At 33.0% G+C, this 72,089-nt stretch overlaps 3 protein-coding genes and 3 pseudogenes across 4 annotated transcripts; 3 read left to right on the top strand and 3 right to left on the bottom strand.

Moving 5' to 3' along the window:
* The first annotated feature begins 9,736 nt into the window (after nucleotides 1-9,736).
* On the top strand, nucleotides 9,737-15,364 carry LOC145590584 (uncharacterized). 2 transcript variants are annotated; one of them, XM_081647015.1, is made up of 4 exons: nucleotides 9,737-10,109; nucleotides 11,062-12,552; nucleotides 13,520-13,658; nucleotides 15,127-15,364. In XM_081647015.1, the coding sequence occupies exons 2-4, from the start codon at nucleotides 11,107-11,109 to the stop codon at nucleotides 15,225-15,227; spliced, it is 1,686 nt and encodes a 561-aa protein (XP_081503141.1). In that variant the 5' UTR covers nucleotides 9,737-10,109; nucleotides 11,062-11,106; the 3' UTR covers nucleotides 15,228-15,364. The 2 variants fall into 2 exon arrangements, with proteins under 2 accessions (XP_081503141.1, XP_081503140.1); XM_081647014.1 differs by lacking the exon at nucleotides 15,127-15,364 and adding an exon at nucleotides 13,745-14,694 and having other exon boundaries at nucleotides 9,744-10,109.
* A 665-nt stretch (nucleotides 15,365-16,029) lies between these two features.
* LOC145590583 (dirigent protein 25 pseudogene) lies at nucleotides 16,030-17,625 on the top strand (annotated as a pseudogene).
* A 2,108-nt stretch (nucleotides 17,626-19,733) lies between these two features.
* Nucleotides 19,734-20,961, bottom strand: LOC145590582 (dirigent protein 24 pseudogene; annotated as a pseudogene).
* Nucleotides 20,962-28,988: 8,027 nt separating this feature from the next.
* LOC145591946 (dirigent protein 24-like) lies at nucleotides 28,989-29,441 on the bottom strand. Its single transcript, XM_081648425.1, has one exon. The coding sequence runs from the start codon at nucleotides 29,439-29,441 to the stop codon at nucleotides 28,989-28,991; it is 453 nt and encodes a 150-aa protein (XP_081504551.1).
* Nucleotides 29,442-34,829: 5,388 nt separating this feature from the next.
* On the top strand, nucleotides 34,830-45,095 carry LOC145591593 (spliceosome-associated protein 130 A-like). Its single transcript, XM_081648098.1, has 4 exons — nucleotides 34,830-38,050; nucleotides 41,711-42,202; nucleotides 42,644-42,798; nucleotides 44,802-45,095. Exons 1-3 carry the CDS (start codon nucleotides 35,051-35,053, stop codon nucleotides 42,779-42,781), a joined length of 3,630 nt encoding a protein of 1,209 aa, XP_081504224.1. The 5' UTR covers nucleotides 34,830-35,050; the 3' UTR covers nucleotides 42,782-42,798; nucleotides 44,802-45,095.
* An 854-nt stretch (nucleotides 45,096-45,949) lies between these two features.
* On the bottom strand, nucleotides 45,950-51,928 carry LOC145591945 (uncharacterized; annotated as a pseudogene).
* Nucleotides 51,929-72,089: the final 20,161 nt, after the last annotated feature.

Below are 72,089 nucleotides of genomic sequence, written 5' to 3'. Positions count from 1 at the left end.
CATACTCTTCATATTCATCATCATACTCATTACTTGTGTCTTCCAGTTCCTCTTCCTCAAAGACTGGATCGTCTTTCACCTTCTTCTTCCCTTTGTTTAGACCCTTCTTGATAAGCACTACACCCTTTCCATTCACAGCTTTTAACTGACCCTACACATTACAGATAACATCAGCAAAAAAGAATAAAATTAGAAATTATACCTCATTACCATATAAACAATCCACACTCTTACCCTCCTATTTATACTGTTGGAAGCCACTGCTGATAGTTTCTTCTTCACCATTGTACAAAATACCCTGGCAAATAATTAAAATAACCTCAATTAACCATAACTACTTCACAAAATACTCTGAAATCTCTGGTACAAACACTTCCGATGGATCAAAATGTACATACCATTACAACTACATACTACCATATATTAGTTCAATAACAATACACCTCAAATGCAGCAGTTCCAAACATCCAACCTTGGCCCCCATAACACATATAACTAACTAATCAAAAACTACACTAATCAAAATAGGAAACCAGAGTCAACTACAAGATTACATATGGAAGTCTAATATAACACACGTACCTTAAAACATACACAGTATAATTAAAATATAGAAAATAATCAATTCCATATTTAAAACTACATTTACAACAATTAAATAAATTAATCAGCTGTTAGCTAATCCCCAAAAGAGCACACACATCAAAAATAAGCAACAAACTAATCCAGACCCCATAAAGAGCACACACATCAGAAATAAGCACACACATCAGAAATAAGCAACAAGCTAATCCCCATGGCATAAAACTAATACAAACTACAGACCCCCAGAATAGCAAGCGGAGCAATAACCATCGATCCTAGGACGATCACAACCAGATAAGCAACAACAGTGGGTTAGAAATAATAGCTCATAGAAGGAAATGAAGACACTCAAGACAATCAAGGGAACAGTCACCATACTCTATGACAAGTTCTTCCTAGGAAAAACACTAGCTCATCGAATCATGAAGCCAAACTATCGAGTTTATCACAAAAAAAATACACAATTGAACCAACAAAATCAACACCAAACCCAACAATTACTACATACAAAATTCAAATATACAAAATCAACCATGCCAAACTAATAAAAACCAAACTATGAATATTAAGCATGTAAACCCTAAAAACTAAAATGTAAAATTCAAATCAAGTAATTGGAACCCTAATTTGCAAACTACCCACCATTTCCAGAAATCATACTCCAGCCCAACGATTCCCATAATTGAAAAACAAAAGACCAATTAAATAAAACATCAATAGAGAGTGATACTAGTGCATACCTACAAAAACGCGTAAAATTTCACCCACATTTCAACGACAGAGGTTGCAACTCCCCAACGGCACACCAACGTCAATAATCCGACAGCTCCGGCGCCTTTACAGGTACGAATTTGGGACACAATTACAGTTACAAGAGGGAGTCCGGAGTTTGAGTTTCAGGACGAAATGAGAGAGAAAGAATTTGAGGAGAGAGAGATTTAATAAGTCAGAAAGAGAAGGTATTACCTTTTCATATCCCAACAAAAGGCTTCCCGTAACATTTCAAATTATAACGAGGTCAACAAAAAGTCAAAAAAACCAAACCAAAGCGCTTTTCCGGAATTGCCCCCTAGGAACTATGCGACTAGTATTACACGAAAAACCCTAATTCTTTTCATCATATTTCAGGTTTATTTGTGCCTCCCATTCACTATATAGAAAACATAGTAGACTCTCAATTTCATCACAAAGCTTTTAAGCTTACTATACTTGCCAAACATGCATTGTTCTCTTGGCTTTAACTCATAAGCTGATACAACATACAATTGTTTGCCCATGAAATTCAACTATAATTATTTAATATCCTTCTAATGAAATCTACATCTTCCCCAGTAGGCTTAGCATATCTATTAAACAAAGTTTTGTCTTAATTTTATTTTCATTTTAAAAGTTAATTTCTTGCTATTTATTGTAAACCTTTATAAATTTATTTTGATCCTAGAGCAATTTAACACTAAGCTACCTCCACTGAAGACAATGGTGCCTAGACTCGTAGTAGTGTGGTGTACTGGTGTGTAGTCTGACATTGCAAGAAAGAGAGGGTTTGTATATCGACTACTTGCCTTCTCTTTTTTCTCAGTTTCACCTCCGGTCATTTTGCTGAAGTTTCCTTTTTCACTTAAGTTGATACCTTTTTCTCAAAAAGAGAGGGTCTGTTGGGGGGGGGGGGGGGCTGCCCGGTTAATCTTCATGATTGTTATACTATGTCAATCTTTGATGCTATGTCAGAAAATGGAGTAAAAGCAAGCCAAGTCAGCAGGAGAAAGTTACACATTGGCAAACGGTTGCAAAACGGCGATGCTTATACTAAGTTACTCCGTTAGTTAGCTAGGGAGTTAATTGACGGTGCATTATGTTTTCATTTATTGTAGGTAGGTGATTGTTTATAGACCATACAAAGTTAGGTCTTTGACTTATAATTATTTCTTCCCTAACAAGTATGACAGTATGATACTTTTCCTACTTCAATTAAAATTTCTTGCTTCTTTGGATATATATGGGTAAATATCCATAATGTGCGCTTCATATGAAAATCCAACTTATTATTATACTTGTTATTTACTTCATCCTTTTCATATTAATCTCAACAGTAGCAGTTGAAATAAGTGTTAATACATATAAAGGGTGTTGCTAGATAAAAGAATTATTTCATTACATAATTAAATAATTTTGTACACGAGTAATAATTATAATATACTAACTAGATTAGGTTTCGTGCCATACACGATAATTTCACTACATTTAAATAATAAAATATCAAAAATTATATCAAAAATAACATAGATAAATTACAACTACAACATACTTCCTATGTAATATCTTCCTATTTTACATACATAATGATATAAAACATGAAATATAATGAAAATAATCGATTAGACAAATGAGTATATTAAAACTACATGTTAGACCATATAAATAATATAAAATTTCAATAATAAATTAGTATCAATTTTTTTTTATAATTAACAATGTAAGTATTTAAAGTTATTTGTTACACTTAATGACATGAATAATAACCCTGATTTAATGATATTTGGTTAAATTTTTTTTCCTAAAATATGATAATATATAAAAGTATGAGACATACAAATAAAAATGGAAATTTTAATTAATCAAAATTTCTCACACGATTACATGCATAGATAAAGTGTATATAAATGATACGCTATTTTGTTAAACCCTCTTCATTTTTTTATGTTATTCATTGTAGAAGTAGGTGAGAATAAAATATTAAAAAATCAAAAATTCTGTTTTATAATAATAAAAATAATAATTTGTGTAGCACAAATCTATTATTTAATAGATTCATCATTCTAAACATTGTTACAAATTACCTAATTAAAATTATATTCATCATTTGAAGGAATAAATTATGAAGATGTGACATACAAAGTAATACGAAATATTTATTATGATTTATTGTCCCATTTTTAAAATATATGGGAAATGGAATAATAATAGCTATAAAGGAATATATTTATTATTGTACCAGATATATATAAAATATTTAAAATAATATTATGATAGTTTTATTATACGAATATATTTATTCCCTCGGGATAGTTACAACACCAAGACTGTATTCTGCTGTCTGTACATGCAAAACAATGGAAACTCTGAGTGGTTGGAGTTCTGCCTCCGACGATCAAGTTAGAACCGGTCGAAGAGTGTAAGAAGGTGAAAAAAAGGTAAAAGTGAGATCTTTTTGGATTCCAAGATCAGATGGTGAGAGAATTTAGTGTTTGTAATTAATGAACGTGCCCCAAAAATGGGGGAAATCTCCCTATTTATAGGATCACTGGGAAATGTGCCCTCTCTTAGGTCACTCTGATCTAGATTTGGTAGGCTGCGTCGTTTTACGGCTTTCTCGGGAATTGGGCCTTGAAGGCCGCAATTCTCTTTGCCATGCATCTAAGGGTGACACGTGTCAGCTGGTGAGTGGTCCATGTTGGACCTACCCAGGGGTGACACGTGTCCCTCTCTGATTGAGCCATGTGTCTTAGGTATTTTTGCCCAAAACACTTATGGTACGAGAAAATTTGCGGGATATTTAAGCTCCAGTCAGTAAAACTCGATCTTAACTCGACTCAAACTTGACATTGACTCGAATTGTTAATGAGAGCCTGTTCTTATTTACTGAACTGAGCTGAACTGAACTGAGCTTAACTGAACTGAGCTGAGTTGAGCTAAATTCAATTGTTTATGAGAGAAAGAAATTAAAAACTGAACTGAACTGAAATGAAATTAAGCTAAAGAGAACAGGCCCTGAGTCTAGTCGATAATCTCAATAATCGACTCGAAATTGCGTGATAATCTCAATTTACTTTATAAAATATTATATTCTTTTCGTTTCGTAATAATCGCAACCATATGTTTGGCACAAGATTTTAGGAAAATTATAAGGTAAGGACCAATAAGAGATTTTTTTAATAAGTATATTTGAGTGAAATAATAATAATAATAATAATAATAATAATAATTTATTGAGATATAATAATAATTATTATTATAATAATAATAAAAGTAGTGTAAATGGGGTTGGTGGGAGAGATAAATAATAAGAGTAAAATTGTTGTAGGTCCTTACTAAATAAAGAAGTGTTGCAATTATTATGAAACGGATGAAAAAAACAGTGTTGTGATTATTATGAAATGATGAAAATATCTAACATAAATATTATTATATTATACAATATTTTTTTTATTAGTCGTAATTATTAATTTTATAATATTTAAGTACTCAAATCATCACATCGATCTATATTTCATATTTTTACAATATTAAAGAGAAGGGACAAATGTTACGGTAAATAGTGGGTTCGATCTACTACGACCAAATCATTTAGCAAGCTACTCGATATTGACTCGATCAAAACTAGACCCGTTTTAGCTCGAATTAATATGTTTACTAGTCGATTCGACCCACCCCAAACTCGAACTCGTCTCGGATAAACTCAGAATTATTGGATGTAAGGGTCAAATTGTATGTACTTGACAGATAATATGAACTAAAAAACACCATAAAACACGTTAAACTAAAACAAAATTATTACTTCGTATATAGTATTTTGACCTTTTATATGATTTAATCAGCTTTGTTGAATTCATTTGATTTAATTACCTTTGTTTAAAAGTGTTTGACTTTCATTTGATTTAATTACATTTGTTTGAAAGTGTTTGACTTTTATTTGATTCTTTTAGTTTTTATTAATGTATTTCACTTTCATTTGATTCAGTTAGCTTTGTTGAATTTGAATGCATTTGACGTTCATTTAATTTATTTAACTTTGTTTACATGTGTTTGACTTACAGTTTATTTAAGTAGCTTTTCTAGAATCCATTTGACATTCATTTGATTTACTAAACTTTATTTGAATGTGTTTGACTTTCATATGTTTCAATTTGTTTTTTCTACATTTTTTTACTTTGATTTTATTCAAATATCTTTGTAGTTTCAATATTTTTGACTTTCTATTAATTCAATTAGCTTTGTTGAATGAATTAGACTTTCATGTAATTCTATTAGATTTGTTTAATACATTTCACTTTACATTAACTTACAATAGTATTCATAATCAACTAGCTAGAGCAATAATTATACCACCTTAGTGATAACATGTTATTTCACTATTTATGTTTTCTTCCTCAACTCCTCAATTCAATATTAGCCTTATACCAAGTATAAACTACTCTACATTGTAGCATTAATGGGGGTTTTTCACTTTGTCTTTTGGAGTAAATGCAGTTAGGTAAGTAATGTAAGGTAATTGTATTTTTGAGAGGGAAAAAGTCCTAAGTTGCATGTTGACCAAAATACAATAGGTTACCAGTCAAAAAACTTGTAGTGGTGAAGATCATCCGTAGTTTTGGTCATAACATCACTCACATCATATTTCAAAAGTCCAATTTCTCATACACCATCTTTTTTTGGTACCTTTTACCTAGGTTGCACATATTCGGATATGAGGACAAAAATGGGTATGACGGGAACATGATACGACAAAATCAAAATTTCAAAAAATGGGTACAGTAAAAAAAAATTTAGCTGAATATAAATTTGTAAAAAGTTCAAAAAAAATAATTATAAAAAAATCCATACAAAATAAGTTAAAAGAAAATTCCACTTAAGGTAACATTTTCATCACATAATTACATAATAATCATAGGACAGTTTTGCAATAGCTGCAATAAAATTATAGCCACCACAAAAATGAAATCTATACCTTTGATTTTCATTATGTAAATTAGGATCGTTGATTTAAATTGATCATAAAAATACCAAAAAAAAAAAATCTTTAATTGTTTTTCCTTAATCCTCTACATAATAAACTACTCCATTGACGATTTTCAGCAAAGAATGAATAGCAAATCAATCCACTTAGCATGAAATCAACCAATTAGTGCAGGAATGAACAAGGAGAGTTATGAAGAGCAATAATTATATAATTATAAACCGTTAAATTATCCTATCCAATTATCAGTGTAGTTCGTATAAAACTATCCACTATATAAAATCTAATTCCTTTTTCAAGTCATTTGGCAGTTTTTCATTGATTGTAATTGGTTATACTTTAATCCTATACATGATAGTTGTTCTTCCATACCTATTTAATTGAGATTAGGTTGAAGATTGAATACATGAAGCTGTATCTATCAATGGCAGTGACAGTTACTTTTTTTTTTAAATAAAGTAGTTTTTAAAAATTATTTAATAATAAGTCAAATATATGAATGGACAAGATTAATCATTAATATTTAAACGATTAAGATTGAAATAAGTTAAAATGGCTACATTTTTTATGTAGTCATTAAATAGACATAATCATAACCATTTTAAATGAAAAAAAAAAGAAAAAAAAAAACAACAAAGCACAAACCTATTGAGTATTGAGGCCACAGTCAGCTAGTGAACACTGAACTAAAAGAAAAAAATAAGTCAAAAAATCACACGACGTCACAACCATGGTTAAAAATAAAAAACCAAAACTAAAAATAAAATTGAGTATTGCTAAAGTTGAAGATATTCCTTAAAAAAAAAAAAAAAAAAAAAAAAAAAAAAAAAAAAAAAAAAAAAAAGTTAAAGAGAGAGAAAATAAGAAGTATAATTGTAGAAATAGATTTAGAAGGTAGAGTAAAGAGAAGTTTTGCCGGTCACCGGTGTCGGGGTGGCTTCTTAATTTATAAAGTTTTTGATAAATCAACTTAATGTAATGAAAGAGCAGAAATAATAATTGCAATAAAAAATGTCAAACTAATAAAACCAAAACAATGTAAAGAAAACAAATCAAAAATAATGAACCTGCTTCATTCTATATTGGTTTTGCAACTTACAGAGAAGAGACTGAAGAGTAATAATCAACGCTAACAAACGGTCGTCATATGGCGTTAGCTCCAAACAACAATTGGTAATATGACATGGAAGCTTAGTCATGGTAAATTGCCAATTCATCACAAGGAAGTTACCATTGCATCCTCATAGTAAGTGGTTGAAATACCATAAATGCCCCTAGATTAACAAAGTTCAGCAATCATGAAGATCAACAGGGATTTTCCCTATGTTTGGCAATCTAATTTTTTTTCGTTATCGTAATTTATTGTTTTTTTTTTCATATAACAGCAATAAAAGATTACATGTTAAAATTACTGTCAATCTATTTCTCTATGTGTAAAACTAGTGTAAATTCACTTGTTGATTATCAACCACTCTAAAAATTAAGAGTTTTCTTTTTCTTTTTTCTTTTTTTTTTAAATTCATGAATCATGATCATACCTATCATATCACATCAAAAAAAAATTAAAAAAAAAATTTAAAAAAAAAAAAAAGAGAGAGAGAGAGAGAGAGAGAGAGATCTATAGACAAATTAGTACAAAACAATTAGACAAAAGTAAAATTTTTATTTTTTGTAAAATAAAGTCGAATTTATAAACAAAATTTTACACGATTGAATACAAGTAAAATATTGAAGAAAATGAAAAAAAAAATCACTAGATAATATTGTTGTAGAAAATTTGGGGAAAAAAACCAAAAAAGGAAAGAATAAGATGAAAGATCTAATATTGTTGGAGTTATAAGCTTAATTATAGAGTTTAAAATTAAAGAGTGAAAGAGGTTCCCACAAACAAAAACATATGTTGAATAGGATTGAACCTCAAACCAATAGACCATGAGGAATAATTTTAAACCCACTAACCACTAAGCCAAAAGAATTTAAGCAACAATTAAATGAGCTCTTTAATAAATATCCTAAAACTCCGCAGGGGGTCAATTAATAATTTTATGGACCGTAAAATTGGGCTACAAGGGTTGGGCCCTTTTCCAGCCTCCCCTGTAACTACGCCCCTGGCTAAAATAATGACAATTCGACCTAGTGCTTGGCCTTGGAGGGTAGCATATAGCACAAAACTGGGGATTGGGTTTTGGTACATGGGTGGTAGGGGTGGGGTTTAGTGGTCGAGGTGGGGTTAGGTTTTGCCGTGGTGGTGTGGTGGTCGTGATGAGGTGGTTGTTATGGTGGGTTGTCATGGAAAGGGTGGGGAGGTGGAAGAAGAGATTTACCCTATGTTTGGATAAAGAGAAATGGAGGGAAAGGAAGAGAAGAGAAATGGAGGGATGCATCCTCCCTTGTTTGGATATCTAATGCAAGGAGGGAAAGGGAGGAAATTGGAAGGATCCATTTTCCTTTCACTTTTAATAAACTAAATCCCTCCATTGTTAGAAAGATTTGGAAGGAAAATGGAAGGTTTCCTTCTCCCTCCCCTCACCTCCCTTTCCCTTCACTATTATTATCCAAATATAGTGTTAAGGGGATTGGGAATAAAATTTAAATTTATTAAACTAGGTGTAAGTAAAGGGATCAGTTTAAAAATATTGGTGATAAAGATGGGATAATTTCTAGCTTTCTCACAGGTGAGATTGGTTTAATCAAACTACTTAAAAGGTAAGATAATTTTTTTTTTTTAATATTTCCAAAAAAAAAAAAAAACATACATTTCCTTGCATCTTCGATTTATAAAAATGGGCAAAATAAAGAGGATTCTAACTCTATTATAAAATCATTATTTTCAACAAATTAAACCACATATATAGAGAAAATTTATATTAAGGTATGTCATTTACTTTGTGTTATTATATAGTTGCATATATATAAATAGAAACTTTTATAGGTAGCTGGTCACATGGTGTGACTAGTCATGTATAAGTTATTTTGTCACTGTTATAGGGGTTATTTTGACACTTAAGTGATATTTAATAAATATATTAAGAGGTTATCATATCAGTATAATAGAGATTATTTCGTTATTTTATAAGCGGCCACACAATGTAGCCAATTGCACAGAAAATGCAATGTACACAAATTTATACAAGTAGTAATTTATCAAAATAATTATTTTGTTGTGTGAATACAAATTACTCCGTATTACTTGAGCAAAGAACAAGTTATAAACCAAAACCAACATGAATTATTAATATTGAAAAAAAGAAAACAAAAAGGGACCCCCATGGCGCCTACCCATTTGCAAATGCATGATATAGTTCACTTTCCCTCGCATTTCCAATTTCCATTGACCAATAACATTAGAAATTTGGGTTGCAATAGGGTTGAATCATATAAGTTGGCAAGTAGATATACGTATATGATAATGACATATTTAGCATCAATTTATTAATTAATTATTACTCCATACAAAAACAAATTTTGCGTCCAATTTTTATTTTAAGGATGTCATAACCTTTGGCGGGCCGGTTCGACTTTCTAAATGTCGGCCGGCGAGTCTTCTCATCTTCCTACTTCACATCCAATTTTTTTTTTCTTCTTCCAAATTTCTTCGTCAATTTCTTTCCTAGTTTTTCTCTAATTTTCCCGCAATTTCGGGTTTTTTTTAAACCCTTTTTTCTTTCTTTCCATTTTCATTTTGGGTTTATTTTTAGACAGATTTTTCTCTATTCTTTTGAATTTTGTTTCAATCCATTTTTTCTTCATTTGGGCGATTTCTTCCTCTTTGTAAAAATTCTGGGTTAAGGTTAGTTTTCTGATTTGTGTTAAAATTTGATTTTGGTTTATGTTCATTAATTTTGTGTTTATGTTTGTTATAATCTGAAACTGGGTATTATTGAATTCTGGGTTATAAATACTTTGATGATTTTCGTTTAATTTTTATCAATGGAAGATGGGTTTCAGTGTTATTAAAGTTGTTGGCATTTTTAATGTTAAATAATGGAGAATGAATAATTATGTATGTTATTTTTATAATAATAATTTGGCTTTATTTGTCATTATTTTGCTTGTATGGAATCACTGTGTAACCACTTTCTTTTGCTTGAGTGAATTTTAGCTACGAGTATAATGGGTTATCTCTGCAATGCACACTTTTTATAGTCTTCAGAAATTTCTTTTTTTCGTCCGAATCCTCGTATTTTCCCATCATGTATGTCCGACCGTTATTATAGAACCCGAACTTTGAGGCCCTATATATAAATTTAGAGAGAATATAGGTCCAATTTTATATAGGGATTTTAAAAATGTAGAGAAATGTTGTTTACTATAGATTATATTTGATGTTTAATATGAAAAAATTAATGCAGAAAATTCTGTTTGGTGGGTTGTATTTTTTTATTATGGTATGTTGTAGGAATTTGCTTTTTAAGTGAATTTCTGAGTGGCTTCTTATGCAAATTTAATGAGTGCTTAGTAGAGCATTAGATTTGTCTTTTCTAGCTTTAATTTGATTAAAAAAATAATGAAAGTATGAGTTGTAATTAGTGTATGCTGTCTCTAGCATGTTGCAATTATGGTTCCAAAGAGATTTATGCTAGATATATAGAGTGTGGGTCTAAAAGTGTGCGGTGCTAATTTGTGTTCTTCATACTTTTTTTTTTTTTTTTTTTTTTTTAACTAAAGGTGCATGTATGATGAATTATGATACGTTTCGTGGAATTTTCGTGTTGATTTGTCCTGTCTTTTTATGCATCTAGTGTGTTGAAGCTGTATATGGTAGCAGCTGGTTACTGCATTGGGAAATGGCAACAGAAAGTAATGCGTCGAGTGTTCTTGCAAAGTTGATGGGTATTGATAAACCATCAAACTTGAATACTGGACATCAAAGGCATAAAGTGCTCTCTCAGAATACTGGACATCAAAGGCATAAAGTGCTCTCTCAGAACTATCTTCAGAATATTGCTTCAGTTGCTAAGAGGGAGAAAGCATTCTTGTGTTTGGATGAGGTTGATTCTTACATGGAGGAAAGTGAAGATACAGCTGACTTATTAGGAGCAAGTGTGATTGATTACCAGAGTTTGCTTTGTCGAACTGAGAAGTCCTTTCTTGCTAGGAATTCACGTTCATCATCTAATTCCTCATCTAGTGACCGGAAAAGAAAATTATCTGTGTCTGAAGGGATTAATGGACATTTTCAAGGGAAGAAAACGAGTAGCTTTTATAACAGCATAAAGTCTCCTACTCATGGCTCTTTGTCATCTCAGGAAATAGCAAAGCAAATTTCTGGTCAAGTAAAGGATAGTATTTGGCATAGTTGTGCAGAGTTATCCAGTTCAAGGCCTAGAGGTGAAAAGAGTTCTGAAAATTATGAGGAAAATATGACTTTATCTGCTCGTTTATCTGATTCAGAGAAGAAACATGAAGCTTCGCCTTTCAATTCAACTGGTGGATCTTCTAGCAGGAAATCTCAGACAGTCAGAAAACAGATCTCAGAAAGGTACAGAACAAGGAAATGCTCCCAGGAGGTTACAACATCTTGTGGAAGCAGCAAAACCCAAGATGAAGTGTTTGTTACAAGTAGTAATGGAAGGAATTCTGTCCTCTACATTAGTGATGGGAATTTCAACACTCCTTTACATACTGACAATGTGAATGTTTGTCCGGTTTCTGCTGCCAGATATTTGTCCAAACCAACACGTTTTCCTTCTGCTTGGGTTCCCAGAAGCAGAGCAAGGCAATTTACTTTTGATAAAAGTTGGTGCTTGAGACCAGGAAAGTGGGGTATTAAGCAATGCAATGACTCAGGGGAGGACAATATTGGGCATAACGATGTACAATCAACATCTGAATGTAATAGCTTAGACTCAGAGAAGCCAGGCATTCATCATGCAGCTTCCATAATACTTAATGATTCAGTTGAGCTTGCGGAACATAAGTCACATGAAGAAACTCTGACGTTGATCAATTCTGTAAATAACACGGCTTTTTCAGATTTAGAGAGTCCTGCTTACCACGAGGCTCACATAATTCTGAATGAGATTAAGAAAAGGCATCGAGAGAAGGTTGTTTCTCAAAACAACACTGTTGAACCCTTGTCTACCAATTGTAATCTAGCCTTTGAGACAGAGGACCTTTCTGATGATGAGCATAAAAGAGTGAACTTGTCTACTGAAGTTAGAAGGGAAAACTTGTCAGCTAAGTCAACTTCATGCATTTTGTTGGGAGATCAAGAATCTTGGAAGCACCAGGTACCTTTTAACTTTATTTTATCCTCATATGACTTATCAATATACGCTGGTGTAATATGGGGTTTGTTACATTGCAAATAATTTAAGATGGAGGGAATAATTTTTACGCTTGGAAGAGCTAAATATGAATGAAACCCTTCTTATACATTGCTTCTAAATCTGTTTGTTGCAAAGCAACGAGCCATGCTTTTTATCTACATTTCATCTACTCCAGATTTAAAATGCTATGTTTATTCTTTTTGCTGATTGTGGCAGCTATAGTCTCAATTCTTTCAGCCACCACGTAGGTCATTTCTGTCTTGGCTGTTTCCTCTGGTAATTTGTTTTTGACGTCTGGTCCTACAGGCTTGATGAAATAGAGGATTTCTCAATTTTCATTAAATCTTAATAAGTTTATTGAAGCTCGAAGATCAATATACTGTGTCTATTGGGAGAGTACTGTGTTTGGGTCTGGTTTTAAAATCCTTAGTTACTAGTAGTTTTAATATACTATACCTTCAAATAGAGATGCGGCAAATTGTTTGAGAAATTGCATGAGGATGATTCCCGCAGTTGGAGACCCTTGGATTGTAAACCATTGAAACACACTTATTTCATTAAGCTTTGAGGTATTGTTGGAGCTTTGCTGCCAGAATAGGATGAAATATTGAAAAATCTTGGAGGATGTTACCTTTGTTAAAGATAAATGTTGGAGGTCTTATATACATAATTAGCAGAGACATATACTTCATTCATGGAATTTCAGTTACATTATGTTGTTTGAGCTTGATTTGGCTTTATTACCTTTTCATAAATATCCTAAATCGGTTAAGGTAGTTGTTTTGTAGATGATTCTTCCCCCCCCCCCCCCCCCCCCCCCCCCCCCTTTTTTTTTCCAAAAGCTATCATCCTAATTTTTCATCTTTACAATGGTTCCTTAGTCCATTTCAGTACTTCTCTTCTCATTATTTGGATGTCATTTTTGCAGTTCAAAAAGAAAGACAAGGCTGCTGAGCCAAGGTCTCCTGTGAGTTCATTGGAAGGCCCAGAAGGTTGCATGCATATTCCGAATATATCTGTGGAGGCAGCCGGATATTTGTCTGATCAAGTAGAGAACGATTGCCAAGGTTGGTAAAAAAAATCTTATTTACTGACTCTTTTATAGATGATGATGTTGTATCTCTAAATTTTAGATCCTCTATTGTGTGTGTAGGTTTGCAAAGAAAGCTTCAACTCATAGAAACCATGTCTTTAGAGTCAGGATCAGAGGGACCTGAGATGGTAGTATCTAGTGAGGGGGGTGATTATGAAGATTCAGTTGGTTTATATCAGAATGATCCACAAATAATGGAAGTTTATCAAACTTTAATCAAAGAAAGCTTGGATTTCTCATATGTAGTTGATGTGTTGGTGGAGTCCGGTCTTCAAATGATGGACTTGGAGATGGAAAGCAAAACTTGGTGCTTGCAGGGTTATGTCTTGGAACCTTTAGTGTTTGATGAGTTAGAGAAGAAGTATGGCAAGCATACGCCATGGGAAAAGTTAGAAAGACGGCTCTTATTTGATCGCTTAAACTTGGGGCTCTTGGAGATAGTCAAACCTTCTGTTGGCCTAAGTACATGGAAGAAACCTGTAGCGAAAAGATTTTGTCAAAGGCAAAAAAGTCAGGAGCTCATTGAGGAAGACCTGTGGTCGTTGCTGGTGAACCAGCAAGAGGTTATTAAGAGGAAATCTGATGAAGTGTGTAAAAAGGAGATTGAATGGTTAGATTTAGAAGAGGAAACAGATTTGATAGTACAAGAAATACAAAGTTTGCTGATAGACGAATTTATAGAGGAGTTTGTGAGTGGGGAATTTTCTTTGTGTTGAACGCGTGTTCGTGTAGATAGGTTTAGTCATTGAAATTGTACAAAATACATTTTTCTGCAGAACCTATTTGTAGAGTCTGCATGCTCCCTAAATACTGAGGGACAAGCATATAGGAGTTTTGTTTAGTGACTTTTCACTTGAGGGGAACTACTATTGATTGATTTTAGCACACATTTTTTGAGTCATTGTTAAAGATTAAGTTGATAAGGTTTTGCAATGATTGCTTCATTCTTGTATAAAGCACATTTTTCATAAAGTTGGTTGAAAGTGAAATATAGTGATTGTTTTTCCTGTGATACTTGGTCCTTGATACTTTGATTGGAAGCAACTTTTATTGAGTTAAAGCGTCTTTGCTTTGTGATTTTGATAAATTGGTTAGATTACGTTTCTAATTATACTTGATATGTTGACTAGAGTGTCTTATTACAGTCTTAGGATGCTAATTAGTAAAAGAGCCTTTGTTACAGATTCTGGGCAACATTAGTAGACTCAGACAGAACCGACCTATATTCAGGTACTTGATTTTAACTACTTGCTCTGGATTCAAAAACGTAAACAGCATGACTTGAACTGCAATTTTCGAGTGCTAATACAAGTAATATTGATTGATTTTTGGTAAACCTTAAATTTTAAATAGGCTTGAATATGACTTTTTCATTTATTATTATTATTATTATTATTATTATTATTATTATTTTTAAATGACTAAGGCCCTGTTCTTTTGAGCTTCTGGGCAGGGCAGAGCAGATTTCAGCAGAGCAGAGCAAAGCAGAGCAGAGCAGATTTCAGCAGAGCAGAGCAGATTTCAGCAGAGCAGAGCAGATTGAAGCAGAGCAGAGCAAAGCAGAGCCGAGCAGAGCAGAGCAGATTTCATTAATATTAATATTATTATTATTACTAATATTATTATAATTACTAATATTATTATTACTATTATTATTATTATTATTATTATTATTATTATTATTACTATTATTATTATTACTATTATTATTATTATTATTATTATTACTACAATTATTATTATTACTACTGCTGCTGCTGCTACTACTACTACTATTATAATCATTAAATTTTATTATTAAATATTAATTATAATTAATAATATTTATATTATTAAATATTAATTATATTATTATTATTAATATTATTATTATCAAATATTAATTATGTTATTATTAATATTATTATTATTAAATATTAATTATATTATTATTAATATTATTATTATTAAATATTAATTATTATTATTATTAAATATTAATATTTAATAATATTATTATTATTAAATATTAATTATATATTATTATTATTATTAAATATTAATTATATATTATTATTATTATTAAATATTATTTATATATTATTATTATTAAATATTAATTATATATTATTATTATTAAATATTATTTATTTATTATTATTATTAAATATTTATTATTATTATCATTAAGTATTAATTATTTATTATTATTATTAAATATACATTATTATTATAATAATTCAATATTAAGTATTAATTTTAAGCAGAGCAGAGCAGGGCAGAGCAGAGCAGATTTCAGCAGAGCAAAGCAGAGCAGATTTCAGCAGAGCAGAGCAGCTCTAAAGAACGGGGCCTAAGATAGAGCATGCTGATATGAATAATTTAGGAAACTAATAGCTGTCACTCTGTATGTGAATTTCTAGTGCATAATCTTAAAAGTCAATGATCAAATTATCCCTTAAGATTTGCTAATTAAATTGGGAAAGGTGACAACTGCATATCTTCTTGATTGTTCTGATCAAGTTGATTTTCCTTATCCAACCAATCCTCTTTGACTTAACCAATCTTTGAACATAAAAATAGTCAACGTTTGACTTTTTAAAGCTAACCAAAACACCACTCACCAGTTTATTGCATGCATTTACCGATTTACGTAAACACCAACTCCATTTCATCAACGTACTACTGTATTTTTAATCATAGCAATTTTTTTGAAAGGGGAGTATATATGTTAGCAAAATCCTGAACTTTTTTACCAAATAAAAAAAGAAGCCTGCCTTTTCTGTTCAGATTTTTACCTTTTCCCCATGGAAATGCATATTTTAAAATCCATGATTGCCAAGTACTCGATTGTTTCATGGTTAATCCTAGGCTTTACTGCATTAACCTCCACTGCTCAATTTCTCGATGAACAAACTGATTGGGAAGCTATGCATCCTCAAGGAGCCCCTGCCCCCAACCCTGTTCCAAACAAAGACCTTGCTTTTACCTTTTTCATGCATGATATACTGGGAGGGTCTAACCCCACAGCTACAGCTATCACTGGTATAGTTAACAACCCGCGACTAAGTGGCCAACTCCCCTTCGCTAAGCCTTATGGCGCAGTCCTCCCTATCACTAGTGGAGTCAAAGTAGATAATGCTGGCGGCTTCCCTTTCCTCACAGGCTTGAGTGGCACCACTTCTAATATTTTTCAAAATAATGGCATGAATGGAGTACGTCTCCCAGTTGGTTCAACCATAGAGAAGCTTATGTTTGGGACTATGACTGTGGTTGACGATGAGCTTACTATAGGGCCTGAGCTGAGCTCTGGTAGGGTGGGAAAGGCACAGGGTTTCTATGTGTCAAGTTCTGTGGATGGTAAAAGTCAAGTGATGGCCCTCACTGCTATGTTCGAGACTGGAGGTTATGCTGATACAATCTGCTTATTTGGGGTTCATCTGTTGGGTGTATCGGAATCTCAGGTGGCGGTCATGGGGGGAACTGGCAAGTTTGTCAATGCTAAGGGGTATGCCATTATCAAGACCTTACCACCCTCAAAAAATCAGGTTCAGACTGATGGGGTGGAGACTGTGGTCCAATTCACTGTCTATGTTACCTATTAAATTCTTTTTTCATTCTTTTTCTTTTTTTTACCTCCTTTCTTTGATTTGGAGAAGCTACAAGATTATTTTTTAACTTGATTTGCATAATCACAATTAGAACCCTTGATTGTTTTGTTAGTGATAGTGTTCACAGTTTATTACATACCTTTGAGGCTTGGTATAAGATTATTATCTTACTATTTTCTCGCTTAAAATTAGTACTGTCAACCGGCTTTGTTTTTGTTTAGTCTGGGCAGATATAACAGCTTACTCGTAGCAATAAGAGAGCTAATAACATATCAACATTTAACAATGAGATGGCTTTACACAATTTGCAATCCTTATAAGACAATATTGATATATGATGATGTAGAGTCCGTAGAAGCAATTAGCCATTTTCCATGTCAAGATTATTACCCTGTTTACAAATTTGTTTAATTTGACGAGTAAAAACGAGCAGGCCCCGGTTAATCTCCGAGATAAACTGGACTTGTTTATCTAGGGGTGTATTGGTCTTTTCGCGCAAAAAAGAAGGGGTAAATGCGTAAAGAGCTTGTGACAGAGAAACTTGCAAAATAACTCCAATAGAACGGCGTTAAGGAGGAAGCCCTTAACCATAGTTAGTGGGAGTTAGTGGTCCTATCCGTCATTGTCTTCGAAATTAGTGAAAGTCGTTGAATTCAAATGTTGTTCACTGTCTTCATCGTCTTCGCCGTAGCTTGTCTTGTTGGAGTCATTGTCGTTGTTGATTTTCGGCAACCACCACTCCTCAAATTCAGCAAAAACTTGATTACTGAATTTGTGAGGTTTAATGCCTCCGAAAATGGTCAGATCTAACAACCACCACTTTGCTTTACAAACCCACTTTCATGAGTTTTTGATTAATTCAATCCACCACCTTCATCTTCCTCCTTCTTACACTAACACTAACCCAATATTAACGGTGGCTCCGCCGCCAAATCAAACGAAAACCCTACAAAAATTAGAGAAATTTAGGGTAGGATTAACCCCAAAGGGTAATTGATATTTCCGTCTCCATTGATTCACCATTGAAGATGAGCTTTCGATCTACCCATTGACGTTTACCAGAATCATTCCCAAATAATGTTTATATAATTTCCAATTTTTACTCTATACTTCAATTCTAATGTTTTTATTTTTTACCTTTTTTTAATTGAAACCTTAACTCACCATGAGTTAACTCAAGCCGGTGAACTTGGGTAATTGGGTTAACTCCAAACGGAAACAAGAAAAATCGTTAGTTGATCCGTGAAAATTACCTTGCACATGTGTAGTCAGAAAAAGTGTAACACCTCAGCGCCAGCAAGTTGTTTTTTGTTTTTTTGTGCAATTTAATTACAAGAATACCACTTGATAAACAAAAAACGTTTATCAAGGGGATCAACTTGTATTTGCTCAGTAAAAACATCTCCTGGGAAAGACTGATTGGGAATTTGGAATTTGAAGAAGGTTATTGTATTGAATGGAAAAAGCCGAAGTGGGGTTTCCTGATAGTTTGATATTAGCTGCTAAATCTAATAGCTGCGCGGTCATCAGGGCCCTGTCAAGTTTTGGATAGCACAACCTGCTCAAAACCTTAGACACTTCCAGAATTTGGTTCCTTACAAGCTACAGTACATTGCAGGAATTCCCCTGAATTCCGGCAATGAAGTGCTAGATTACTTTCATGTGTCTAAAACTCATGTTTATATGCTAACATATATAATCATACATGAACACCACGCAGCGCAATATATATCCTGTTATGTGCAGAAATTTCTCTATTTCAGAAGATAAGTCTTCTGCTAGAAAAGATTCAGCCTCTATCTTGATTTGGCTTGATGATTTGACCTCCATCTCTCTAGACTAGGATTCTTTTATCTGTTTGTGATCCATGCAAAATAGTAACGGCTAATGGAGCCTTGATACTCTAGTTTTAATTATTTATTTTGTTTAAATTTTCCTTACAACGCATTACAAAGTTTGATGTTTTCTTAAGAATGCTAAAATGTCTAATATTTACATAGAAAAATTAGTGTTTCACTTGCTACTCGTTAGTTTCATACTTTGTAGTAGTATTAAATCGTTGGTTTCTAATTGAAGTATAAGTCTAGCAATGGTTTATTTATGTAATTAAAATATTCCTTTGCACATTGTGCTGTACGCCTGTACTTTGTGTCCTTGTATATATGAATAGAAACTGAGGTATATTTACAACATGGATACTCTTTAAGGCGTAATTAAAAATCAATTCTAGTTTTCTAGGAACATAACTAAAGAACTGTTTAGACTCTTTAATTTGCACTTATTATCAGATTGAAAAATTGATCTTTAGCATAATGTCTTGCATTTCATATCAGGAAATACAGAAAGAGGAAGGGAAATCCAAGAAACTCATCTTCAATAAGTACATAATTTCTGATTAACTTACATGGCTTAAATATACATACATAATACGTACAACAAAGTGAATGAAACTCCAACTTCAAAAAAAAAAAAAAAAAAAGTTAAAAAAAAAAAAAAGCACAAGCATCAAATTACACAAATTTAAATTTCAGGACTCTGCTGTTATACCTAGATAAGGTAAACACTAAAATGAGCAACGGTGTCAACACCGTCAGTAGTGTGCTGGTTCTGATCAGGGATGGTTTCAATAGTTGTATATCCCTTAGCATTCTCATACTTACCGGTTCCACCGATGACAGCCATCTGAGAAATTGGAGAGGCAGTCCGGTGGACACCGAAGAAGCTGATGGTATCATCGGTTTCTTGTTCATGACCCTCACCATGGAAGATTGCGGTGAAGGCCATGGTGTGACTTTCACCATCAAGGGAGCTAGCAAGGTAGAAGCCTTGGCCTCTGCCCATGATGCCAGACCCGAGCTCATGGCCCTCAGTGAGCTCGTCGTCAATTACTGTGATGGAACCAAACAGCAGCTTCTGGAGGGTTGTACCAGAGGGAAGCTGACCAGGGTTGACAAATGCGGCCTGGTTGTTGTTGCCACCGTTTACAACATTGTTGTTGCCAGCGTTTTGTACGACTTGCTGTTGGTTCTGACCGTTAAGTCCTGCAAAGGAGGGGACATTGTTGTTGTTGAGGACGTTGTTGAGATTGCCATTGTTCATGAGGGGAATTCCGTTGGAGACTGGGAACACTTGGTTGTTTGGCTGTGAGAATGGGATTCCATTGACGTCGCTGGAGGCAATTAGACCAGTGACAATCCGGCCTGAGGCACTTGACCCGCCTAGAACATCATGCATGTAGAAGGATATAGCAGGGTGTCCAGGCTGCTCAGCTCCGCCTGCAGCACCACCTTGCGCAGCAGGTCCTGCAGCGAGTGAAGCTGCAGGAGCTTCCTCTGGGGTTGCTGCAGCAGTAGTTGTAGAGTCTGGCTGAGGCTGATCAGGTTGATTATCCGGGGTTGCAGATCCTTCAACTGGAGCTTCTGCTGCAGCATCTGGAGTTTCGGTAGCAGCAGCAGCTGGAGCTTCTGTTGCAACAGGAGGGGCTTCTGTCGCAACAGCAGGAGCTTGGCCGCTTGGTAAAACAGTTGTAGAAGTGGAATCATCAATTGGTGGTAGACTTGGTAGTTCGTCTGCAGGAGTAAACTGAGAGCTCATTTGGTCGAGCATTCGAGCAGCGTTTGCAAGACCTAGAGTGAGGGACAGCATTAGTAGTAGACAGATGGTGGGAAGGGAGAAAAACTTAGTCATTTCGGGTTTGGAATTTGATAATGCAAATACAGCAGATTATAAGAGACTGGATTTTTTGTATCTTTCAGAGATAATTGCTTGAATTGCTGTTGTTGATGAATAGAAAGATGTGAATGAGGGTATATATAAGTTTTGAGGAACTTCAAATATATTTTATAATAAATGATTGTCAGAAAAAATTGTAGTGGAGCTGATGAAATTGATTGTATGTAGTAGTAATAGTTGTTTGAAAATGAGGGTTTGATCATATAGTAGATATATTTGTATAAGTTTTGATGGGTTAAGTCAACCTAAATGTTTAAGCAGGTTGAAAAGAAGATAGTTTAGAAAATAATGGTTAGGTAATGTTGATTAGGAAGAATTCATTGGTGTTACAGGTTGAAAAGTGCATTGATAAATTTTCTCTGTTTTATCTTTGAATGGCTTAGGTGTGCCTAAATTATTAATTAACCTTGATGTGCACGACAATTTACCGGATACAATTTTTTAATTTACTCATTTGAAGTTTGATCATATAAATAAGTGAAAAATACGGAGTACCGAGTTTGGATAATAAATAATAATAGAATCTCAAATGTGTTAAGCTCTTGCCATAATCTCAAGGTTGCTGTTTTTTCAAGTGTTATGTTTTTTAAAAAATTTCTGTATGTCATGACTTTTTACGTTTGGTAATGCATAACTTTAATCGATAATATGTATTTTAAATTATGAATAAGTTTAACAACTTACCGATGGATGATTTCACTTCAACAGTTGTTTTACCAATAGCTATAAGATTGCCGCAACTTATAATTTTTAAATTTGAATATCAAGAAACAAGGCTTCTTTTTTTGTATGTGATGAACTCTTTTTTTTTTTAATGCATCAGTTTTAAGAAGTATTTTTGACTATTAATATTTTTAATTGTCTATTTGTAAAATAGTAACAAAATTAAATTATGAAAATAGACATTATGACTAATCTAGTGATATATTATATATAACATTTATATATTTTTATAATGGGAATATATAATGCATAAGCCAAATAAAACATTAAAAGAAGAAGAAGAAGAAGAAGAAGAAGAAGAAGAAGAAAAAACTAGTGAAAATGAAAAGAAAGAAAAGTCTAGAGTTATAATATAAGCTCACAAAAACAACTAACCTATCCCTCAATAAGAGAGAATGTAATGCTAGTGTGATCTTAGATTCATGGGTTTGTTTATTTTTGTTTGGATATTTTTCTGCAGAGCTGTCAAAATCACACTCAGTCCGACCTGATCAGAAACCAATTTGTAAAATATTCGATTTAGATTTCGACTCGCGTGAAACAATAATATAGCACTAAGTTAGGTCTTGTGCCATGCACGGTAATTTTTACTCCCTTCGTCCCTTATTGAGAGTCCCTTTTGGCCAAATTTTAGTCCCAAAATGTTCACTCGATTTGCTTTTTCTAACAACCATTAATATTGAATTTTTATCAAAATTCCCTCCAATTTGCAATAATATTTATGCAAATTTAACTTTCACACGTAAAGTTTGCTTTTCCATATACTTTTATTACTTTCTCTCTCTAATATTTTGCATACCCAATGTAAATTCACCTTTCCTATATACTTTTACTACTTCTTATTTAAGTTTATTAATTCACGTGAAAATTGCTCATAAGAAACTATCATTAAGTGACGGAGGGAGTAATAACTATTTGTAAATAAACAATAAATTTGTATAAAATATTATAACAAATTTAATATAAAAGAGCCTATAATGAATTTATTATAAAAGAGCCTATTAGCTAGATAGCTACTTTTAAAACACATTTGACTCACATGTACTTTTTCATATATTTAATTTCACTAACAAATCTTTTAGTATATAGTTATTGATTGGTACCATTTTCTTGTTGTTAACCAAATGAATTTCTTAAAACGTTGTACATTACACTCCATAGTTATGTCACAAATTATGTTAATAACCTGATTTTGCCCCCTTAAATTTATAGTTGTTAATATTTTTTTGGACTTTTTGTCAGAAACTACCTTTTAAAAGCAATTTTTTGTGAGAAACTACCTAATAAAAAAAATGTTGTAAAAACTACCTATTAAAATAAAGATGTTGCAAGAAACTACCTGTTAAAGCAAATAATATTGTAAAAAACTATTATTCGTCGAATTTTCGTCTTTGACTTACTTCTCTGGCATTGATCATGCTCGGTCGGTCACAAGGTAGGTGGCATTGTTGGTGGGGCATGGAAAAATAAAGGTTTTAAAAGTTCACATGATTGGCAAGTAGGTGGTCAACGCCGGAAAAATTAGTCAACGGTGAAACGGTGAAAGGGTAGTCTTTTACAACATTTTCATTTAATAGGTAGTTTCTTATAACATTTTTTTTTATTAGGTTGTTTCTCACAAAAAATGTCTTTTAATGGGTAGTTTGTGACAAAAAGCCCTATTTTTTAAAAAAAAAAATAATACATCAAATCTTTTATTTTGAGTATATATTTAATATTTGATATTCAAATTACTTTCTTAGAGCTTTTAACATATACCATATTAAATAAAGAAAAACCCCTTGTTGTAATATAATTGTAGTACATAATATTATGGCACAAGTTAAAAATACAATTTGTCATTTATTTTTACTTAATTAAGTTTGTATAGTTGTTGTATATATTATGGAAGAATATATCAAATGTTTTATTTATGCATTACTTTGTTATATTTTTATTTATGTATAAGATTTGTTTCGGAAAATTTGCAAATTGTAGCCATTTAAAGTTCGTATTTTGCAAATTGCAGCCATTTGAAAAAAAAAATTGCAAATTGCAGCCCAAAAGTTCGTATAAATTGTAAATTGCAGCACGATTCAACTTTTTCATTGATTTACAAGTCGAAAAAACTTCTTAAGGTTTTAGGGGCCATTTTAGCCTTTAGGGATCCGAATTGAGCTCGGAATTAGAAAAAAAAATGACGCAAGTGCCTCGTTTTGCGTAACAAAAATGTATCGATTTATGGGAAACTGTAAAAATGAGACACTTACGTTATTTTTTTGCTAATTTAGAGCTCAATTCGGTCCCTTAAGAACTAAAATGACCCCTAAAACCTTTAACGAAGATTTTTCGACATGTAAACCAATGAAAAAGTTGAATCGGGCTGCAATTTACAATTTATACGAACTTTTGGGCTGCAATTTGCAATTTTTTTTTTAAATGGCTGCAATTTGCAAAATACGAACTTTAAATTGCTGCAATTTACAAATTTTCTATTTGTTTCTAAAGATAATTTAAACAATAAAAATAAAATAAAAAATAAAAAATAAAAAAAAACACCTAAGGGACACACCAGAAAATGACACGTGTCATTGCTGGTGTGTCTTTTAGTATATAGTTATATTGTTATTGATGATTGATTGATCGATGATTATTGATGACTCAAGTTATAATATTGACATGACCCAATCTAACCTCATCGAACCCTATTCGAACACTCAAATTGACATTTTTAAATTTTTCCGTACATTTCTTGTATAGTCCTTATTTGTTTCAAGTCATTTTAGTGTTTGTGTGTGGTTTAGCTTGCATTCAACAATTTGGCTATAATTTCTTTTACTTTATTTGTTATAAATAGAAGGACCTTTGGGCTTTGACTTTGATTTGTAAGACAAAGTTGTAAATGAGAAATCAATTAAGATAAATTAAGTATAACATAAGCAGCGCCAGAATTTATAGTGGTTCACAGAGAATGAGCTATATGCCTACATCCATTATTAGGGAGATTGGAGCTGATGTTACTCTTTAATGGAGGAAGAATAACAATGGAGTAGTTCTCAAGGTGAAAAGAAAGATGGTGTTCTTGGTGAGCTAGTATCAAATCTTATGGAGTACATTTTATGGAAGATAGAGCTAGAGGAAGGGCCAAATATGAATAAATTAGGTGTTGAAAGTTGTACCGGTTTTTCAAAAAATTTAATGTAGTGTTGCAATTATTTAAAGGAAATTTTGTTGAAAGCCATCTTATAAAAATCAAATTTAATTTTTTTTTACCACTCCCCATAAGTGCTTGAAGGTGAGGAGTTACGAAGAGGGGAATGAATGTAGGGAAAAGGGAGAAAAAATACTCTGTAAAAGAAAAGTGGGTCACGTGAGGTGCACATGTTAGTCAACGCCAGAAATGTAAGTCAATAGCCGGAATCTGGGGAGTGGTGAGGGACTTAACAAAAAAAAAAATTTAAACAGGTGTGCTTTGATAGAAAATATATATATATATATATATATATATATATATATATATATATATATATATATATATATATATATATATATATATATATATATATATATATATATATATATATATATATATATATAAGATGGTTTTCAACAAAATTTGATTTTTATAAGATGGTTTTCAACAAATTTTCCTTATAACAGCCCAAATTAATAAGTGTTGTAATTTTAGTGAAATAGAGTAAACATTTTTTTTACTTGCCTATATTTTTCATATTTATATATTACTGGGTTAAATCTCGTGCAATACACGTTTATTAAATACTTATGAAAATAATATTATAAAAATTACATAAATAGAATGACTTGAGTATTAAAATTATGGTGTATATTAAAAATAAAAAGAAGCAAGAGAAAATATTTAATTACATGTAACAGTTATAATGGACAGTTTAATATTTTTGGAAAGAAATTATATTTTATATAAAACAAATGTCATAATTTAGATACAATTTTTTTCCCTGAGTAACAATGATTTTATTTTAAGAAGGTACTTTTGGAGGGAAAATTTTTAATGCAATATTAACAATAGTCATTTTTTGTTCGCTTTTAGTAGTATGTAACTAGATTATGTCCCGTGCCATGCACGGTAATTTAACTATTATTTATAATTCAACATTATATTTTTAAATAAACAAAAAAAAAATATTTTGTATACTGCATGTGGACAAAATGTATAACCAAAGTATTATTTTTTTTTATTATGTATATATTGAAATGAAAAATGAAAGAGTGAATTATACAGAGAAGTTTAAAATTTTAATGATCAATTAGTATCATTTTCCATTTTATTAACTAAATAATTAAGTATTTTAAACTTGTATATTAAAAATTATGGGTAGGAATACTAATTTATTTCTTCAGATCATTAGATATAAGACCATCTCCAATGGTGAGACTCAAGTGAGTATTTTTAGGAGAGAGAGATTATTTTTTGCAATGTATACCAATAAGTTGGTATTTAAACTTAGCAACTCCAAAAGAAAGTTGCTAAGTTTAGATACTCAACTTTGAGTCTCATTTGATAAAAAGTGTGGGCTCCTTGTCAATATTCTAGTTATTTTGTAATTTATTTAAGTTTTACCTTTTTTTTTTAATCTTACAATATTTGATATTAAAAATAAATGGATTTGTGAGCCATAAATTAAAAGTGACATTTGTATATTTTAGAGAGTCTCACCATTGGCAAATTAGGCTTCACATGAGTTGCTAAATTGAGAAGTGAGTATGGTGTCACCATTGGAGGTAAAAAAACAACTCATTTTGTATTTCAATACTCAAATTTGAGTTTCACCATTGAAGAGGGTCTAAGGCTAGATGTATCGAAAAGATAAAAATTGTATTGTAACATAAATAATTACTATATTTGTATTTACGGTTATTTCACCAAATACCCCTGAGTACTTTGATAATTCACCATATACCCATGAAACTTTCTAAATGCACCATATACCCCTGAGTACTTTGATAATTCACCATATGCCCTTAATGACTGACGGACGTTAGTCATTAAGGGTTAAGTATGCCACGTGGAAGCTTTTTAGTGGCTCCCTTTTAATTACTTAATTAATTATCAAAAAATCTTTACAAAAAAAAAAAACCCACACCCCAGCCACCACTGCTCCACCCCATCCAGTCCCCGTCCCGTCGCCGACGCCCAGACCACCACATCTCGGCGGCGCCAGGCCTCCCCCTTGCCGGTGACCACCACCCTGTTAGCCCCACCGACACCCAAGACCCCCACCTTCCCCCAAACTTACAGATTGTTGAGCAAGAACCCAACCCCCTCTCCTATTTCCGGCGCCGGAACATCCCCCGACCACCTAAGCCCCTTCCCCTGCTTCCGACGCTGTCGCCGTTTCTAACTACCCACCCCTACTAATTCCCCTCCCCGAAATCCTAGATCCACACCCTCCCTTTCTCTAACCCTCAAAACAACCCCAACCACCTCGAAAAACCTAAAAGCCCTAAAAAAAACCCCACCACCACACTTGAAAAATCTCGATTGGCTCTCCCACACCCTCGAAAACCCTAGCCGCTAAGGTTTTCGAGGGTGGGGGAGGGCCGATCGGGGTTTTCCAGTGGTGGTGGTGGGGTGTTTTAAGGGTCTCGGGTTTTAAGGGGAGTGGGTTACGAGTGGTTATGTGGTGGTTTAGGCGGAAAGGCAGGATTGTCGATGGCAGGGGGAGGGGCGGCGGAAGCCGTCGGCGCGGGGGAGGTGGGTCTCGGTGCTGACGGTGGTGGGGGTTGGGCAAGAGTGGTAGGTGAAAATGGTGGCTGGTTATTTTATTTTATTTTTTTATAATTTTTAAATAATTAATTTAATAATTAAAAGAAAAGATTAAAAGAAAACCAATTAGAAATTGCAACGTGGCATATTATGCCTTAATGACTAACGAAATTGACGTCCGTTAGTCATTTGGGCATTTGGTGACATTGTTGTTAAACTCGAGGGTATATGGTGTATTTGAAAAGTTTCATGGGTATATGGTGAATTATCAAAGTACTTAGGGGTATTTGGTGAAATAACCGTTGTATTTAATACAAATTGGGATAGTGAACAACATATATAATTTGCCCTGCTTTTGAAACATAAATAACTAAAAATTAAAAATAAAATAAGATTGATTGTCAAAAAAAATGCTATAAGTAAGCCAATTCCCAATAAGAAAAACATTTAAAATTTCTAAATCGAGAATGCATGAATAACAAAAAAGAAAAAAAAAAAAAAAAAGCAATGGCTCTATCAACTACTCAAAAACGCATCATTTTTTAAATTTTTGTTACAAAATTACTTCAAATTTAATATATTAAAGATTTGAAGGAATAATATACTACATAAGGGTTAGGGAATAATATATATACTCCTTATATATGCAAAGCAATAGACATTAAAATAATATTTTATAGAAATGTGAATCACCAAATATAAATTTTGTGTATGTAAGTAAATGGTTTGGTCAATATTTTTAGTATAATTTACAATAAGTAGTAGATGTCATCGTGAAAACAATAAGTAGTAGATGTCATCTTGAAAAAAAAAATAGAGAAAAAACAGTTTCTGGAAGTGACACAAGTCATTTATAGAGTCTATTTCTTCCTAGTTTAGGTTTAATATTACGTTATAGATGAAATAATATAGATATAAAATAATAATTTATACAATAAAAGATATGGAAAATATGCGATTCACAAATTTTTTTTTTTTTTGTAGGAAAGTGAATCACAATTTAATTAATGATTTGATAAATTTATATAAAGTATATTTTATAATAAGAAGTAAAAACCAAAAAAATAAAAAAAAATAAAAAATTAAAGATTTTGGAGGGAAAAAAACAACATCAGGAATGACACGGGGTCTGTTTTAGTATTATGTTATTATTTATTGATTGATTGATTCATTTTTGTAAAACTAAGCATTACTCGAGCATTACCTATTAAAGGTATAAAACAATTCATCATGTGCATTTCACTAGGTGCCAACAAACATTGGAGGAGTTGGAGCAATTGATCGATGAAGGAGTTGTTCTAAGGTCGCGGGTTCATGTCCTTTAACAAACCATCCATCATTGGTAGGGAAGCTTCACTTTCACACTTAGTACTCAACCTGACTTGAATCTAGATTTATTGGTATCTAATTCTATATATTGTCTTATTTGTCTTTATATACTATATGATGGTTCTATCTGGCGTTCACAACGGTTTAATAAGCGATAATAAATAAATGACAATAATTAATTTATACATATAATATTAATATATAGTTAGCTGAGAAAAACATTGTACATAAGCATTATTTTTACATCATCACTTGACCCTTGAATAATATCAGTAGACCCTATATCGCTATTATTAACCACTTTAATAACAGCATATCCATTAGCATCTTTAAACTTGCCAGTACCACCAATCACAGCAACATGACACTCAAAAACATCTCTCAAATGCACCCCAAAAAACTTCAAACTATCTATCTCATCACTACTCTTATCATCATCATCTCCATTTTCAACTGAAAAACTCACTGTCATAGCCATCATGTGATTATCTGATGATGAGCTCATGGACACATAAACCCCCTTGGCCTTCCCCACCACCGTCGGTCCAAACACCGTGTTTTCGACGTATATATTCTCTTCAATGTTAGTCACTGACCCGAATTCCAACTCCTCTTGGATAGTGCTAGCTGCCGGGAAAACAATCCCGAACCTAGGCATATCTGTAGCTGTTTGTGTAAAAGTGTTTCGATCATCATTAGGGTTAGTTTGGTAGGGTAAGGGATTTCCCCCATATGTAAGAGGAAAAGTTCCTAAGGGCTTCGAGAAAGGAAGTGGTTGTTGTTGTTGTTGTTGTTGAGGGTTTATTGTGTTTTTTGTTGAAGGTTGTATGTCTTGCATAATGAATGTTATTGAAGGTTGAGTTGGATGGTGGAATGCTTGAGGTGGGTCGGCGACGTCGAGGAGGATTCGAGCTGAGTAAGAGGGAGTTAGGATTGTGTAGAGGAAGAGGAGAAAGAACGTACATGAGAAAGACATGATTTAATAAGAAAGCTTGTGAAGATATTGGAAGATGGCTCACATCATGTTATTTTAGTTTTACATTTAGGAAATTTTGTTATCTATTAAGTATATAGTTTTTAAATTGATGGAGTTGTTATAGTTTCATAACTACAACTAATCCATGTATCTATAATTTGCTATAATGTTTGTTGTAGTAGTTTTGGTTTCATAACTTGCTACTAACTAACTAATTAACTAGAACTAACTCATCCATGCATTTGTCAAAAAAAAAAAAAAGAAAATCCATGTATTCTTAACGGCAATATATGAAAATGGTATTCAAGTGCTTCTCTTATAACAAAACTAGATAGCTAAAGTAGCTTAATTTTTGCCAACCTATCTTATGCTAGATGACAAAAGTTTTTCATGAAAAATGGTATGGTGAGTAAGTATTACCCACTACCAGGTAAGGGTAATACTACCCAATACCAAAATATGTTTTTTATTTTTTTTCTTTTCCCCCTTTTTTTCCTTTCCTCTTCATCTTCTTCCTCCCTTAAACCCTTTTCCCACCTCCATGGATAGCTCCCATTGCCGGCCAAACCTCCGCCCACCACACCTTCACCTCCAACAGCAAGAAACCCACCCCACTAGCTACTACCTTGGTCGAAAATCCAAAAACATGCAACTATCTCCGTTAAAAATCACCGGAAACCACCCAAAAAAAACATAACCCATAAACGAAAGACACAAACTTATGGCTCTAGTCATTAAAATCGGTGAGTTCTATGCTGGAAATTTTTGAGTTCGGTCGAAATTGACGACGGTCTTTGTTTGTCGGTGCTCAGTTATTATTAATTTCTATACTGTTATTCTTGGTTTGTATACTATTATTCTTAATTTGTATACTGTTATTAAAAGGAGAGTCACTATATTTTTACAACATGGATAAATAATTTATAAAATTACATTTTTACTCCTGGTATGGGCCCAACGAGCCCATACCTGGTAGTGGTCTATCACTACTCATACCTGGCATGGTATGGTCTAGTATTAGTCCATTAAAAAAAATCATCTAACTAAGCTAACGTGACCTTTCAGATTATCGCCAAATAAATAAATAAGTCTTAGGTGTCCAACTCTTTTGTCTTACAATCAAGTGATCTAAATATACTTATGCAGCCCAGTATAATTTTATGTTGTAAATTTTTCAAAGTAAAAATTCAAAAATATTTTTTTAAGCCTTTATTTAAAATACCTGCAAAAATTTACCTTGTTAATAGTTAGAAAAATAAAAGTAACAAGCATATAGAACAACTCCAATGGAAAGGTAATTGTAAAATTCGCTTGTCATACTAAATAAGCTTTTATGCTAATTACCTTTCTAGCTAGTTTGAACCCCAATATAATGGTTAGCTATTAGCTTAATATTTAACTAATTAATATTATATTGTTTTTATCTTAATTACAAATTTACTTTTAGCATTTTCTTTTAGGCAAGTTTTTTTCAAAGCTTGGCCAATTGCATATTAAATTATTCTAACTTCAATGGTCAAGCTGCAACTACGGACAATTTAAAGTTGCAAATAAATCCCTTACTACAACTATTGGAGTTGTGATTAGCTAATTAACAAGTTAGCTTGTTATGTCATATAAAATTTTAAAAATTTTAAGTTAATCTCTTTTGTTGTTAGTTTGTGTCCCAATGGTTAGCTACTAGCTTGTGATTTAAATGAGTCTAGTCTCTTTTTTAGTTTTTTAGTTTTTTTATTAATATATTAACCCCTCTTTTTATCAAGTTTTTTCTCAAGCAAATTAGCTTGGCCATTTTTAGCTCTAATGGTTAAGCAAGTTAGTACGAGTAGTTAATTTTCTAAATTGCAAGAGTCCGTAGCTATAACTATTGAAGATGCTCCATATGTTACAATAATAAGTTTAGCATAACCTTTTAAGAAAGTTTCATTAATCATTACGTTCATACAAATATCTACAAAAGTAGTATTCAAGTGCGTGCAACTCCTAAAAATAAGGAAAAGTAGGCAGCCAATACATGGGAAAAAATAACATAAGTGTCTTGTTTTGCGTGTAAAACATATGTCGATTAGCGTATAACTATTCATTTGTAACACATGAAGTAAACGCAAACTATTGGGTGTGGGCACTCGCACCCAAGTGTTTGTGCATCTGATCTTCGAAGACGACGATGACGACGAAGACGATGATGACGATGGTGGATGACGACGATGACGATGACGATGACAGTGATTTAAACTGATTTGGAGGTGCGATTTGGTGGATGTGTAGGTTTCCGACGGTTTTAGGTGCGTGGTGAGTGGGTGGGTTCGGCGGTGGGTGAGTGGTTCTTGATATTGAAGGTGTTGAGAATCATGAGAGATCGAATAATCGTTGTACTAGTGTTTTCTTGAACGCCATTGTTGTTTATGAGAGAAATTGATTGAATGAAAAATGGCGTGAGGATTTGTGGTGGTGGCGTGAGGATGGTGGTGCTAATTAATTTGTGGTGGACTGGTGGTGGCGTGAGCACTACGATGCGGAAGGAGGAAGAGGGGGAAAGAAGAGAAAGAAAGAAATAGAGGAAGAGGGGGAAAGAGGCATATCAGCCATTAAATACTGTTGGTTGTTATTTTGTTAATGACATTAGCCAATAACGCATCCTATTAGCCATTAAGTTAAATATACCAGTCAATTGATGATTGATATCAGCTAATATTAGAGACATATCAAACATTAATAAAAAAAACGTATTAGATAACAAAAGAAATATATCAGCCAACCAGAGGAATATATCAGTTAATAAAAGGTACTCTCTCCGTTTTTAAATACTTGCTCTATTTCTCCATACGCGGAGTTTTAGAAGAAATTGGAGAAAGTAATAAAATATGGAGGTATTGGGGTAGGTGGAAGAATTAAAAATTATACTCCCTCCGTCCCCAAATGATAGTCCCTTATGGCCTATTTTTAGTTCCAAATTGATAGTCCCATTTGCTTTTTTCAAGTACCATTAATATCAATTTTTTATCAAAATTTCCTCCAACTACAACAATATTTGTGCAAATTTAACTTTCCCATGTAAATTTTGTTTTTCAATGTACTTTTACTACTTTCTCTCTCTACTATTTTACATATCTAATGTAAATTTATCTTTTCAATGTAATTTTACTACTTTTATTTAAGTTTCTTAATTCCCGTGATTTTTGCCCATAAGGGACTATCATTTGGGGACGGAGGGAGTAAAAAATAAAAGTAGTGGAGAGAATTGAGGGAGAGAGAATATGAAATTAATAAATTATGATTTATGTTGGGTTCACTAGATGAGAGAAATGAATTAAATATTGTAAAAACTTTCCAAATAAGGAAATTGAGCAAGTATTTAAAAATGGCCGAAAAAGTAAAGTGGAGCAAGTATTTAAAAATAGAGGGAGTACTTATCAGCCAATAGAAGGAATATATCAACCAACAAAGGAAGCATATCAGCTAACAAAGGAAGCATATCAGCCAATAAAAAGATGAAATCAGCAAACCTAAGTAATAGGTAAGCCAACAAAATAAACATATCAACCAACAAAATAAAATATATAAGCCAACAATTATAATATACATATCAACCAACAAAATAAATATATCAGCCAACTAAAGAAACATATAAGCCAAATGATGTCTGATATCAGCCAACAAAAGGAAAAAAAAAAATTATATAAGCCAACAAAACAAAAAAAGTATTAGCCAACACACAAAAAAAAAATTATATCAGCCAACACATGAAATATATCAGCCAACAAGTAAAATATATCAGCCAAGTCATCTGCACATAAATTCGCGTGCGGGCATCCGCACGCAATCCTCTCTCTAACACTTTGTTTGGATAGAAGGAATTGGATGGAAAGGAAGGGAAGGGGAATGAAGGGATGAATAATCTTTCATTTGGATAACAAATGAAGGAAGAAGAGAAATGGAGGGGGAGAGAAATGGAGAGAATAAAATGAAGAAATTGATCTCTCCAATAATGGAGAGATTTGGAAGGAAAACTTATCTTTCTTCCCTCCCCTCCCCCTCCCTTCCCACCCCTTCCCCTCCCTCCCCTTCTTTTCCTTCCTCTTTCTCTATCCAAACACACCCTAAAGTAAAACAAGACACTTATGTTATTTCTTTGCCAATTCTAAGCTCAATTGAACAAAAACTTGACTGAACATTTTTCGACTCGCAAATTGACCCCTAAAATCTTGACCGAACATTTTTCGACTCGCAAATCGAGAACAATAACTTAATGATTGACCACTAATGAAACATTAATTGTTACAATTAAAGTTGTAGCAAAATCTATTTTTTTTTTTTTTTTTTTTTATGGCAGTACTTATTAGTGGTTACCCAATAAAAAGGAAATTTGACTTTTACCACAAAAAAATTATGAAATTGTTTTTTGCCACCAAAACTTCTCAAAGTTTTATTTTACCACAAAAAAAAAAAAGATTTTTTTTTCACCACCTGCCGGCTACCATCTAAAAACCATTAAATAAACGAAATTTTAAAAAATCAAACGAAATTTTAAAAAATCCAAAATCCTTCGATTTTTGTGCCAAAGACATGCTCTTTCATGGTCTTGGGGGTCACTTTGGGCTTTTGGGTCTGATTTAAAGTCAAAATTGACAAAAAATTATTGTAAATGACTCATTATGCATACTAAAAAATGCCTCTTTTGCGTGAAGCACATAAAACGAAGCATTTACGATAATTTTTTGTTAATTATGATCTCAAATTGGATCCAAAAGGCCAAAATGACCCAAAACCTCTAAAGAACATGTTTTTGGCACGAAAATCGAAGAATTTTTTAAATCGTTATATTTATCGATTTTCGTGACGCAAAGTTGCTAGGTGGTGAAAAATAATTTTTTGAAATTTTTTTTGTAGTAAAATAAAAGTTTGAGAAATTTTAGGTGTAAAAAATAATTTGGTATTTTTTTTTTTTTTTTGGTAAAAGTCAAAAGTTTTCAATAAAACTCAAAAATTCCTTAAAAAAAAAATTCCAATTAGGAAAAAGAATTAAAATGTCGAGGTGTCGAATCTCATTTTTTTGTGAATCTCATTTTTTCGATCCAAAAAATTCAGAATTCACACCGCCTTCTTCCCTCTTCTTCTCAGTACACTCTGCTACTCCTCTAAACTCTAAAACCCTACTTTCTCTCTCCTCATTTTCCCCCAATCTCAGATGAATTAGGGTTTATCAATTTCTTCTTCTTCCTCACCTCCATTTCCTCTTTCTCTTTCTCTCTCCTTTTCTCTGAAATCCTAGGGTTAGGGTTTCCGACACCATGTATCTCTACAGTTTAACCCTTCAAAAACCCACTGGCATTGTTTGCGCCATTAATGGGAACTTCTCCGGTGGTAAGGTTCAAGAAATTGTTGTAGCAAGAGGCAAAGTTCTTGATCTTCTTCGTCCTGATGACAGTGGTAAGATTCAAACCCTACTTTCTGTTGATATTTTTGGTGCTATTCGTTCTTTAGCTCAATTTAGACTTACTGGTTCGCACAAAGATTATATTGTTGTCGGGTCCGATTCGGGTCGAATTGTGATATTAGAATATAATAAAGAGAAGAATGTGTTTGATAAGGTTCACCAGGAGACATTTGGGAAATCGGGTTGTCGTCGGATTGTTCCGGGACAGTACTTGGCGGTTGACCCGAAAGGGAGGGCTGTTATGATTGGGGCTTGTGAAAAGCAGAAGCTTGTTTATGTTTTGAATAGGGATACTGCTGCTAGGTTGACGATTTCGTCTCCTTTAGAGGCTCATAAGTCGCATACGATAACGTATTCGATTTGTGGGGTTGATTGCGGGTTTGATAACCCCATATTCGCGGCTGTTGAGATGGATTATTCGGAGGCTGATCAGGATTCTACTGGCCAAGCTGCGGCCGAGGCTCAAAAACATCTTACTTTTTATGAGCTTGATTTGGGTCTAAACCATGTTTCTAGGAAGTGGTCAGAACCTGTTGATAATGGCGCTAATATGCTTGTTACAGTGCCTGGTGGCGGGGATGGGCCTAGTGGTGTTTTAGTTTGTGCTGAGAATTTTGTGATTTATAAAAATCAAGGGCATACGGATGTTCGGGCTTTGATTCCTAGGAGATTGGATTTGCCTGCTGAACGCGGGGTGTTGATTGTGTCTGCTGCAACTCACAAGCAGAAATCAATGTTCTTCTTTTTGCTTCAGACGGAGTATGGTGATATTTTTAAGGTCACTTTGGAGTATGGCAATGAGGGTGTATCCGAATTGAAGATAAAGTATTTTGATACAATCCCTGTAACGTCTTCATTGTGTGTGTTAAAGTCTGGTTTCTTATTTGCTGCATCCGAATTTGGTAATCATGCTCTTTATCAGTTTCAAGCTATTGGAGATGAACCTGATGTAGAATCTTCTTCTGCTAGGATGATGGAATTGGAAACCGATGAAGGTTTCCAGCCAGTGTTCTTCCAACCTAGGAGGCTTAAGAACCTTCTTAGGGTCGACCAGGTTCAGAGTTTGATGCCGGTAATGGACATGAAAGTGTTTAATCTTTTTGAGGAAGAGACTCCCCAGATTTTTACTCTGTGCGGACAAGGTTCTCGTTCCTCTTTAAGGGTCTTAAGGCCTGGTTTGGGAATTACTGAGATGGCTACCTCTCCACTTCCTGGTGTGCCAAATGCGGTTTGGACAGTGAAAAAGAATGTTAATGATGAATTTGATGCTTATATTGTGGTTTCATTTGCTAGTGTTACTCTTGTACTCTCAATTGGTGAGACAGTTGAAGAAGTTAGTGACAGTGGATTTTTAGATACTACTCCTTCTCTTGCTGTATCTTTGATTGGTGATGATTCTCTCATGCAAGTCCACCCTAGTGGTATTAGGCACATTAGGGAAGATGGTCGTATCAATGAGTGGAGAACCCCTGGAAAGAGGACCATAGTTAAGGTTGGGTACAACAGGCTTCAAGTTGTTATTGCACTCAGCGGAGGAGAGCTTATCTACTTTGAGGTGGATATGACTGGTCAGTTGATGGAAGTGGAGAAACATGAAATGCCTGGAGATGTGGCTTGTTTGGACATTGCTCCAGTTCCGGAAGGGAGACAGAGATCTCGGTTTCTTGCAGTTGGTTCCTATGATAATACTATTCGTATCTTATCTCTTGATCCAGATGATTGTATGCAAGTGTTGAGTCTGCAAAGTGTTTTTTCGCCCCCTGAATCCTTACTGTTTCTTGAGATTCAGGCATCAACCGGAGGTGAGGATGGTGCTGATCATCCTGCCAGCCTTTTCCTTAATGCTGGTTTGCAGAATGGTGTATTGTTTAGGACAGTTGTAGATATGGTTACAGGTCAACTCTCTGATTCTCGTTCTCGGTTTTTGGGGCTCAGAGCCCCAAAACTTTTTTCAATCATAGTGCGAGGTCGGCGTGCGATGCTTTGTTTGTCAAGCCGTCCTTGGCTTGGGTACATATATCAGGGACACTTCCTTTTGACACCTCTGACATGTGGTACACTTGAATTTGCGGCCTCATTTTCATCTGATCAGTGTGCAGAAGGTGTAGTTGCCGTTGCTGCTGAGGCTTTAAAGGTGTTTACTATTGAGAGGCTTGGTGAGACATTTAATGAAACTGCGATCCCTTTGAGGTACACTCCACGAAAGTTTGTGCTCCAGCCTAAGCGGAAGTTGCTGGTCACTATTGAGAGCGATCAGCGTGCATTAACTGCTGAAGAACGCGAGGCTGCACAGAAAGAATGCTTTGGTGCTGGGTTGGATGAGAATGGTAATATTGAAATGGAAAATGGTGATGAAGACGAAGATAATCAGCTCTCTGATGAGCAGTATGGTTATCCAAAAGCAGAGAAAGAGAAATGGGTTTCTTGCATCAGGGTTCTTGATCCAAGAACAGAGGAAACTACTTGCTGCCTAGAGCTTCAGGATAATGAGGCTGCATTTAGTATATGCACTGTAAATTTCCATGACAAGGAGTATGGGACCCTACTAGCTGTTGGTACTGCGAAGTCATTACAATTTTTCCCTAAAAGATCGTTTGAGGCTGCATATATTCATATTTATCGATTTGTTGATGGTGGAAAACTTGAACTTTTGCACAAAACCCAAGTAGAAGGTGTTCCATTGGCTTTATCCCAATTTCAGGGAAGATTACTTGCAGGAATAGGACCTGTGCTCAGGCTGTATGATTTGGGCAAGAAGAAACTACTGAGAAAATGTGAGAATAAGCTGTTTCCCAACACAATTATTACTATTCACACTTATCGTGATCGTATTTATGTGGGTGATATCCAAGAGGTAAGCACTTCTGATTTCTTACCATATCATTTTCTGGTTTTTCATTTGTTTTTACTTTGAATAATCATCTATCAATGTTGAAAATTCTTGATGATTGTTATTTCTCTTGTTTGATGTTAATATGAAAAAAATTTAAGTATGAAAAATTGGACGTTTTGCTGCCCTTTACTCGCATCCTCTTCATGAGTCACGACTCTTTGTTAGGCACTCCCTCTATTTTATTGTGATTGTTTGAATAACTCACGAGTAAAGACACTTATACATGTTCAGCACAAATCTGTCATTCTGTCTAAAACTACCTAAGATCCTTGTCAAGAATTGTTACATACTATCTAAAACTCAACATCATCATTAACATTAAGTCAATGACTTTAAAAAGGCTATTGCTAGTGGCTTGTTGGGTGTCAGGCATAAGGGTTTTTCTAATACCAGTTGGCGGTGAGTGTAGGTCAGTGACATTTATTTGCTCTCTTTTGTTTTACATCATTAAATATAAGAGTAGGGAATCTGTAGTAAACTGACCTAAGGAGGGGCATTGTGGGTAGTCTAGTATTATTACGTTAGTAGTCTTCATATTTGTTATAAATAGAGAGAGCTGCCACCTGTGCACGTGAGACAAAAGCTAGTCTAGAATCATCATAGGGATTGAAACTGTGTATATAAATAGAGAGAGATGAGGAAGGAGGAGGCATGAAGACTGTGAGACTAAAGCTAGTCACTAACTTCGAGATTTGTAGCTTCAAGCTTATAAGTTCGTAAGAACGGCTTAGCATTATCAATTAATGTTTATATCTTTTTCTTATGTTTTTGCTTATTTGCTCAAATATAAATCAATCTAGAATCGTTGACTATTTGGCTCCATTTGAAAAGGACACTACTACCAGTCAGATGACATGTTTTTGGATAATTGAGATTTTGTCAAATGCTTCGTCCGTTTTAATTGCACCATTTGCTTTGGGCACAAGATTTAAGAAAGGGATTAAAAGGTGGGGGTTGTTGAGGATGCCCATGTGAGTACAAACAAAGCAGAGAGAAAAGGTGGGGTTAATATTGGTTATTATCAAATGTCTACTAAGGTAAGGTATAATGGATATTTGGTGTGTGAACACATGCTCAAGGTTAATGAAAGTAAACCATAAAAGGAATTGATGCAATTAATATGTAACTTTCCATAAAGGCAAATAGTGCACTATAAAAAACGATGGAAGTATATATATATATATATATATGTATATATATATGTATATATATGTATATATGTATATATATATATATATATATATATATATATATATATATATATATATATATATATATATATATATATATATATATATTCCCAACATATTCATTCTTGTACCTTAAATGTAGGCATTGAGATTGACAGTCCTACTATGGACATAGTTATGATTTAGACTGATTGGCATATGTAACTAAGAGGGGCTAGATTCCTGATTTTCTGTTATTTAGATCGCTAGCATGATTTTAAATTACCACAACGTCCTTAATAAACTAGTTAATTGCTTTAGTAAGGGGAACAATTGGTTAGCCATCTGAATGTTAGCCATTGTTAATTTTCTTTTTTTTTTTTTTTATTTATTTATTTATTTTTTTTTATTTTTATTTTTTTTTGGGGGGGGGGGGTATGCAACTACTTTTTATATGAAGGAATGGAAGGGTTGGTGTAAAGATGGAAGTCATGGCATCAAGCCATGCATGATCCAGCATGAAAAATTGATTGTAGACTGTGTATTGTTGTTTTGTTCTGGTGGGCTGGTGCCCCAAATGTGCTTTAATCATGGGTTTGGTTCCTGGTTGTAATGGCTCAAACAGAAATCTATCCATGCTATATCATACTAAGTCTAGCATATACCAATTCAATCTTTAGGTTGGTGTAAAGTTCTTTATTTCATTAACATTTCTTTTATTAGTCAACTCCTGCTTCAAATGGTTTTTCTTTAAACATATGTAGGGCCATCAAAACACAGGTTTTTGTGACATTGTGAATTCAATCTTCTATGAGAAGTGTGAATCAATGTAGTGATCAACAATTTGTGCTTTGGGTGTTCAAACATTGTTTTGGGTACGAATATTAGACATAAAAAGTGAAGGACTTGATGACACATTTGAAAAGGATTTGAAACATAACTAGGCTTAAGAGCACATCAATTAATAGAATTTATTTATTATAATCCTCTCCATAGGCTTAGGGAATAAGGGTGCATTCTTTTCACCTTATATAAATATATTTTAACTTACCCGGACTTATTTGACCTTATATGAAGTTATGAACTTGCTTTTGTCGTAAATTAAACTTGTGTAGCCCTTATTAGCCCATATTTGAACTTCTATTTATTCCCCTAATCTAATTTTATCTGGACTTATTAATTCTTATTTGATTTTATAACTTAATTTTTCTTGAAATTAGTAGATATAAAGTGAACAACACATGCCCGAAGATGAACTCTTTCAATTATTTTGGCAAGGCCTCACCAGATTTCTAGTATTATATTCATACCTCTTACCCACCATATCCGTTTTATACCTACTTTATACACATCACTAACTTGGTTTTAAAAAGCGCGCCTAGGCGCGCCTTGCTCCCAGGCTCTGGGAAATGGGCTTTAGCTAGGCGAGGTTCAGTCACCTACGGAAGGTGCGCGCCTCGTGCGCTTCAAAGCACCTTTGGTAAGGTGCGCCTTTGCGCCTCAAGGAAAATAACTAAGATTTATGTTATAAATTGAAGAATGATGGACATTTTTTCAAATTCAGACTACCTTAGCTTTACATATATCATTATTAAATTTATTATGAATCTTTTTAATTGGTATTAAGTACAATCAAAGTAAAATTTGCATTACGATACAACTCATTTTTTAATGAGACTTTTTTGGGGGGCCGGGGAAGTATTTAAATGATCTGCTGGAAAATAAATAAAAATATACTTCCATTTTATAACCTATATACTTCTAATTATATTAGAAGTATTTTAAATAGCTTAATTTCTTGCAAAAACCATTCCTCAGTTTCCTTTTGGAAGTGGAAATATTGGACTTTCATTATTGTCAATGCAAATCTTTGGTCATTAGTATCTTTTAAAGTTTTAATACTGTCTACTATATAGAGTTTGATTTTTTGAAAGTATATTTCAAAACAAATATAACTAGCAGAACATGACTATTGCCTTTCTTAAAATAACAAATGTTTGTCAACGTCAAATTGTTGCACTTGTAAAAAAATGGCAGAAGTGTAAAATTTGCTTTTATTATGTACCATGTCCTGAAGTCTATTTTCAAAATCTAGATGTTTATATTATTGTGTCCTGCTGCGGGTGTCCTCGAATTTCCAAGTCCATATATCATAGTCTGACACTATCAAACATAATAAAGACTGCTTTTAATTTTTCAAAAGTTAATTGTATTATATTTTTGATTCCTTTTGGTCCTTTCCCATTGGTGTGTTGTGCATTTATGCATTGTGAGTCCTGCAATTGTTTTTTTTTTTTGTAATTTTGCAATTTCATCAACTTGTTTGGAAATGTTTCTTTATGACCTTTTTTTTAGCCTTTTTGTCTCAGTTTTTTTTAGTTGTTATAGATTTGATTGTTTGGTGTGTCTGTTGACATTTGACAAAAAAAAAAAAAACTTTTGCTGTTTGCAGTCTTTCCATTATTGCAAGTATAGACGGGATGAGAACCAGCTCTACATATTTGCTGATGATGTTTACCCCAGATGGCTCACTGCGTCACACCATGTTGATTTTGACACAATGGCTGGTGCAGACAAATTTGGGAATGTATATTTTGTTCGGCTACCTCAGGATGTCTCTGACGAAATTGAAGAGGACCCTACTGGTGGGAAAATAAAATGGGAACAGGGTAGATTAAATGGAGCTCCTAACAAGGTGGAGGAGATAGTTCAGTTTCATGTTGGTGATGTTGTATCTAGTCTGCAGAAGGCATCACTCATACCTGGCGGTGGAGAATGCATTATTTATGGCACTGTAATGGGGAGCTTGGGAGCATTTCTTCCTTTCACATCCCGTGATGATGTTGATTTCTTTTCGCACTTGGAAATGCATTTGAGGCAGGAGCACCCACCTCTGTGTGGGAGAGATCATATGGCATATAGATCTGCATATTTTCCTGTTAAGGTATGCTTGTTGCCTCCTGAATTCCTCTTGTTTGTCCTCTTTAGATTTTTAAATTGAATTCATTTTAATATTGAGCCTTAGGGTAGCCTTGGAGTGATGAAGATAATTGATAAATGGGCAATCTGAATTAAATAAAAGGATGGTTGTTATTAGTATATGGTCTATTGGGTGGAAGAATACAAGGTAGTAGATTATCTGTCTGTAGTAATTAACTTCCGCTTCAGGATAATGGGCTGCCTCCAATTGACTGTAATACTTTCCTCACCACTTCATTCCTCTCCTTTATCTATCAATTACTTATTTTCAGACCTTTTATAATCGCTTGAGCCTTGGCTGAATTAGCTTATAGGTGGGTAAGATTGCATGGCCTGCTCAGTGTCAGGCTCTCTTCAAGCATTTTTATTTTCCAATGATCGCTGAAATTTTTGCTTGATTTTGCAGGATGTGATTGATGGAGATCTGTGCGAACAGTTTCCAACTTTACCTATAGATATGCAGAGGAAGATTGCAGATGAATTGGACAGAACTCCTGCAGAGATTCTAAAGAAACTGGAAGAGATTCGAAATAAGATTATTTGAGGCAGATGTTTTGGAAGGTATATTACACTATCTTTATGTATTTATTCTATATATAAGTGCCACTTCATCTTGAAAGAGGGATATTCTTATCATCTCCTAGTTGGATGTTGTACCAGCTTGCGATTATTTTTTTGGCAGTTGATATATTTTATAAATTAGTTCAGATTCGATTTGTTAGTTTGAATAACCATCATCTCTTATATTGACAGCTGTACTAGCTGCAAGAACCCCTGCTCCTTTCCTGAGATTTTTATCTGCATTGATTTTGAAACTCCTGGAATTTGTCAAGTATGTTTGCTTTTAGGTTCATATTATGGTGATTGAAATGATACTGTCTCCAAAGAATACTCAACAGCCGTTTTCTATTCAACTATAAAAAAGACTGGAGAAAATTTAAAATCCCATCTTAGTTTAGTCTGCTATTCTGTTTATATATAAATGAAAGTGCAAATTGGCAATTATATACTTAATCCTGGATTATAGTTGTTCTCCTTTTAATTTTAACCTTTTGATCTAGGGAGAACTGTAGGACCTAATAGGAAACCAAATTGGTCTTTTAGATTTTTTTAGTCTAATTGAGCAGAGTTTATAAATTTATTATGTGTTTTGTAGACTATGACAGCTATACTATCTATTAGAGTCAGCTGAGTGATTGTGGCCAGTATGGAGAAGATAGAGTGTATCTATATCATGTGCCTAATTCTGGAATTTGCTCAAAATTATTTCAAATATTATTCAACTCTGGGTTGTATAAGCAAGTCACAAGGTCAATTCACAATCACAATGTACAATCTATGAGATTTTACCTATCCATTGAGGTGCAGGGAAGTGGAGATGGGGAACTGCTGTTATTTCTGTGTGTTTAAATTTTAATATTATTGTCACCTGATCATTTAAATGTGAAACTCCTGTGAAACTAACTTAAAATCTAGTCTAGTTTTTGGGGTGCTTGATTTTAGAATTGATTTTAATTTAAATGCTCAATTTTTCTTGATATTAATGGTATGGAATTATAGATCAATTTGTGTACAAGTAATTTCATGTATAGTTACTTGGACTTGCTTTGTATGACCTGCTGGCTGCTGCAACTAAATATACATGGGAAGAGTTGCTCTTTATGGTGGTGGTAGGTCACTTCTAATCAAGGCGGACCATCCCCTGTCTGCTCATGCTTTCCTTTATTACAAACTGTACCATATAATTTGCAAATTAAAATTAGGCATTGCTGCTGAGAAATTCCATTTCCCTTGAGCCTCCATATGCCTGATACCTCAGTCATGCTTAAATGACTATCTGACCAGATCAGATTATTTTTTCTAAAACTAGTCAGCGACTCAGAACTCTGCTGGATGTCTAATTTGTATGCAATTATCTGACCAGATCAGAAGCCTTAAGCCATTTAGAGTATAGATTTTTCAGTGAAATTAGATATTGTAAATTTCTTTTGTGGGGAGCCAAGGTTGTACTACAAATTAATTTAAAAACGATGGAATAATAGTTGCCTCATTAAGTTGTCAGTGAAATCAGGTAAGAACCAGGACAATAGTCATAGCAACCTTTTACGATTTGGGATATCTGTTGTCTCTTGTAGATTTCAATGTTGTGGGATGAATTGAGGGATTTTGGTTTTCTTATGTCTACTTTTGCTTGTTGCTCCCCACGATTCAAACATTTGAGCCTCTTGGTAAATTAACTTTATATATATATATATATATATATATATATATTATTTATTTATTTATTTTTAAATATATTAGTCGAAAAAGCATGAAAAAGGTTGCAGCACTGTTTTCTGTTGATTCTTGTTAATTTATTCCTGCTCATCTTGACCTCTGTCCAGGAGCAGCAAATTTTGTAAATAATTTTTATGTGGAAAAAGTTGATAAATCCTAAGATGGACAATTAAAAGAATTTAGTGAAGGAGAAAGAAAAGACATTGTTATATGTTCTTATTATGACATTACTGTGCTTTGCTAAGTTTGACGCTATTGAAATTTGATGCTGATTTTGCTATCCGCAGGCAATGCTGCTATTGCTCCATGATAATGATGTTGCACCATGAGCCTTGGAAGAGGAATGGTTGTAGCAAAACTTGCTCTATAATCGTGAATTTGAGGAATGTTTGCAGCAAAACTCCGAAGATGACTGTTATCCTAATTGAGATGCTAGGAGTACATGTATCGTGTTTAGATCTAGACATAGGTAGTGGTAGTGAAGACCATTTTTTCAAATTTCTTCTGTGCTGACTTAAGTTTTAAGCTGTATTCTTATGAGTGTATATTATAAATGAGTAAAATGACATCAAATTTTGTAACTTGCATCGTTAGCCCAGTTACACAATTTATTTGTCGACCATAGAACTCATCATGACACAATGCCATCATTTTTCTTGTTCGTTAGAAGCAATGCATTGTGTTTGTTACTCTTCTGCGACCAAAATCTTGTATCAAGGGTTGGAAAACTTGCAATATTTTTCTTTGAATGATACAAGAAAAGCATACTTGTATTGTCAAATATCCTTATGCATTTAACACTTCTCCTTTCTATGATTCCAGTGCTCAGAAAGTTCTGAACTTGTCATGAATGTGAAGTATACGCTAGCTTTGTGTTATTTGGCTACCCTTTGTTCTTTGTGTTATATTTTTGGTTGTTGTCAATTGTATTTTTTGTCCTTATATATTCACTATGTTGCAGTGGGACACACCTGTTAGTATATCTATGTTCACATGTACTGTAAAAAATTCAACACGAAGAAAACAAATGATGTAATAACACAAATAAATTAAAGTTTGCAAGATGGAAGAGTTTGTCTATTACAGATTAGTACAGATTTAATTAACGTGTCAAATCCTTAATTTGAAGAAATAGACATCAGCCAACTAATGATTTGGCTAACAAGCATATTGAAGCCTCTAGTTGAGTGAAAGATTTATGTATTGAGTATTCGAACTGGTAAAACATTTGAGTATAATTTCATTAACAACAAGGAGTTTAATCAACTTTCTTATTTCCTTCTCTCTCCTTTTCTCTTTGAAGTCGCTCTGTCTCTAGTTCAAGGCGTGGTCTCTCCCATTCAGCCCTTTGCCTTTCAAATTCGACTCTTTGCCTTTCAAATTTAAGCAATTGTTTTGACATGTGTTGTTGAGATTGCTCTAAACAAATTGAAAGCTACGAAACAAGGGAAGGTTTGTAAACACTAGAAGTAGAAGTTGAATTTTCTGGTCCTAATTTCTGAAGTCGAATACTAATTGCTCCCTCATCTTTAGTGTCATCACTTGTTGAAGTAAATGCATGTCCCTAAAACAAGAAATTCATCATATTCATTATCATGTAGAGCTCAACTATTACTTTTTAACATCAAACATTATATTGTAAAATTTATGACTCAGTATTGCTCGATTTTTACCTCTTCAAGCAGTCGAATTTGATCTTGGTCATCTTGGTTTTCTGTGGGAATTGCATAATTTCTTCTCGCAAATGAAACTGAAATTTGAGGTGGTTCACTACTTGTACCTTCGGCTTTTTGATTGACTTCATTCTCCAGAGTAAATAACTCTCTCTGAATTGGATACATTTTATAAGGCAAGGTTACTTTACACACGATAGTAAATAACTTTGATATATTTATTTTTATTTCACTTATAATCGTGATATTATTCCACTTAATTCCCTACTTGTACCGTCGGCTGTTTTTGATTGACTTCATTCCCCAAAGTAAATAATTAACTTTCTCTGAATTGAATATATTTTATAAGGCCAGGTTACTTTACACTCCCTGTAGATTTTCCTTGGGAGTGTTTTTCTAGGGTTTCTTCTACGTTCTCCTTCTCTCGAAGGTTTGTTCTCGATCTTGAATCAAGGTTCCGATTGCGACTATGGCATCATATTTTTTATTTTATTTTATTTTATTTTTTTTATATATTCTCTATGCTCCCCTCACTTATAAGTGGCAAGGTTACTTTACACACGATAGTAAATAATCGTGATTATAAGTGGAATAAAAATAAATATATGAAAAACAATAGTGATTATAAGTGGGGAGGATAGAGAATATGAAAAAAAAATTAAAAATATGATATAAGGGGACCACTAGATGAGAGGATAATTGTAAAATATTATCACTATTACGAGCAAGTAACTAAATAGAGTTGCAAAAGAAAAGTAGGACAAGCAATAAAATATTGAGGGCTTGTTAGCTCGATAATCTTATCACAAATTCTGGATTAGAGCGGAGTTTCATTAAGTTATTATAAGACTAGTTAATGTTTCCTTAAAAATATTTAAAATTACCTTTATATACTTAGAAAGTTATTATTTACACGACATAAATATTTTACCCTTAAAAAACACTTATAATTTATTAGATTAATCATATTAGTCTTCATATATAACATGATTTCATTATAAATTACACATTAAAATAAAATCAAACTAAACATTTAATGATTTATTTTTATTTATTTATTTATTTATTTATTTATTTTTTATTATTATTATTATTATTATTATTATTATTTTTTGCACATTTATCCTTCTCATTTCAAGAAACTACTCCTTGAATGACAACCATATACATACATTACAAAAATATAAGCGTTTTCATTACAAAATATAGGTACATATATCGGACATTTTGAGAGTGAGGGGGAAAAGGTAAAGAATCACCACCCTCAAAGTGTCTCTAGTGGAAATTTTACCCAACCTTAAGGTTGGAAGGTATAATCTTTCTCATTGGATCAAGCTTAGGTTAATTGGTATATAAATATTTTAATTGTATAAGCATATTTATAAATAAATTTGCATATTTTTCGTAATTATATGTGCATTTTTTCTACAATCAATGTGCATGAAAAATTAATCGAATGTGCACAAAATTTTAATTGGATGTGCATGATTATAAAGCTGAATGTGAATAAAATTGAACTGATAAAAATCATTATGGAGTAGATGAATTTCACATTGCAATTCTTGCGAACAAAACTTGTAAGTTGTGACTGCAGGACAATAGGACACAAAATTATTAAAATAACAAAGTAATCAATACTCTAATATATACGAAGTACTTCATATTATTTTTCGGCAGTAATAGCTCACATATTTTTTGGCAGTAAACTTGAGGAAAACCCAATGTTGTACCAATGCAATTTGCAATAAAAAATGAGAAGTACTTGATGATTATTATTATTTGTAATTATACGAAGTATGATGTTATAGAAATAATTGGTTTAATTATTACCTCCTTAAGCAATGGATTTTGATCTCCCAGGTCTTGATTTCCTGCACTGATTAAGTTTCCCTCCTTTGTCGACGAGGTTGAATTTTTAGAAGTAATTGGTTTTTCCTGAAACATAAATTCCAATGTCTTATATGCTAAGATTAATTCTCGAACAAGATACCTCATATAACTAAAAGTACACGTTTGGAACTACTCTATATATAACCAGTGGCGGACCTAGAAATTTGACAATGGGGGGACAATATCGATAATTCAACTAACATCAACCTATTTAAAAAAAAAAACGGGTACACAATACAAGTAATTTGGGTTTGGTTGGGAAATAAGAATAAGGGAGTAGTCGAGTGGTATGGTTGAAATAAAACACCCCCAAAAAAAAAAGGAGTGATGTTACAAGAGGGATTCGAATGCCATATTATCTTGTGATGTTAATTTCTTAGCAAACATTTGTCGAAGATGCTCGCTGCAATCCGTGACTCGTGGTCACGTGGGTGGTGGTTCGTGCCTTGTGGTTGGGAAATAGGAATAAGGGAGTAGTCGAGTGGTTTGGTTAAAATAAAGAAATTTTTTATTTTTACCACCTCCAAAAAACAACTTAATTGCTTTTACCACCTCCATAAAAAAAAGTTTTATTTTATCACCACATAAAAAAAAATGAAAATTGACTTTTATCACCAATCACCGCTAACTAACGAATTCTGTCCATAAATTCGTTAGTGGGGGCTATTATGTTCACGTGTCAGCATATTATTGAGTAAAAAAATAAATAAATTAACAAATAAAAAAACAAAACCCAATAATATGGTGACACATGGACATGGTACGCCCCTAACGGATTTATGGACGGAATCAATTAGTTGGAGGTGATTGGTGGTAAAAGCCAAAATTTTTTTTTTATGTGGTCGTAAAATAAATTTTTTTTTATGGAGGTGGTAACACCAAATTTTTCGTTTTTTTGCGGGTGGTAAAAGTCAAACTAACCTAAAATAAAACTCTCACAAAAAAAAAAAAAAAAAAAGGAATGATGTTACAAGGGGGATTCGCACCCTGATCTAGGTAAACCTGAAATTGGGCCCCTTGACATATTTTTCTAGCCCACTACCAACTTAGCTAAGGCAAACTTCTTATTTATTCTTACACTCAATTTTATATAACTATTTTCCCAGTTTTATTTTTTTTTTTCTAAAATTTTTTTCCTCTTTTTTTTTTCCGAAAGTAGGGGGACAATGGTCCCCCCTTGTTCCTTCATGGGTCCGCCCATGTATATAACATGTGTCTGAGATCATAAGGATTCTAGCTACATCATTAAACTTTGAAGAAATTATAATCCTTTGTCAAATGATAAACTCAACAACAAAGAACTTATAGTGATGGTTAGAGCCCCAAATTAAATTTTATTTTATATTCTATCACGTTTCCTGACATGAGAGTACTCACAGAATACAACAAAGAGTAATTAATGTTTGTAAAAATAAAAGACGAGCAACGATCTTACCTTTTCAAGGCTCTTCTCTAAGTTTTTATTTGCTGCAGGGAGTAGCTTCACTAGTATGAAATGCAAAATGGTCCTATTTGCCAAAATAACAATGAAAGAGCACATGACGATGATTATAATGACTGCCCATAACGAGTCATGCGCTATCATGGTGTAGATACCGGTCATAAATGCCACCATTGTTCCATATAGGCCTTGCATAAGTATCAATACACTTCGATCTACCAATATAAAAGAAAAATTTTCTTTCGGAAACCATAGACCATATCAAGCAAAACAGGACCAACATGGACATGCACATGGCATACGCATCTGCTAGTATAAACACTAAAACTGCTGCTTTCTTTGCCAAAATGGCATTCCCAGATTTATCATCGAGGCCACCAGGAAGTGTAAATCCAGCCGCAAATGTGATTGTTGCTAAAAGAGCTGCGACAACAGATAGTGTGTTTCGCATTGGATCCAAATTTGTCTCTGGATTGACATATGTCGTATTCAAGTGTGGAACTATATTCATCTCTTTGCACATCATATCCTGCACGCCATTAGATATGTTAATTCAGCTCCATCATACTTCCTCTGTTTTTTTTATAAGTGCCCAATTGAATTTTGGCACTATTCATTTGTGCTACTTTAATCAATGTTTGTGATTTTTACGTAAGAAAAGGTAATTGTTAGAATCGTCTAAATGAATAGATTATATGATATTCAATCATTGTAATTTATAGTTATTGATAATTAAAGATATTATTGATCAAAATTTTACATTGACATGCGTATCATGTCACTATAGGACACTTTAAACAGAGGGAATATTGATTATGCTCGTGAGCCAAACAGATTAGCAGAATGGCCAATACATTGAAATTAAATACAAATAAAGATATTTACAAATTAATTCTTATTATCCTTATTTTATGCAGCTAGTAGTCCCTACATTTCTTGCGAGAGGATTAAGTTTATTGAATTTAAATTCAAATAAAGTTATTTACTCTTTTATATTTATAAAAATATTTACCTATTTTCACAAATAAACCTATATTCAAAGTTAATTTAATGTCTATTACTTAATACATGTGATATCTAATCATTGTTTTTCGGCAAATTAGTGAGGAAGGTCCTTTTATATAGACCTTTTAGTGTGAAAAGTCCTTTTATGAAAAAGGTGACACAAAAGATCCTTATATCGTGTTGGGTTGTGGGGAGGATCTTTGACCATTTTCCGGCGTTGTCTTTTTTTTTTTTTTTTGCAACAAATAATCACCTGCTAAGCACGTGACTACTTAACTTTTCCTTTATTTTTCTTTTTTTGCCTCTTTTCCCCTTTTCTCTCCTATTAAATCGTAATTTTTGAATACAATTAACTCCAAGTGATTTATGTTTAAACCCTTATTTCAGAATTCAAGGTTAATATGGGAAAAATGAGGGAAAAGAGGGACTTAAGTGGCCACGTGCTTTGGACGTGAGTTTTTTTGGCCAGGAAAAAAAGTCAACAATGAAAAATGGTCAAAGGACCCTTCCCACAACCCTATAATACGATATAAAGACCTTTTGTGCCACTTTTTTTTTTTTTTTGAATTTTGTTTTTTTATATAAAAGGACATTCCTCACAAAAAGATCTAAATAAAAGGACCTTTCTCACAAATTTTCTTTGTTTTTCACTATGTTATTTTCAAATACACCTATTTTCAAAGTTACTTTAGAGGTGGGTGAATGCCGAAAAGTTTGGTCAACAAAAGAATTCCGGCCATAGGTAGAATTTTACAACATTTTACCTTTTTTTTAGATAATTTCTTACAATATTTTTTTTATTAGGTAGTTTCTCACTAAATTTGGATTTTATTATGTAGTTTCTCACAAAGTCTTAAAAAAACGATTTGGAAGAGCATACCCATTCGTTGTTTTCCTCGCAAAGCTCAGCAAGCAAATCCATGGCAGTTTTACCATGACCATCCTGTATGTTATGTTCAACACCATCATCGAGTGGGGCCTTTACAAAATGCATGTCCTTCCTCTCTAGGGCACGATGCAAAGGTGTGGCACCCTCGTAATCAGTTGTATTCTTTAGTTCCGCAGTGGATGGCTTCTTTAACAAATTTAAGTATTCTTCATAAGAATGCAATTTGACAAGGTGCAGAGGAGTATCATTCAGTTCACGACAAACCTTACGAAGATCTTTGCAATATTTAATGAAGTCAAGTACAAAGTGTGTCTCATCTTCCTCACATTTGGTAATCCAATCGAAGGATTTTCTTTGTAGTATCAAAGAAGGTTTCTTCAGCAAATTTGTAAGCCATGATATATTTGATTCCCTAGCCACATCAAGGGCGGTTCTTCCATCTTTGTTGGCGAAGTCGATCATCCACCAATATTTCTCAAGCAACTTTTTGCCTAAATCCTCTTTATTCTCAATCATAAAAACATAAATCAGCTTCCGATAGAGGATTTTGTAAAAGTAAACATGGATCAACTTTTTTGGAAGAGAGCAAGACACGGTCCAAGGTTTAGATTTATTAAGGGAAATTTTGGCAATAAATACCATTTAAAAGATCACTTTTGAGAACAACTACCATTTAAAATTCTCTTTTAAAAAAATTATCACAAAGTTATAAAAATTTTGAGTAGCACTACCATGTTTAATTTTCCGGCAAAAATTTTCAGTTGAGAGAACCTAGTTTATAAAATTTCAATCAATTGTGGTATAGAAAACAAGAGATTTCGATAATCAAACACAATTATTGGTTAATTATCTTTAATTTCGTGTTATACTTGATTCAACTTCTCAATTTAATCTTAAAATTAGGGTTTATGGTCAAAAAACTGAATTAAGGGTTTTACGAAATTGGGGGATTTGGGGTAATTGAAGTGTATTATTCAATTTAGAGTTAATGTAGAGTAATATTGTCATTTAATTTGGATTTTTAAAGGAAAATTTTATAAAATATGTCCCCAAAACGGAGATTCTTGTCGGAAACAATAAATGTGGTAGTACTACGTGCTAAAACTTTTTGTATTTTTGTGGTAGTTTTTTTTTTAAAAAAATTTAAATTGATAGTTATCAAATGTGGTTATTTAAATAATAGTTGTTCGCAAAATTTCCTTTATTAAGAGTCGTGCTCTCCATCCCTTTTTGCTTAAATCAAGTTTTAGTACTCCCTTCGTTCATGATATATAGCAGCATAAGGTTGGACACCTAATTTTAGAAAAAATACATGTATAACAATAACTATGATATAGTTTTATGATTTTATAATGTATAAAGTATAGTTGGTGATATTATATATGTACTTTTTGAGTTTCATTATAATTACAACACTTTGATTTAGTCACTATTTACATACTTTGTTTTGACTAATACAAAATAGTAGAATTGAAGGAGAGTGAAATAATAAAACTTACAGAAACTTTACAAAAAAAATATAGGCATTGATGTTAATTTTTGCCAATTCTTAAGTTAGTTTGACCCACATAATCAAAATGACCTTTTAAAACCTTAACGAAATATTTTTTTCGCAAGCAAATCGAAGAAAATTTTTTTTATTTATACTTCAAACCGTTAATTGGTAACAAAATCTATATTTTTGTGTTTTTGGTGGTAGTAAAATAAAATAAAATTTTAGATATATAGAAAAATTCAAAGTGATGCTTTTTAGTGCAGTAAATGTCAAATTTTTCAAAAAAAAAAAAAAAAAAACTATGTCTTGTAAGTTATTCTAAAACTATTAAAATATATTGTCAATTTATTTTGAAATTTTTATTATAAATACAAGAAAATGGTATTTATAGTCCTAAACACTATGTATAAGAAGCTAAAAGAGGAAAGTATTAGTGAAATCTCTTCATTAATTATACTAATTTGCTTGTGATTTTTCCATGCATTATATTCCTAATTTAATACTCCCTCCGTTTCATAATGTTTGTCCCATATTGAATCAATCACATAAAATAAGAAAAGAAATATATTTGGAATCTAACAATCAAGTACAACATAATTCATAATTAGTTTACCTTATTTAACTTTTTTCATTTTTTATTAGGAAAGCACAAATCATAATTGCATAATTTAAGGTAAAGATTTCCTAACTTAGAGTCATGTCATCAATTCACAACTAATTAATTCCAAAAAAATCAAGTTATAAATGAAATATATTCAATATGGATAGATCTTTTTAAAACGTCCAAAGTAATATATGAGACTAACATTATAAAACGGAGGGAGTACCAATAAGGAAATACATTTAATGCTTATTTATATCCCTAAGAGCTACATATAGCATTACCTCAAAATAAAATGCACATCTCTTTTCTTATTCAATTCGACACTAGCACTACATGCATGCGATGCGTGCATTGATGATGTATTAAAAGCATTTTCCACAAAATAGATGTTAGAGATGTATGGTATTGTGTGCAGAGTGCTGTACGCATAATTACGTGCGGTAGGCTTGTTTGATATGTTTCATTTGTTGGCTGATATGTTTTATCTGTTAGCTGATATGTTTTTTGTGTTGGCTTATATATTTCTTTTTTTGGTTGATATATATATATTTTTTAATGTTTGATATGTTCCTTTTGTAAGCTGCTATCGATATTATTGGACACGCAAAACAAGACACTTACATTTTTTTTTTTGCAAATTTCGGGCTCAATTCGGACCCTTAAAAACTAAACCGACCCCCAAAACCTTACCCAAATAATTTTTACGGCTAAATAATTAATAACACACAAATTGATAATTCAAAATTTCCTTATTAAAATTTATGATTGATTTTGTATATATATGAAATATTAGAAGTATATCGATAATAAAACAGTATACAATATTTTTATCTTTTAATTTATCCAAACTTAACCATCATATGTGTAACAATAATACCCATTTATCGCACACGTAGCGTGATACTTGGTGAAAATCTAGATGCCAAGTGTCGCTGTCTCGTGGCCTGCCTGCGAGACGAGCTATATTTATTAGTGACATTTTATGATATTAGATATTCGATTGTTTGATTTAAATTTTTTTTTTGAGGAAAGATTTAATTTTATTTTCCTATGCCTTATATTATTAATCTATCCATGAGTACATACGGGGAACCTCACTAGGAGCATGATTTATCCATCCGTTTTCCTCAAAAAAAAAAAAAAAATCTATTGACTTTTTAATTTAATTTTTTTTTTTTGAAACAAATGAATTCATTAATAAAAATTCATCCGGCATCTACAAATGAAATCTAAATTAATAAATACATAAAATTGAATCAAATTAGGGTTTCCTTCATCAAAGCTACGCTCATTGAAAAAATCTTGCATTGAGGTACATTGTTGTTTCAATGAATACTACAAGAAGGGGGGGGGGGGGGTTGAATTGTAGTATGAGAGTTTAGCCAAACTTTTTGCGGAATTAAAACAAAGTAAGCTAAAGGAACAGAAAGATAAACTGAAGGAACTAAAAGATGCAAGAGAGATTTTTACGTGGAAAACTCCTTGGCCCTAACAAGGAGAAAAACCACGACCACTTGGGATTTGGGAAAAGAATCTTCACTAGAATAGGGCAAATGGTCCTATTACAAATTAAAGACTCAAACTTCAAGTTCCTCAACGAACTTGAAACCCCGAGGAACAAGTCACTCAACTTCTCTTTCTCACTTCTCTTTCTCACATACAGAAGTTCACTCAAACTTCCCCATTCCCCAAATTACAACTTGAAAAATAAATAACTCTAGTATAAGAACATAAGAACACTCTATATCACTTATGTGGAATTGACATTTAACTCGAATTAAAGCTTGAAAACTTATGTGAACAAGGGTAAGTTTTTCCAACTGATTTCAAAGACTATTTTATAGGTCAAATTTGTTTAGGAAAAACTCCTTTGTGCAGCAAATCCATTACGCCATTACTCCAATCCACTAAGATGAACATGTTCCTAATTTCAAGGAAGCATGAACTCCTTAATGTGCTTTGACCATGATATGAAAGAGATCATGGGGAGTAGGCCGCAAGTTTTTGGAAAACATGGAAGATTTTATTTCCAAAAGATATTTTCGAATTTCAGAAATAAAATAAAATCTTTTTAGTTAAGAAAAAGATAAACGTTTTAAACTTAACTACTTTCCTAAAAATATGCTAGCACAATATTATCTTTTTAGACCAATTCCACACAGATTTCTCTAGTGTAACTTAATATCTTATACTTACATAAATCTTAAAGTATAAAAATATATTTAGTCTTCATGTCCTCTGATGAAGGTTCTACTTCGAGGCTTCTGTTCCTCAAGGGGAACTTCTCTTCTCTGGTGAAGCTTCTGCTCGGAAGCTTCTGTTCCCTGAGGGGAACCTTCTCTTCTTAAGTCTCCATTTCTGAAGCATCAGTTCCTCCAAAGGAACTCTTCTTTTTGGATAGCTCTGTTTTTGGCTTTCCTGTTCCTCATGGTATCTTTGCACGACACTTAATTCTCCTAGTCATTGCATCTGATCACACACTTAAACAATCAAGCTCTTATTAGTCTGTAAGTAAGTGAGGTTGTGTCATCATCAAAATCATTAAGTCCAACATACATCTATTGGAATAATGCAAAATGGTCACTAATATCTTTTGCATTTTTATTTTAAAATTTGAGTTTCCCAATTCATTTTTAATTTATTTTGGAAGATTCTCGATTTTGATAAATTTTTGGGAATTGACATTATTAGGTAATTCAACGTTTGAGTCCTTTCTCCCGTTGGCTTATATGATTGAGATATATTTAAATATAATATGTGTAAATATAATATGTGTAAACAAATGATAATTTTTTTTCCTTTTTTTAAAATCTCAAAATTTTGAATGTTCCTTATATTCTTCTTTCACTTCCTATTTACTGTTCATACAAAATGGGGTAGTAACGGAAAAGTAAGTCTTTTTATTTTTTTTAGATTGAAGAGAGAAAGTTACTTAGAAATTGATTTTAGATTTACAGCACAAGACGAAAGAGTGGTGAATTTTTTTTTTAGTGGTACAGGAACCACTGTTACTTATAATGGCTATAAATACTACTAGTAAAACAACTTATACTCTAGTAGTATAAAATACATGTATAATAGTACATTAAAAATACCACTATAAGTAACTGTTGCAATGAAAAATCACAAAAATTAAGTAAATTTACCAATTAGCCCTCTTATATGCATCATAAACAAATAGTTGCGGTTAATTAATTTTCTCTTTGATGAATTGTAAAAAACACTTATCATACAAAATTTATAATTATTATTTATGACATTAATGGTACTATTTTTTATTAAATTTTAACTATAAATAGTTAGGTTTTTATTTTAACAATTTAATTATTTTATACTTCCTCCGTCCCCAAAAATTCGACTCTTTTGGCCTAATTTTAGTCCCAAAATGATCGACCCATTTGTATTAAAATACCCACCAATTTACAACAATATTTGTGCAAAATTAGCTTCCCCATATAAAATTTTGTTTTTTCATGTATTTTTAATACTTTATCTCTCTACTTTTTTACAAACCCCATGTAAATTTATCTTTCCAATATATTTTTATTTCTTTTTATTTAAGTTTCTTAATAACCGCAAAATCAACCCAAAAGGGTCGAAGTTTTGGGGACGGAGGGAGTAGATAATTAAAAAAATAATAAACCCACTCCTTGCCTGCCACTCTGCTAGTAGCCCCCAGTTCGCCCGTGACAAATCGGAGTGGGGTGTTATCTACGGTGAGACGCACAAGCTCCATTAAGAGAACGCATCTGGATGGTTGGTAAATTAGTTTCTTTTGGTGGACCATCTCAACCAAAAGCTTAACCTAATGGTTGAAGCCTAGGATCAGTTTATATACCCTATCTATCACGCCCCCTCACATGAGAGACCACTGGGCTTGAAGTGTGGATGTAGCATGGGCCCCACCATGCCCAGCGTTTAATATTCCACTTTGAAAGGAAGGATGGATGAGATTCGAACCCGTGACCTTTGTGTCATGCTAGCTCTTGATACCATATTAAAGGACCATCTCAACCAAAAGTTTAACCTGATGGTTGAGGTTAAGGAATATGTTTTTATACTCTATCACGCCCCCTCACATGAGAGCCCATTGGGTTTGAAGTGTGGGTGTAGTATGGACCCACCATACCCAGCGTTTTAATATTCCACTTTGAAAGGAAGGGTGGATGAGCTTCGAACCCGTGACATTTGTGTTACGCTGGCTCCGATACCATGCTAATGGACCAACTTAACCAAAAGATTAAGCTGATGGTTGAGGCCATGGAATATGTTTTATAGTCTATCACGCTCCCTCACACGAGAGCCCTTGGACATGAAGTGTGGTTTGTCCATTAACATTTTCAACTTTAATATTTGTTGTTGGCAATTGATGGGGTTTATTAGGGTTTCTAAAGGATGGTTAAATATGTTTGAATGTTTTGATTTTAATGAATAATATAGGAAATTGTTGAAATTTTTATAGGAATGGAAAAATAACGGTCTTGTGTTAGATTTTTAAGGAGAATTGTTAGTTTGGCATTGATTGAATTGTTATTGTTGTTGTGATTTTGATAAATGATAAAAGTTGGGGAAAGAGAAGGGCTAAGGGTGAGTGGGGCTGGCATCAGGGGAGGGGGTGGGTGGTGGGTGGTGGAGGGGTGGTTTAAATTATTTTATGTTAAAAATTATTATAAGTGTAAAAAAAATAATCACAGTTTAGGATTTTAATTAAAACAAGCTAAGAGAATATAAATAATCTATCAAGATTCTCTGTTTTTTTCATAATTAGATAGTACCCACGCTAACGCATATGATCAGATGTAAATTAAATTTAAGAAAAAAAAATTATTATAAGTGGAAGTTATAGATTAAAAAGGGAGTTATGGTTTTGTATAAAGTTAATTATTTGGAGTTGTTGAAGTTACTTTCCCACGGAAAAAACAAAGAAAAAAGAGAGTACGTGAATGAGATTAGGATTGGGGTTTTGGAGGCTTCGCTTTAAACTGACTTTTCAATTATATAAAAGATATCATCACCTTAATTTTAATTACGGAATATTAGTGGGTTTAAGAATTGTTTATAAATATAATAAAAATAAAAATATATTGACAATGTCATGTAGGCTAAATAAGTAATAAAATTGACTTCCCTAAAGAAAATTTAAAAAGAAAAGATGGCAGTTTATTTTAAAAACCAAGATGGTAGCTAGGGTTTATTTATTTTTTATTTTTTAAATTTTTTTTAAAGAAAGGTAGTTTAAAGAAAATGAAAGGGGTATTTTGGGAAAGTGAAATTTATCACCCAAAACCCCATTTTAATTTATATATAAGATATATAGTTATTATTTTTGGTAATATATTAACTAATACTAAAATAAAACATTGCTGACATCATTAACCCCCTTCCTATCTTATGTGCCGCTTTCTCATTAAAAATTTTCTCGCCAATTTTATGTATGATGTCATTATTTATTTATTTATAAAATCTACAATGTATGGAAAAGCTCAATCATTGTTTAACTGATTTTATGGATAATATTAATATTTGATTTCTTCAAAACATTGGAATAAACAAATTAAGAGAAAGAAAAGAACAGTAAAAATGTGTAGTACCGCTAAATGAAAAACATATAGTCATAATTAAAGTTTATAAGTTACTTATTTCATATAATATAAATTAGGAAAAATTACTTATCATCACCCAAAAAAATAATAATAATACAAGATTTTTGTTTTTTTTTTAAATAATATTAAAAGATTATCAAAGATAATAATTATTTTTTTCTTCTAATCCATCAAAATAAAAATAAAACGTACCAAAAACACTTGCGTGGACTTGATTCACAATAATATTATTGTAGACCAGAGGTTTATACGCACGCAATTGATGTTATATTAAACATGGTGATCCCTAATTCTAACATAGTAATCTTATTTTGACATAGTAACTTTTATTAAAACTTATACGATCTTTGATATTTTTGTGAACTAGAAGTACGATGTTATGTTGAACATAGTGACCCTAATTTTAAAAGGCTTTTTATTTTTGATATTGACCGGTATACAAAAAGATTTCATTAAAAGAAATTCCTTATATCCTTTATTCTTGTCAAAATATAATGAATTTTTTATTAAAAAAAAATCATAATACCTCTAATATTAGTGGTCCACGATAAATTAGGATGAACCAGATCTATTTAAGAGTTTGTAAATATCTAAATGTTTCGTTCGAAAAACAATATATATATAAAACGTTGAATTATTACCCGGGATATTTGGCAGGAAATGCAGCACCGTAGATCCATGAAAAGCGCTTAACATGCTGAAATTAACATGGTGGTTTCTCAAAATTTGATATATTGTTAAGTATTTGATATATTGTTGGGTCGAGTGATAATATATACAACGCAAGTTGTTCATTTTTGTAAGATAAAGCCTCTTGCAAAGCCGTATTTCCAATTCTATTCTTTGTTTTCCAAGGAGGATTACGAACATATGAATCCCCTGCTGCTTTTATTTCTGTTTGATAACCATTTATAATCGCTTTTCCAATCTCACCATTTTCATTTTTGGCCGCTACATGTAATGGATTATTTCCATCGTCCTTCCCCAATCGGTAGATGAAATCCGTAAATACTTTGGTCCTCACAGCAGGAAACTTCCCCCTTAAAAGAAAATCAAGTGGCCAAACTTCCTTCATTGTTTTAGCCCATTGGTGAAGAATAGTGTATCCGTGGATATCCACTACGTCTGCTAGTTCTGGATGTTTCTCTAGTACCAATCTTAAAACATTTTCTGCAGTCAAACAACAAAATGACAGAGTATTTATACAAATGCAAATGTATATCATATTGAAGTATAACAACCGTAAATAATTATCCTCATGATTATTTACTTATGATAACTCTTGTACAGTCAACTTTTGTTAGCTTTCTTATCTCATAACATACTTATCACTTTAAGTTGTTATATTTTGTAATTATCTTTAGCTAGATTGTTCTCTTGTAAAATCTATTTAAAGGCAACCCGTCTTGTGTGTGGCTGGCTACAGCGTGTGACCACTTATAAAATAATAAAGTAACCCCTATAACACTGATCAAGTAACCCCTATAACACCGACTGAGTATCTCCTATAACACTGACAAAGTAACCCTTTTAACACTAACCCCTATTACACTAACGAAGTAACTCATATATTAGATGGCCACAATGTGTGGCCAGGTACATATAAGACTTTGTGATTTAACGGCTCATTCTGGTTAATAGAAAATCATCTTGAAAAGCATTCTCATCAATCGTCTCCCCACTAAGTCTCTTGATAATAAATTCCCTTATCTAGCTTTGTTTCATTCCCCTCCCAATTACCAAAAACTACGGAATTTTGGATGTTTGTGTTACCCTTGGCTACGACCCTATGCCTCCAACAAACTAGACTCTCGCTCCTTGCCTTGTATTTTTCTAGGCTACCCATCTACACAAAGTGCCTACTACTGCTATCATCTTCCTACCAACCGCATGTACATCTCTAGTCATGTCCAATTATTGAGGATGTTTTTCCCTTCCATGACTTATGTCATTCTCCAATATCATCTACAACCACAAATGTTGATGAGTGGTGCATTGTACCTCTTCCCATCGTACAACAGCCGGTCCCGGCTACTAATTCCGCTTCCGCTACGCCTCCTCGTCTTTCCCCTACTCCTCCTTCTCCCCCTTCTACTATGGTCACTAGGCTCCAAAACAATATTGTTAAGCCTAATTCCAAATTTTCACATCATGCTGTGGTTCAATCTTCCCAACCGAACCAACTAATATTACTCAAGCCTTGAAAGATCCGCAATGGTGGGCTGCTATGACAGATGAATATATGGTCTAAAACAAGCGCCATGGGCTTGGTATCAAGAGTTTCGTGCTTTCCTCTTGTCTTATGGGTTTCACAACTCTGTTTTCGACCCCTCTTTGTTTATATACCGTCAAAATAATGGTATAACCTTTTATCTCCTTGTTTATGTGGATGACATAATCATCATGGGACCCTCTACTTCAGCACTACAGGTTTTTATTGATCGTTTGGCAGCGAGATTCTCACTAAAAGACCTTGGTAATTTGTCATATTTTCTTGGTGTTGGGGTGCTCCCTCACCCAAAGGGTCTATTCTTAAGCCAACAGAGATATATAGAGGATTTACTTAGGAAAGAAAATATGGCTGATGCCAAATCAGTCCCTACACCAATGGTGACTCATCCCCCACTCAATATAGCTGATGGCACACCACTTCAATCACCTACTGAGTACAGAGCTTTAGTTGGGAGTTTGCAATATTTATCGTTAACTGGATTAGATGTTGCTTTTGCTGTTATTAGACTGTTACAATCCATGCACAAACCCACTGACTTGCATTGGGCAACTCTAAAAAGACTCCTTCGTTACCTAAAGGGGACATCACATTATGGAATTACTCTTCACCATGACTCTCCCTTGCGACTACACGCATATTCGGATGCGGATTGGGCAGGAGATCGTGATTCTTATGTTTCAACCAAAGGTTATATTGTCTACCTTGGTCGCAATCCTCTATCTTGGAGTTCGAAAAAACAACAAAGACTTGCTCGTTCCTCTACCGAAGCTGAGTTTCGAGCCGTCTTTTTAACCACAGCAGAAATTCTTTGGCTCCAATCCGTGGTTTCGGAGCTTGACATTCGCTTGCTCTATACACCGAGTATCTACTGTGACAATCTGAGTGCAACTCACTACTCGGCTAATCCAGTGTTTCATTCACGAATGAAGCACCTAGCACTAGAGTTTCACTTTGTGCGTGAATATGTCTAGCTTGTCACACTTCGTGTCCAACATGTTTTTGGTTCAGACCAACTTGCTGATGCTTTCACTAAGCCGCTTGCTAAGACAAGGTTTCATGATTTATTTGCCAGATTGGCCTCACTCAAAAGCCGTCCATCTTGCGGGGGAGTATTGAACTATAACAACCGTAAATAATTATCCTCATAATTATTTACTTATGATAACTCTTGTACATTCAACTTTAGTTAGCTTTCTTATCTCCTAGCATACTTATCACTTTAAGTTGTTAAGTTGTTATATTTTGTAATTATCTTTAGCTAGGTTGTTCTCTTGTAAAGTCTATTTAAAGGCTCCTTTTGGTTCTTGAAAAGCATTCTCTTCTTCTTATTCTTATACATCATGCGGTGTTTTTAACATTCTTTTCTCTCTATCTCTCTCCTACCCACATGGATCCATCTTATTTTTCTCTCTATCTCTCCCCTCTTAAAAAACTATCTAGGAGACCGTGAAAATAAAAGTGTAGCAACTAAAAAAACGAAAGAAGTAAGAGAAGTAGACTAAATCATTTCCTAGCTACCTCCCGTAGATAAAAACTAAAATTTTCTTACCATACCATTCACTTCAACATCTTTATAATCGAATATTTTCTTTACCCGTCGTATTCACCAAATCTTTGGACACAATAATAACCTTAAATTTGACCCACCACTATATACATTTTCCTAAGCAAAACACTGTGTCAAAAATAGTTACATAATATTCATAAATAGCTGATAAAATGTACAACACAAATATATAGATATGGATAATGGTTAATTTTTTATACGAATAAAAGATATTTATTAAGATTATTAAGAATAAAAGACAAATTTCATCAATTACCCAATCGTATATGCAATATACTTTATTTACAGACAGGTATTCTTGTACTGTAATTATTTGAATTTTGGATATTAGCATTACATTTGTATGGAAATATGAAAATTTAATGGTCATATAAATGAGAATATTCTTCATATAAATTTCATTAGAAATCTATGATAATAAAAAAAAAATTTAAAATTGTACGGAATATTTAATTATTATATATGCATAATTAATGTTCGGAAAATATTGTTTAATTTTGGAAAAAAGTTACATTATATATATATATATATATATATATATATATATATATATATATATATATATATATATATATATATATATATATATATATATATATTAATTTAAGTTAATTTAATTTCACTTGAATTTGTATATTCACAATTCATAAACTATATAATAATCTAAAATTACATTAGATACATATATTTTAATCTAAGTGTTTTATTTTTTTTTATTTTTTTATTTTTTTGAAAACAAGTAAATTTAATTTATTCACCATAATTCTTTAAGATGAGTGAGGTCAAATATCATAGTGAATGTCATATTGAAGGACAATATATTAAGCTTTACGTAATATACATATATAATATGACCTTGAAATAAAAATTGTAAAGACTTATATGACTATGACCATGGCTATTATTCATACTAATGATAATATAAAAAATATTGTATATTATTTTATTACTTGAATATTGTCATTGATTTTAATATTTTTTAAATATTTTATTTTTACCGTATCATGCTACCATACATTATGTTTCTAGACTTTTTTTTTTTATTTATTTGAGATATAATATTTCTAAACTTTACTATATAATAGATGCTCTGACCATTATGCTCATATCATGTAATCCGAAATACTTGTATATTATTTCCTTTGCTCATATATGTCGCAATAATATTGCTAGAATTTACTATAATAGATGCTTTGACCATTATCATGACCATCTATTATAGTAACTGATTACCTGGGCCGTCCTAAACCTTTTAGGGGCCCTGTGCCATAAACCTTTTGGGGCCCTGTGCCATAACAATATGAAATTTTACTCCTCTCAAATACTTTTCATTTTTTAGTTAAATAAATTATAGGTATAATTAAAATTTTGAATGATACAAATAAAAAGGTGAATATTATCCAATAGTATAATGGAGAAAAAGTTTTTTTTTTTTTTTAAAAAAAAACCCTTATTAAAGGGTATAAAAGGGGAAAAAAAAGGTTATCAAATGATAAAAAATTAAAATAAAAACGAAGGAAATTTTGCCATTTTTTAGTCATAAATGAATAATAAGTATAATTAAAATAGAAAATAAAACTTTTCAAAAAATAATCTAAATGAGGTGTAAATTGTCATTGAATATGTAAAATATATAAAAGAAGATTTTTTTTTTTTTTTTAAAAAAAAAAAATTATGAAAGGGTATAAAAGAAAAGAAGAACTTTTCTTTAAAAATAAAAAAAAAAGAAAAAAAGAAAAGAAAAACTTATCAAACCAAAAGGTTAAAATTAAAATAAAAACTGAGTAAAAAATGCATGGAATGAGATTCGAACTCCCACCCAGCATATAGGAGTTGAATTTATGAATTGTCTGACATACCATCTCAGCTAAAGTGTTTTATTGAAAGATCATCAATTAAAAACATTATATATCTTTTTAATAAATATCAGAAAATGGGGCCCCAACTAATGTGAGGCCCTGTGCTGTTGGGCTGTTTGCACAACCCAATAGCCGGCCCTGCTGATTACATTATGAGTAAATAAATATCACATGCTAGTATGCTATCGACAAAGGCAATTTCCCAAAATATAATCCTAACATTCTTTTTATTTGAGAAATAATATTTCTATACTTTACTATAATAGTTTATGTAGTTATTTAGAATATTTTTTTAATGGAAACATAAATGTATAATAAAAAAATTGAAAAAAAAAAAATTAAAAAAAGACAGCGAATCATAAAGAGACATTTGTCAGTCTCACATTGAGACGCTTGTCTTTTAGTATAATATATAATACTAGTATAACACTTGTGCGATGAACGACTTACAAATTAACACTCATATTCATTTCACTAAATTTTAAAATAAAATGATCTAATGAGTAATAATGAATTTACTTACAAATATGTCTTAATCATATATTTTTAACCCTCAAAATAATGATCTATGAAGTACTACTTGAAAACAACAATTTTATTATTATTTTTTTAATTTCTTAAATTGTATGGATAGATTTGAAAAATAATTCAACTCAATGAACTGACAATCAATCCACCATTAAGTCATATTTTTTTCCCATTTCTACTTGAACCACTGGCCACCTCAGTTTTAAATGACTAACTCCATCCTCTAACTCAATATGGTTTTTTGAAAAGTTTACCATAATTATAATAAGAACAGGATCAATGTATATTGTACTTTGTATATTACAAATAATTTCTTATCTTTTTTCTCCTCTATAGCCTCTAAAAAGACTTAAAATTTAACATGAAACTTTTAATATTAGGAATTTTGATCCCATCACTTACTACCTTAATTTTATTAAATGATGAATTCAACTCTTCACCACACACCTATGATGAGTGACATTTATGCCACTCTTTTATCCTTTTTCTCTAAGGATTTTCCCCTCATTTGCACTTGTTTGAGCCTTTTCAAGGCGTTTTTACCTTTGTTTTTGTTATGATTTGTCTTATCTCCTGTTTTTCCCTTTTTTCTCCCATTTCTTGTGTTTTCTTTTTTTCTTTGCTGTTTTGTAGGTTCTCGGCTCTTATGATGAAGCTTATGGAGCATTTGGAGCTAAGGAAGGGAAAGAGATGCTTAAAGGAGAGGGCATGCATCCTAGCAAGAAGCAGCGGACATGGGATCAGAATTCGTGGGTGCGGGGTGCTAAATTGAAGTTCTCCTTTTTGAAGCAGGAGATGCCTCGCCGTGCTTTGGTCAGGTACCGCGGGCGCGACACCACAGGCCACGGGCGCGACGTTTCGATGATGAATTTCCCCCTGTTCCCCAGCCGCGACCTCTCCTCAGCTGGAGAGGCCTCTCCATTCTTCACCCTTGGGCGGGCAATACAGGCCGCGGGCGCGGCCTCCTAGGCTTGGCGATTCCGTACCCAGCTTGGAGAGGCAGCGGTGTGTTTAGAGAGGGCTCTCCTTGAGTCTTTATTTTCGGATTTTTGATGCACTATAAATAGACTTCTTCTTGAATTTTGTAATTATCCTATTTTCCAATCATAATTAGAACTTTGTAATGAGAGAAACTCTAGTATTTTAGAGAGAGAAAGTTGCTTAATCTTCAAGTTTCATCATTGTAATCAAGATTTGTTCAAGCTTTCTTCAATCCAATGCTAGTATTTCAAGTTTCCTTCTTCAATCAAGCTTCATAGTAGTATTCTCTTTACTCTTTCCTTTTTGTTTGATTTATTTGCTTTGATAGTGTTTGTTTTCCATCTATTTCTTTGATTTTGCTTGTTTGATTGTTTTTCCTTTGATTTTGAATCATGTTTAGTTTTGTTAAGTTTGAATCTTTGCTTAGTGTAGTTATGATGGTTAGTTTCACTTCTCTAGGCTAAGTTTTTAGCTAGGGGAAGGGGGTGAAGGGCATGGATTAATATTGATGATTGATGATGATTGATTAAACTCATGCTATGAAATGATGAATGTATGATATTTGATGGTTGAGATTATTGGTGGCACATTATTCGATGTTTCCTAATTTAGATGCACGGGAGTGATTTGGATTAGGATAAGATCACTTTTACTTGAATGATTGCATGGAAATGGGTTGTTTAAGTAGAGCTTTAAGTATTATGCACTCTTAGTCTCTTGATTTAATTAGTGTCTAATTAATTGGGTGCGCGGAAGTGATCTCGATTAGGCCAAGATCTCATTCATTGATTGCTTGGACAATTGCATGGGAGTGAATTGTTTAGGTAGAATTTTGTATTCCATGGCATGATCTTCATGATAATCATCATAGTCTATCTTTGTTAATCGTGTTTGACACCCCCGTACCCCCTAGCATTGTTTCCCTTATTCTATTACTTCTAGCTTTAGATTTCTTAACTTGCTTGATTTCTTTCCTTCGTAGTAGTAATTTTAACCGTTGAAAAACACAAAAAATATTCAAATTACCCCCCTTGCAATAGATTCGTAATTGACTTTGATTGAGCAAAACTTCATTTCCTCGTGGATCAATCCTTTGCTTTGCCCTATACTTGTATTAGGGTAGTAAGGTGCTTATAAATATTGTTTGATAAGGAGGAGGTAGTAACGACCTATTTCCCTACCTACTATCAAGTTGGCGACGTTGCCGGGGAGACGGCTAGTTTTGCAATTTTATTGTGTTATTATTGGATTTGTTGCTTTTGCTTTTGTTCATTTATTCTCTTGCCAGTCATTGATAATTGTTTGTTTAGCTTTGGTGGATGCTTAGGAGGTCTCAAGGACCACCCACACATAACATTGACCACGAGATCGACCGAACTTTGAGGCAAGTCCGTAGGCTTTATCAAGAAGAGGCGAGAGGTCTTGGTGTTATTGTTGAGAGTGGAAGTGATTCTTGGTCTTCTAGTTCTCAAAGTGAGGCAATGACGGGACAAGAGGATAAAGTTTTGTTTCGTGAGTTTGGAAATCTGAAAGAATACGAGCTCACAATAGGGATTTTGCTACCCGTCACGGAAACCAATTTTACAATTCATCCTCAATACATAAGAATGGTTCAAGCGGAACAATTTTCAGGCCGGGTTCTCCAAGTGAAGATCCTATTGAGCACCTTGATAGATTCCTTGAGCTATGTGCCATGATCTAAACCAATCAAGTTTCTCAAGAGTACATCCGAATGCACTTATTTCGACAATCTCTTTCGGGTAGAGCTAAGAAGTGGCTTAAGCGAGTCAAGCCAAATTCTCTCAAAACATGGAGGGAGATAATCAAGGCATTCTTGAAGAGGTTCATTTCCGAGGAAAAGACCGCCAAAATGAGAAGGAAGATTGCATCATTTGAAAAAGAAGCGGATGAGTCTTAGTGAATCTTGGGAAAGGTTCAAAGAGTTGGTACAAGCGTGTCCTCACCATGAATACAATCAAAGTTTGCTCATGCGATTCTTCTATGATGGATTGAAACCAATGTCTAGAGCTAACTTGGATGCGGGGGCGGGTGGACAATTGATTAAGATTTCCCAAATCAAGTTGAAGCAACAATTGAAGAGGTAGTGAAGAACTACTCTTGGGGTGGTAGAAGGAGGAATGGACCAAAGAAAGGTGGGATGTATGAATTGGAGAAGGTTGATCAATTGCAACACCAAATTGAGCTTTTGACAAAAGGGCTTTCCAAGTTGAGTACGAGTGTTAATAGTGGGACAAGCACCTCTCAAGTTAACTTTTTTTCTTGTCAAAATTGTGGAGGTACAAACCATTATACATCTTATTGTGGAGGTTTGAGCCCCGAGCATGTAGCGGCATACAACACAAGGCAAGATGGATATAGGGGAAGTGGCGGTGGAGTAGCTTGGAGACAACCACCACCCGAATTTACACCTCAACCTCAACAATGGAATCAACAAGCTCAAACCTCCTACAATTCCAACCCTCAATATCAAAACCCATCTCCACCTCAACACCAAAACCCAAGAGGAAACTACCTAAGGAACAACCAATACAATAACCAAAACCAATTCAACAACCAAAACCAATATAACAATCAAAACCAAGTGTCTCAAAGGAGTCAAGAGCAAGTTTCTCAACCTGATTCTACACAAGCCCAAATCCTTTAACAACTTCAAGCTATAAATCAACAAATGCAAGAGGTGAAGGCTCATAAAAAGATGGTTGATTCACAATTAGCTCAATTGGCTGAGAGAGTCTTCTTCAATTCACCATTTACTCTACCCGAACAAACACAAACTAACCCATCTCATAACATAAAACCCAATTCATGCAAGGCAATCACATTGAGATCGGGAACATCATATGACAGTCCAAAAGAGGGAGTTAGTGAGGAAAAGAAGGGAGGAGAAGAGAGTGTGAGTAAGGACAGGAGAGGTGAGAATGAAAAGGTTGTTGAGAAGGAAGGGAGTTTGGAGAAGAAGAAGCTCAAAAATAAGAAGACAACTTTCAACTCCTAGTGAAGCTAGGAATCTTGATGAGCCGGCAATTCTATTCCCCGATCGACTTGCGGAGAGGAAGTTGAATGAAAAGTTTGCAAAGTTCCTTAGTGTGATGAAGAATTTGCACATCAATCTCCCTTTCATTGAGGTTGTCACACAAATGCCATCTTACTCTTAGTTCCTCAAAGATATTCTCACCAACAAGAGGAAGCTCAATGATGAGCTCATCACCCTTCCACATCAAGTGAGTGCTCTTATCCAACATAAGATGCCCAACAAAGAAAAAGATCCGGGAAGTTTCACATTGCTGGTAAACATCGGGAACATGGAAGCTAGGGGCGCCTTAGCCGATCTTGGAGAAAGTGTTAGTTTGATTCCTCTATCCATTGCTCAAAAACTTAACATAGAGATGATCCCTACAAGGAAGACAATCCAATTGGCCGATCGTTCGGTGAAGTTACCTTATGGTTAGCTTGAGGATGTTCCTATTCGAATGGGACACATCTACGTGCCTTGTGATTTTGTAGTGATGGATATGGAGGAAGATGTTGACACTCCTTTGATCTTGGGTTGTAAAGCTCTTAATACTTTGGGGGTGGTCATCAATTGCAAGAACAACACCATTACATGTGAGGTGGCCGATGAGAAGATTGTCTTTGAGTTCTCTAAACTACTCAAAACCACTAGTAGAAAAATGTAAAAGGACACCGACAAATGCGCACCGGTTATTGAAAACCCGTGCCAAAAATAAAAGCCTAGACCACAAAAATAAAACAAGTTTAATAGGCCACCGGTTAACCGGTGGCCTTTTCCCAATATTCCCTAAAATTATAACACGCTCTCTCTCCTCACTCTTCCCTATCTATCTCTAACTCACACGCTCTCTCTCCTCTCGAACTCTCCGTCTCCTCTCTCTTCTTGCTCCACCGCAGCCACCACCAGCGTAACCCTCCTCTCTCTCTATCCTAGCTTCCCACCGCAGTCACCACCAACGCAACCCTCCTCTCTCTTCCTCCTAGCTTTCCGCCACCACCACCGCAGCCGTCACTAATGGCATAAGCCCTTAAAAAACCAGGAGAACGATGCCTAGATCTCTAGGGCGACAATGCTCCTCACAAGGTTTAACCCTCCTTTGTTTTGTTAATTTTGTATAATTTAGGTTAGGGTTTCGATTTTGTTGAGTTTTTGGGTTTTAATTTTTGATTGTATGATTTGGTCGTTGTTTTTGAGTTTAGATTTGTATGTGATGTTTGATTTTGAATTTGATTTTGTCCCTCTTGTTTTGATAATTATTGTAATTTATATGTATGGGAATTGAATTCGAATGAATGGGAAGTGAAAGAACTCTTGATTCGAATTTTCAGCTATGAATTTGTCGAATCATCAATCGGAATGTACAAACCCTAATATTAGAAATGATGATGATGACTGGTTTGATCAGGCTTCAATTTACTGAAATTCTGATTTTTTTTTTGTTTGAATTGATTTGGAATTGACTAGGTTGTTGTGTTAATGTGTGACAGACATGTTTCGATTTTTTATGGCATTTTTCTGGGTGTTTTTGATTGTTTAGTGGGTTTTTTTTTGGGGTATTTACAGCTGATAATATGAATTTTGATTTTGATTTCGATTTCATTGAGTTATAAGGTTATATTTTGGGATTTTGTGATATGGTTGCTGTGTTTGGGTTTGAGTTTGTATGTGATGTTTGATTTTGAGTTCGATTTTGTCCCTCTTGTTAGCTAATAATAGTAAGTTACATGAATGGGATTAAATTGGAATCGGAATTAAAGGGGATTATGGGTTTGATTGGGTTTTAGTTGTTGGATCTGATCCAGGAGGAGTTATGGTCTACTATGTTTTGAGATCAAAGATTGGGTTTGTGGATGTTGTTTAACTGTTTGTAGTTTAATCTTTGATGGGTTTTGATGCTTATATGTTTTTTATTTCTGGGTGATTGTAGAAAACGGAGGGAAAGATGAAAGTGTGTCTCAACCGAGTTTCACTGAGTTCAAATTGGACGAGATAAGAGCTACTGCTTCTGGGTTTATTTTCTTATTAATTACTGCTCATATATTTAAGGTCTTATTTCTTGTCCACACCATATACATAAAGGGTTCAAATGTTCAAATTGGTGTTAAGGTTATAAATTACTGCTCATGTTAATTTTATTTTAGATGGATTTTCGTAAAGGATTGAATTAGAATTAGATTTTGCTTTTTTTTTTTTAAAATTTTTTTTTATTTTTTTTTATTATTGTTATTATGATTGAGTATCTGTTAAATTATTGAATGATTGGTGTTTTAAGGTTGGAATTTGCGAGTTTCCATTTCATCCAATTAGTTCGGAGGTTATTGGAGGACTTGGTGGAATGTAAGTTTTTATTCAACCTTTTAATGTAATTTCATTTTTAAATATGTGATATCTGATATGATTTAGATTATTGTTGCTTTTTGTTTAGCTTTTGATTTGGTGCAACTGTGATCGTGTTTGTTGAAATTGTAATACTTTTGGTTTTTCGAATTGGAAGTGCTTGTTTGATAACTATCATTTATGTTTGTATTGTGATATTTGTAAGTGCATATTTTGTGAATTCTGAGTGCAGTTCTTTTATTATTGCCTAATCTGTTTTTCTTTTTTCTTTCTTTTTTTTTTTTTTTTTTTTGTGATTTGTTTCATAAGTGTATATCTTTGCTTCACCTATTGTGGATATTGATTCCATAGTAATAAAAAATATCATAGTGTTTTTTTATTCAATTAGTTGTTGAAGAGTTTAAGTAGAGAAAGAAAATAGATTCTATCACTAATC

The sequence above is a fragment of the Chenopodium album genome, chromosome 18, assembly GCF_948465745.1.
Source record: "Chenopodium album chromosome 18, dcCheAlbu1.1, whole genome shotgun sequence".
Lineage (NCBI taxonomy): Eukaryota > Viridiplantae > Streptophyta > Magnoliopsida > Caryophyllales > Amaranthaceae > Chenopodium > Chenopodium album.
This window is presented reverse-complemented; position numbering and strand designations above follow the sequence as displayed.

Coding starts and splice junctions, on each gene's coding strand:
- LOC145591946 (XM_081648425.1), bottom strand. CDS start 29,441: ATGCCTAGGTTCGGGATTGTTTTCCCGGCAGCTAGCACTATCCAAGAG.
- LOC145591593 (XM_081648098.1), top strand. CDS start 35,051: ATGTATCTCTACAGTTTAACCCTTCAAAAACCCACTGGCATTGTTTGC. Junction 38,051..41,710: donor ATGTGGGTGATATCCAAGAG/GTAAGCACTTCT, acceptor TGCTGTTTGCAG/TCTTTCCATTATTGCAAGTA. Junction 42,203..42,643: donor CTGCATATTTTCCTGTTAAG/GTATGCTTGTTG, acceptor TTGATTTTGCAG/GATGTGATTGATGGAGATCT.
- LOC145590584 (XM_081647014.1), top strand. CDS start 11,107: ATGGCAACAGAAAGTAATGCGTCGAGTGTTCTTGCAAAGTTGATGGGT. Junction 12,553..13,519: donor AAGAATCTTGGAAGCACCAG/GTACCTTTTAAC, acceptor TCATTTTTGCAG/TTCAAAAAGAAAGACAAGGC. Junction 13,659..13,744: donor AGTAGAGAACGATTGCCAAG/GTTGGTAAAAAA, acceptor TTGTGTGTGTAG/GTTTGCAAAGAAAGCTTCAA.